At 40.9% G+C, this 72,089-nt stretch overlaps 1 protein-coding gene across 1 annotated transcript; it reads left to right on the top strand.

Annotated features, from left to right (window-relative positions):
• The first annotated feature begins 30,154 nt into the window (after positions 1–30,154).
• LOC145801160 (aquaporin PIP2-4-like) lies at positions 30,155–70,869 on the top strand. The gene is made up of 7 exons (XM_082891601.1): positions 30,155–30,325; positions 36,120–36,122; positions 58,694–58,833; positions 59,206–59,225; positions 62,511–62,770; positions 70,526–70,676; positions 70,787–70,869. The coding sequence occupies exons 1-7, from the start codon at positions 30,155–30,157 to the stop codon at positions 70,867–70,869; spliced, it is 828 nt and encodes a 275-aa protein (XP_082747727.1).
• Positions 70,870–72,089: the final 1,220 nt, after the last annotated feature.

Here is a 72,089-nt window from a genome sequence, read left to right as displayed (position 1 = left end):
ACGAGATGCCGACATTAAACGCTTTGTATGGAGAAACATCATAACTCGATTCGGCATTCCGAGAGCTCTCATCTTAGACAATGGCACCCAGTTCGATTGTGGCGTATATCGAGAGTTATGCAGCAAATATGGCATTCGCCTTACTTCTCGACACCGGCCTACCTCCAAAGCAAAGGTCAAGCCGAAGCGTCTAACAAATCCATCTTGGACGGCATCAAAAAGAGACTGGAAAAGGCTAAAGGCAAATGGGTTGAAGAATTGCCGAGTGTATTGTGGGCTCATCGTATTACCCCGAGGAGATCCACTGGAGAAACGCCGTTTGCTCTATGCTTTGGAACCCAGACAATCTTACCCCTGGAAATCGGCCTCCCAACTTTGAAATCTCAAGTTTTTGATACGGGCCAAAACGACATGATGCTTGCCCTGGATCTGATTCTAATCGAAGAGCGAAGAGACCGCGCCCTGGCATCCATGGCACGGTATCAGCAGCAGCTCGCCAAATCGTATAATCAGCGAGTTCAGTTACGTCGATACACGCCAGGGGAGCTTGTCCTGAAGAAGGTACTTCCAGCCGACCGAAGACTGGCCAATGGAAAATTGGGTCCAAACTGGGACGGCCCCTATCAGAGAGAATCCATCGCAGGAACATGGGCATATCGGCTATCAGACATGTCAGGAAGAAGCCTACCATGGCCTTGGAATTCAACACATTTACGTAAATTCTATCATTGACCCAACTTATGGGCTTGATACTTGTACATATTCCACCGTTGCAATACAAAGCTTCTCGTTTTCTCAAGCTCGCCCCCAAGCCTTCAAGGGCCGATTAAGCCTTCTAAGGCCAAAATAAAGCCTCCGGATTCGGAGCCCCTTTTGGTGCATGACACCTCAGGGCCGATTAAGTCTCCGGATTCAGAGCTCCCTTTCGGTGCATGACACCTTAGGGCCGATTAAGCCTCCGGATTCGGAGCCCCTTTTGGTGCATGACACCTTAGGGCCGATTAAGACTCGGGATTCGGAGCGCCCTTTATGGATATCACGATTGGCCCAAATAAAGCCTCCGAATTCGGAGGCCCTTTTGGTGCAGGTCACCTCAGGGTCGATTAAGTCTCCAGATTCGGAGCCCCATTTCGGTGCATGACACCTTAGGGCCGATTAAGACTCCGGATTCGGAGCGCCCTTCGTGGATATCACGATTAGCACAAATAAAGCCTCCGGATTCGGAGCCCCTTTTGGTGCAGGTCACCTCAGGGCCGATTAAGTCTCCGGATTCGGAGCCCCCTTTCGGTGCATGACACCTTAGGGCCGATTAAGCCTCCGGATTCAGAGCCTCTTTTGGTGCATGACACCTTAGGGCCGATTAAGACTCCGAATTCGGAGTGCCCTTCGTGGATATCACAGTTGGCCCAAATAAAGCCTCCGGATTCGGAGCCCCTTTTGGTGCAGGTCACCTCAGGGCCGATTAAGTCTTCGGATTCGGAGTCCCCCTTTCGGTGCATGACACCTTAGGGCCGATTAAGAATCCGGATTCGGAGCGCCCTTTGGGTGCATGACACCTTAAGGTCGATTAAACCTATTAAGGCCGATTAAGACTCCGAAGTTGGAGCGTCTTTCGTGGATATCACGATTGGCCAAAATAAAGCCTCCGGATTCGGAGCCCCTTTCGGTGCATGACACCTTAGGGCCGATTAAGACTCCGGATTCGGAGCGCCCTTCGTGGATATCACGATTGGCCAAAATAAAGCCTCCGAATTCGGAGCCCCTTTCGGTGCATGACATCTTAGGGCCGATTAAGCCTATTAAGGCCGATTAAGACGCCAGATTCGGAGCGCCCTTCGTGGATATCACGATTGGCCAAAATAAAGCCTCCGGATTCGGAGCCCCTTTTGGTGCATGACACTTAGGGCCGATTAAGCCTATTAAGGCCGATTATGACTCCGGATTCGGAGCGCCCTTCGTGGATATCACGATTAGCCAAAATAAAGCCTCTGGATTCGAAGCCCTTTTCGGTGCATGACACCTTAGGGCCGATTAAGTCTCCCAATTTGGATTGGCCTTTTTTATGAGATGCATTCGCACCACTTCATTGGCCGAATAAATATTCGCTGAGAATCGTTCTTAATTCTAGCTTTCAATACATGTTTAAACATTTACGCCACGAAACACAAAACTTGGCAGAAAGTTGAAATAATACGATTAATTAAACACATAACATTTCAAGACCAAATACAAACGTTGAAAATAAAAGAAATTCTATTTATTCGGCGCGAAGTCTATTCATTCGGCACCCTTATCGTTGCTCTTCTCAATTTCAAAATCAGAATAAGGAAAGTAGTGGCGATGATACACGGGTGAGGCCGAATCAATGGCCATGGCTTCGAGAGCTTCCTCGGTTTGAAGGGCCTTAATCCAGTCGTGCTTGAATCCACGATTTTCACATCGGCAGACCTCCTCAGCAAGGTCCTATTTGGTCTTCTCTATTCTGACCTTCAGGCTGTCATGAAACCCCTTTTCGTAACTCGAGGTCCGTTCGGTCACTCTCTCCGCAACAAACAATTTAGATTGACCGGCCGCCACCGACGCGCTCGTTTGAACATTCTTCAGCTCCCGAAGCTCACGGTCAGCCTTTTCCACGCGAATGTTTAGACTGCGATTCCTTTCGTCCTTTTTCTCGCTCTCACGTCGCGCCTCCCACAGACACATCCCGACTTCGTAAGCAGCATATAGCCCTTTTACGGCCCCATGTATGCCGTCTCGAAATACTTCAAAATCTCGACGTCCGACCATCGATTGTTGGACTTCCGGCGGGAATATCTGTCGAGCGAACTCGACTGCCACATCTGGGTCTTTAATGATAGAATCCCCCTCCGTCATTGGTCTATTCCTCACAAAAACCGCAAAACTCAACAGTCGTGGCGTCACATCAGGCTCAATTTTAGGTCGCGGGCGCGGAGAATTTCCCCGTTTCTGCCTGTCCTTTCGGGGCAATCCGCTTCGATGACGTTCTTCTTCCTGATCCTTGGAAGTTTTTCTCCCTTTGCGCGTAGGCTCACCACTATGACTCATTGTGGCATCTGATTCAGTCAATCTTCGTCCCTCCCAAGTTTCCTGAATGGAAATAAGTAGGGCCTCTGGCGTGCACCCGTCCCATTTATCCTTTAATGTTTGCAGCTCTCCCGAGGCAACGTCAGTAATCCCAAACGTCAACCCACGAGCTGGGCTAGCTCGTGCCCTGGCTAAGGCAAGGGCAGATTTACTAATCTGGTTGGCCATGTTTTCAAGCGCAAGTGCCGATCAATCTGTGACTCAGCCAGCCCACGAGTCAGGCCCATTCGGCTTCCGAAGCTCGCACCCTGGCTAAGACAAGGGTAGATTTACTAATCTGGTCGGCCATGTTTTCAAGCGCAAGCGCCGATCAATGTGTGCCTCAGCCAGCCCACGAGTCAGGCCCATTCGGCTTTCGAAACTTGCGCCCTGGCTAAGGCAAGGGCAGATTTACTAATTTGGTCGGTCATGTTTTCAAGCGCAAGCGCCGATCAATGTGTGCCTCAGCCAGCCCACGAGTTAGGCCCATTCGGCTTCCGAAGCTTGCGCCCTGGCTAAGGCAAGGGCATATTTACTAATCTGGTCGGCCATGTTTTCAAGCGCAAGCGCCGATCAATCTGTGCCCTAGCCATCCCACGAGTCAAGCCCATTCGGCTTCCGAAGCTCGCGCCCTGGCTAAGGCAAGGGCAAATTTACTTTATTAATCTGGTCGGCCATGTTTTCAAGCGCAAGAGCCGATCAATGTGTGCCTCAGCCAGCCCACGAGTGAGGGCCATTTGGCTTCCGAAGCTCGCGCCCAGGCTAAGGCAAGGGCAGATTTACTAATCTGGTCGGCCATGTTTTCAAGCGTAAGCGCCGATCAATGTGTGCCTCAGCCAGCCCACGAGTGAGGGCCATTTGGCTTCCGAAGCTCGCACCCTGGCTAAGGCAAGGGCAGATTTACTAATCTGGCTGGCCATGTTTTCAAGCGCAAGCGCCGATCATTGTGTGCCTCAGCCAGCCCACGAGTGAGGGCCATTTGGCTTCCGAAGCTTGCGCCCTTGCTAAGGCAAGAGCAGATTTACTAATCTGGTCGGTCATGTTTTCAAGCGCAAGCGTTGGTCAATGTGTGCCTCAGCCAGCCCACGAGTCAGGCCCATTCGGCTTCTGAAGCTCGCGCCCTGGCTAAGGTAAGGGCAGATTTACTTTATTAATCTGGTCGGCCATGTTTTCAAGCACAAGTGCCGATCAATGTGTGCCTCAGCCAGCCCACGAGTGAGGGCCATTTGGCTTTTGAAGCTCGCACCTTGGCTAAGGCAAGGGCAGATTTACTTTATTAATCTGGTCGGCCATGTTTTCAAGCGCAAGCGCCGATCAATGTGTTCCTTAGCCAGCCCACGAGTAAGGGCCATTTGGCTTCCGAAGCTCGCGCCCTGGCTAAGGCAAGGGCAGATTTACTAATCTGGTCAGCCATGTTTTCAAGCGCAAGCGCCGATCAATGTGTGCCTCAGCCAGCCCACGAGTAAGGGCCATTTGGCTTCCGAAGCTCGCGCCCTGGCTAAGGCAAGGGCAGATTTACTAATCTGGTCAGCCATGTTTTCAAGCGCAAGCGCCGCTCAATGTGTGCCTCAGCCAGCCCACGAGTTAGGCCCATTCGGCTTCCGAAGCTCGCGCCCTGGCTAAGGCAAGGGCAGATTTACTAATCTGGTCGGCCATGTTTTCAAGCGCAAGCGCCGATCAATCTGTGCCCCAGGCAGCCCACGAGTTAGGCCCATTCGGCTTCCGAAGCTCGCGCCCTGGCTAAGACAAGGGCAGATTTACTTTATTAATCTGGTCGGCCATGTTTTCAAGCGCAAGCGCTGATCAATGTGTGCCTCAGCTAGCCCACGAGTAAGGGCCATTTGGCTTCCGAAGCTCGCGCCCTGGCTAAGGCAAGGGCAGATTTACTAATCTGGTCGGCCATGTTTTCAAGTGCAAGCGCCGATCAATCTGTGCCTCAGCCAGCCCACGAGTTACGCCCACCCGGCTTCCCAAGCTCGTGCCCTGGCCAAGGCAAGGGCAGATCTGATCGGCCAAATACCTAAGCTAAGCAGCTGATCTAACCATAACCGAAAGCAATAACATTTATCAACAACATTTTCCTTAGCCAGTTGAGCACAACTCATGAAATTTTATATACTCAAGTTACCAAACAAAAAGCTACAAGCCCACATAAAAATGCCTAGCAAAAAACAAACACTATGATTGTAGCAAACGATGAAAAATACTAAATTAAAAACCGTAAAAATACATTCGACATCCTAAAAACTGTCAGTCGGCCGGATCAGCCATCGGAATCAGACTCCAATGGCTCAACATCCACTTGCTCATATGGTATTGGCATAATCAGTGAAGTGTTAACAACAGCAAGGGCTTTGTGCCAACCGTGTTTGAATCCCCGATTTTCAAACTTGGGGACTTGGTCCACGTTCTCGGCGAGTCCAGCATTTTTCTCGGCCTTGAATACTTTGGAAGACTCCGAGTCGGCTGATTCCTTCGCCGCCTTCATTTCAGCCAACTCAGCCTCCAGTTTGGAGATCGCCTTCTGGGCCAACTTGAGCGCATCTTCACTCGCGTCCGCCTTCTTCTCGGCATCCGACCTCAAGTGATCCGCGCCACGAGCCTTCTCCATCTCGGCGTCGGCCCTTGAGGCTTCCTTGTTCGCCCTCAAAGCTTCAACCTCGGCCCTTCTCCTCTGGCCTTCAACTTCCTCGCATAAATAACCAATCTATTTGACGGCGTCGCGATGGCGATGACCCATATCGACTATCCATCCGATGGTCTGTAAAACAAGAATTTAAAACCATAACTTCAACAGTATTTGGATTAAGTGAAGCTAAGTTCGAATATGTTCCAAAAGTGCCGATTGGGCAGCTAGTGCTGTCGCATTTAGATCCGTTTCCACCCGAAAAGACTCCTTGTCAGACGGCAACGACACAGACGTAGCCAAGCTGAATGCGGCTTCTGGATCTTTAAGGGCCGAAGCATCAGAAGAAACCGGCATGTTTTTTATCATCGGCTGAATGACAAAAGGAACGATCACGTCCGATCCCTCTAATCGAGGACGTTTGCCGCCATGTTCTTCTACGCTGGCTTCAAACTCAGCAGGTCGTTTCTCTGCTTCAACTTCTGGGCCGGCCTGCATGATCAAAGTAGATTCGGCATCCCGATTTTCCGCCGTCTCCACCTCAATAACGCGCAAGGACTCTGATTCGCTAATAGGCAAGGAGAATTGAGATTCGATGGCGGGTGGTACTTCAGACGGAAGGGCCTCTGCTCTTCGCCGTGCGGCCAACCTTTTCGCATTTGCCTTCTTAGCAAGTTTTGTCAGGCTTAACCCAGCCATGTTTTTGGGGTTTGCAGCGGGAATATCCTCCAAGCCGTGAAAAATGCCATCAAGCGAAAGATCCCCTCGGCCCGAAGCGGATGGGGGATCGGCCGAATTCAATACCGCTTGAGACTCAATTTCGGAATGATCTGATTCGGTAACATTAGCTACACCCCACTCCGAATCCGACCCTTCAAAACCAACCTGCCTCAAGTTTTTGAAGTCGGACAAAATAAGAGCGATGAGAAAGTCTTCACCCTCCGAAACTGGGATATTTTCCGTCACCGAGAAGGTCGTATATGTCGGCTCGTAACGAAGCAGAATGTGGACTGCCCTGCCTTGTTTCTAAAGACTTCGACGGCCGAAATATTTGAGCGCGACTTTGATATCTGAAAGAATGGCGCCGCCAGTTGAAGACAGAACTTTCTTCAAATTTCTCCCTGCACAAGCCAAGCCGTAACATTTCAAAGAAGAGGCTTTACAACAAAAACGAACAAATAATAAAAGCGAGAAAACAATCAGTCACCTGGCTCGCCCCTCCGTCTAGGAATAGGGTCGACGTGATCCTCCCCTTCGCGAAATTGCCAGTTACCCTGGACAACGACCATAACATCATCAACTCGTTTTCCAGAACTGGAAAGCATAGTAATCAGCTGATGGTCGATATCCTTGGCCCTAAGGAAGAAACGCCCGTGCCGACCAGAAGACTTAGCCAAGGCATAACAATGCCGGATGGATGGAATGCCAAGGTTAATTCTTAGGCGACGGTTGAGCGCTATAACCGCCATTATGATTATAAAGAAATTCACATTAGGTTGGGAAGGGATTAAACCCCAATGGCGAAGCATAGCCCTGAGAAACGGGTGAAGGGGGAAACAGACTCCACCCTCTACGATTGACAAAAGAGGAAAGACGATCGTGGTTTCGTCCTCCCTCTCCATATCAAGAGTGCTGTCTGCCACAAGCGACAAACGGACATCATCAGGAATGGAGAAATGACATTTAAAGCCAGCAATACGATCTGACGAGAGGAGGTCTTTTAAATGTTTCGCCATACCCTACAGTCTATGAGAATATGCCAAGGAAGGAATAAACCAGAAAGAGTCCTCGAAGCAAGAGAGGAGAGAACTTACAAAGGACGAAGAAGATATCGGAGAAGAGAGTTTCAAGGACGATCCAAAAGGCAATCCAGCGATGAGCATCATAAAATACATACTTGAAAGGATCTCGAAATTTTAAATCGCAATAAATAGACACGTACAAGGGGGGTGGGAAGTCGACACGACAATCGAAAGGGGTGCGCTTAGATATCCGCATGAGGATGAGGCCAACCGCTGAATTTTGGCTCCGACTTTTAGGAATTCAAAACCAAGCACTCCAGCCAACTGTCGTCGGTGAAGTGCTTGAGGGGCAATTGTGGGAGCCGAATAAGTAGAAGAGTCGAAAGATGTGTACTCCAGAAATTAGATACTATCCGGCTTCATGTTGCGTGACTAGGACGCCGAATACGTTAGGAAGGTTGAATAGACGGAGGTCAGTGGCTCCGAATGAATAAAAGAGGAATGGGATAAAGTAGGCTCAGGCCCCAAGGCCCAAAAAGGAAGTATAAATGCAAGAACCATAGATTTAGAAAGGTATGTAAAAATCACTTGACAAAACTTAGTAAAGAAGCTACCCTGAGTATCTGAACTAACTTGTTCGTCAGAGTGCTAATTCCGGCACCCCCGACCGGAGTGTTTGTATCTTTTCAGGTGACTAGCTAAGGATCACCAGCATCTCCCAGGATCCGAAGAGTATTTCCGAACTACCTCTTCACAGATAATAAACCAATAAAATGAAACAGATGGAGTATAATTTTATGGGTAAATTACACCAATCTCTCTTAAAATTTGTAAAATGTATAATTGACATAATTTTTACTAATATGTCTTTTAATAAAATTAAAATGACTAAAATTTACGCAATCATTTTTTCATTCATATGACTGATAAATTATTGATAAAAAGAGAGTTCAGTATTTCATAAATTAAAATTTTGAGAAAACTGAATGTAATTATGTTAAATTTGTGATTTGATTGTATTTTTTCAGAATCTCAAAAGAAATCAATATAATTTATCCTAATTTTATAAACAAATAAAATAAACTGTTTTATATTTCAATTAAAACTGATGGCTATTGTTGGGATGACAACCAACCCCTAAATTTGTACAATATGACAAATATGTCAATGTTTTGTAAGAGAGTAATATAATCAACAAATTCTAATGGCTATTGTTGGAATGTAATTCTTGTTTCTCTCTCTAGAATGAGAGCGTCTCTCTCTAGAATGAGAGTTCCACTGCCTTAGTGCAATTTTTTGGGGTCTTTCTTCTCGCTCTCTTTCTCTATTCTTTTCACTTTTCCTTGGGTTTTCATGGATAGTACATCGGTTTCATCGGCAGGACTAGATTTTGTGGAACTCCAGGAGGGGTCTGATGAGTGTGTTGATGTCTCGAACCTCTGTCTTGTTGGGAAGGTTTTAGCTCCCAAAACCCTTAATAAGTCTGTGGTCACCAATATCATTATGAAAGCATGGAAGCCGCAGGCAAACCTGGGGATCTCACCTTGGTCAGATAATGTTTTCATGTTTCAATTTGAGAATGTGGATGATCGTCAACGAGTCTTAACGAAGGCTCCTTGGTCTGTCATGGGTTTTTTGCTGGTCCTACAACCCTTATTACTTAAAAAGCCTGTTGAAGATATGGAGTTTAAATAGAGCCCTTTCTAGGTTCAGGCTCATGGCATCCTAGTGGCCAAACTGACATGCCAAAATGGCGAGATTATCGGTCGGAGAATTGGGAATCTTATTGGGTTGAGGCCCTTCATGATGGTCTCTTGTTAAATCGGAGTTTTCTTAGACTCAGAGTGGAAGTAGATGTGACTCAACCCCTGCCTCTGGGATTCATTTTACATCAGCCATGCCGGAGTTGAGGGAAAACGCTTGTACGATGCCCCCCAAGGACAGAACGCGCATACCCAACACAGAAATGGCTGGTAATAAGGATCAGGACGATGTCTTGAGGCAAATCGTGGTGTCAGATACTGGAAGGGATAGTGGCCCTAGTGGCACGTTCTCACCACAAGTTGAGGTGGCAGGGGTGAACGTTAGTATACCCAAACTGAAGGAAAAGAACATCATTTTGGGTCAACCAGAGGCCGCTAGAAGTAATCTTCCTGGTAAGGTTTTACTATCCTCAACCCAATCTCCTGGTGGGCCTGGGCCAAAATACTTTGTTACTGTGCCTTTGGATAATAATCTTATAGTAAGGCCTTCTCCTAGCTGCGGGAGTGGAATTAGGCCTTTCCATGAAATTAGAATTGAGGAAATTAGCCCAAGCTCTAGCCCAACTAGTACTTGTTTTATGGATCAGGCTCTAGATAAGAGTATGGCCATTTATTTCCAAGACTTATCTATTAAAAAAAAGGTCCATGATGAGCTCAGTGAAGAAACCCAACCCAAAAGGCTCAAACAGGTAATGTTAACACAGACCGAAAGTTTGTAGTGGCTTCAGACAGAAAGGGCAAGCCCAATTGAAATGATAAAAGGCAAAATTACTCCAGAACAAGACGAACTGGGCAAGGCTCGCACCCAGATTTGTATGTCGGCACTAGGGCCAGCTTGGTGAGGAAGACAGATGATGAAGCTTTAATACAAGTTCCAATTTCGTGAAGTCAAGATGGTGGGGAGTTCTGTTGTTCTCAAGTTCCCAGTAGTTTTCCAGTTGAAGATTCGACCAATGCAGATAGGGCTCTGGTGGCTGACCCTCAATAGCCACAAGCACCATGTTGATTCTAAGCTAGAACTGCCAGGGGCTGGGACGACCCCTGACAGTCCAAATCCTTCGAGGGTTGTGCTCAACCCATCGCCCCTCTGTGGTGTTTTTAATGGAAATAAAGAATAAAGCCTCAAAACTAGAGAGGACTCGTCGAAGACTCCAATTTAGGCATAGCTGTTTCGTGAACCCGGTTGGGGCTTCTAGCGGGCTTGCTTTTTGGTGTGTGGACGAGCTTAATTTGGATGTTCGGTTCACATCTAAACACCTCCTTCGGTGCATTGTCGGTAACAAAAATATGGATAGGGCGTGGGCTATTTCTTTTGTTTATGCCCCTCCTAATAGATCACAACATAAAGATTTTTGGCAACTCTTGATTCATCAAGCTCGGGGCAATTGGTATCTGTGGTTATGTGTGGGCGATTTCAATCAAGTTGGCTCCATGTGGGAAAAACAAGGTGGTGTGGATTGTTCTAGATCTCAAATTGACGGGTTCCAGGTTATGCTTTCAGAATGTGCACTGATGGATCTCGATTTTAAAGGTAATGCCTTTACCTGGACTAACAACCAAGTTAGGGAAGCCAATATTCGTGAGAGGTTGGACAAAGCTTTTGCCTCGGTGCAGTGACAAGATAAGTTTCCTTATACACAAGTCTTTCATGAAAATATTTTTGGCTCTGATCACTGTCCTTTGATTGTTAACTGCTGTGTCCCTCCTAATAGAGTCCCTCAGATGTTTAAATTTGAATCTATGTGGGCTTCCAGTCTAAAGTGTGGGGAAGTTATCAAAAGGTCTTGGGCCTTTCCACAATCTGGCTCCCTAATTTTCCAACTGGTCCAGCATTTGAAATTGTGTAGTAATGATCTATTATCATGGAGTTGGCGTGAATTTGGCAATAACAAGAAACAAATTGCAGCTTGCAAACTCAAGTTGAATTATCTTCAGGGCCTTGCTTCCACATATCAAAACTTTTTGGACCAAGCTTCCATCCAGTCCATATTGGAAATGTATATGATGAGAGAGGAGATGTTTCTACATCAGCGGTCTCGGGTCAATTGGTTATCTTTTGGAGATAGAAACTCGGCCTTTTTTCATGCCACCCTTAACCAACGTCGGCAGAGAAACCAATTAGTTTGTCTAAAGGATGATAATGGGGTGTGGCTAGAATCTGCTAAGGAGATTAACAACCATTTGCACTCTTGCTTTATTGATTTATTCTCTTTTGTCGGTCATCGGAATATGGAGGAGGCCTTAAGTGTGGTGGACTATGTTCTCACTAATGAGATGAACTTTCGGTTAACCAAGGAAGTGACGGACGATGAAATCAAATCAACGGTGTTCCAACTTGGCTCTCTCAAAGCCCCTGGACCCGACGGGTATCCGGGGTTTTTTTACCAACGTTTTTGGGCTGAGATTGGGAATGAGGTTTGTATGGCAGTCCGAAGTTTCTTTGTGGGTGGATTTCTGCTAAAAGAGTGGAACCAAACTAACTTGGTTTTGATTCCAAAGGTTACAGCTCCTGAGTCCCTCTCACAGCTTAGACCAATCAGTTTATGCAACTTCAATCTTAAAATCATCACCAAAATTCTCTAATCGTTTGAAAGAAGTATTAGGAGAGATTGTTTCACCATATCAATCAGCGTTTGTTCCCAGACGCATGATCCAAGACAATATATTGATAGCCCATGAAGCTTTTCACTATCTTAAATTGCTCAAAGGGGGCTGTCATTCGGACATGGCTGCGAAGCTCGACTTTAACAAAGCTTATGATTGGGTTCAATGGGATTTTCTTGAAGTGGTTTTGCGTAAGATGGGCTTTCATGAAATTTGGGTTAAATGGGTGATGCAATGTATTACAACAGTTACGTTTGCTGTGGTTGTGAATGGGGCTGTGCGAACGACCTTTACACCTTCTAGGGGCAATCGACAAGGGGACCCTGTCTCTCCTTACCTATTCCTATTGGTGATTGAGATATTGTCAAAACTTCTTCAAAAAAGTCTGGAAGCAAATAGGTTATCAGGAATCAAGATCAGTCGAGGTTGCCTAGTGCTATCACATCTATTCTTTGCTGATGATGCTCTATTATTTCTTAAAGCGAATGTGGCTCAATGTCAAGAGATCCTCCGAGTATTGGTTATTACGGCCAAGCATCGACCTAACAACTTAACTTTGATAAGTCAGGCATCCAATTCTCCGCTAACACCAGTGTAGGGCGTCAACGACAAATTTCTGATCTTCAGCGCATTGCCCCTGTTAAACTGGGATCCAGAAATTTGGGCCTGCCAACTTTCTGGGGGAGATCCAAATGTGAGACATATGATTTCATTGTTGAGAGGGTGCATGATAAACTACAAGGTTGGAAGCTTAAACTCTTATCCCAAGCGAGATGGGAAATTCTTCTTAAATTGGTTGCCCAAGCTATTCCCTCCTATGTGATGTCTTGCTTTTTATTCCCTAAGAATTTGTGTTCTGAATTGAATGCGCTGCTGAGCAATTTCTAGTGGAAAGGTGACTCTGACAACAAAGGTATACATTGGGTAGCGTGGGATAAATTAACAATGCCTAAATTCCAAGGAGGAATGGGTTTCTGACATTTTTGTTCTTTTAATAGAGCTCTGTTAGCTCGTCAAGGGTGGTGGCTAAGTCGGTTTCCTAACTCCTTCTGTGCTCAAGTTTTCAAAGGCGGGTATTACCCTCATTCAATTTTTTGGACTGCCAGAAAAGGACCGCGGGCATTATGGGCGTGGACCAGTATTCTGGAGGGTCGAGAGGTGTTAAACAGAGGGGTTAGATGGCAAGTTTATAATGGGAAGTCCATTAATTTTTGGGGTGATAAATGGGTAGCTTCTTCTCAAGACTTCCGTGTCAAATCTCATAAACCTATGGGATGTCAGCTAACTAAAGTTAGTGATGCAATTAACCCCAATACCAATTGTTGGAGATTAGATGTGTTGCACAGTGTGATTTCTACGGATGAAGCTAATAAGATTTGTTCGATTCCCATTGCGACTGAGCCTCAAGAAGATCGGCTCATTTGGCATCATGATCTGAAACGAATCTATTCAGTTATGTTAGGATATCGTGTGGCAGTCACAGATCCAACGCATCACTCCGAAAATCGACCTTCTTCTTCATTTCAAATGCCCGAGCAAGTCTGGAAATTCCTGTGGGCCCTCCCAATTCCTCCAAAGCTTCGAAACTTTTGGTGGCGGGTGTGTAACAATCTGTTGGGATCCAAAGCTAATCTTTTCCGACGTCATTGTGCTCAGGATGAGTTATGTCCTATTTGCAATCTGGAAACTATAGCACTTGTATCTTTCAAAGCTTTTAGGGAAGTGTATTCGAATCCTTTATTTTTATTTTGGAAATCTTTGGTGTTGTTGTACATTGGTTTTGGAGGAGTATAATCCGATTTAAACTTGTTGGGTTTGGTTGGTTTAAACTTGTTGGGCTTGGTTGTTCACACTTACTCTTGTCAAAAGTTCCTTAGAGACTTAGAAATTCTATTCTAGGGTCGACACCAGGCTTCCTAAGGGTCGACCCTTACTTGTTGGTGAAGTTTGTAGGAGTGTTGCTAGAAAATAGGGTAGACACTAGGCTGGAGAGGGTCGACCCTCTCCTGTCTAAGGGTCGACCCCTGCGTATTTTTTTTTAGATTTTTGAGGTCCGAATGGGCCCTATCTAAGGGTGTTTTTTGGCCTATTATTTTATTTGACCTTAGGGCTTTTTCTCACTACTATAAATAGGCCTAAACCATTTTATCTCTTATGATTTTCCTTTCCATTTTCCTCTTAAACCATGATTCCTCTCTTCTCTCTCTAAAACTCAACTTTTTCACCTAAATCTCTAGATCTACTCACCTAGAGTGATGTTTTCACCTTGCTCCTTTGAGATAAAGTGTAGAGCTTGTCAAGGGCCTCGTTTTGATCGCGACAAAGCGTGGTTTCATCACCATTGACTTTTAAGCTTTCTCTCTTCTCTCCCATCTAACCTTGAGGTAGGGATATTCTACTCTTTAATATGAGCTTTAACCTAGATATTTGTCATTTTGTATAAATGGTGGGATTTGGAAAGATTTTGGTAAAAGTTAAGGTTTGGGTTTTAAACTAAAGAGGGTTTGTCATGTTGATTTACAAAGTAACCTTGGGGGCTTGTGTATGAGCTTCTTCATTGTTGAAATGGTGAGATTTAGACCTATGAGTTGATATTTTGGAAAAAGGGGAATTTTTCCCTAAGTTGAGTTGAAATAACTATTCATGTAAATTATGAAATTGGCTTGGGAATCATGAAATTGGAGGAATATGTGATTGAATGGTGTAGTTTGGTTTGAGAAATCACACACCTATGGAATTTGATAAATTATCTGTTGATAGATTTATTTATCTGTTTAGATATATCTGCTTTGGGCTATCAGTGGAGGATAGCTATGATTGTTGTAGAAATTTCATGAGGACTACGCAAATTGAAACTAGTCATATGAGTTATGTCATTGAATATGACGGGTTGATTAAATTGTTGAATATGTGATTTGATTAGTCATTGTATATGACAAAGTGTTTAAATACATTGTATATGTATCATTGTTTGAGAGGAGATAGGGATGTACTCCATTGTGTGGAAGGAGATAGGGGATGGACTCCATTGATAATTAAGTTGGCTGGAGTGTTCAGGGTGAAAGTCTCGAAATCTTATATAGTTATGGGTGCCAGTTCCCTCGGACGTGGTTCCGTAAAATGGCAAGAAATAGAAGTGTTGGATTTGGTGAATGTATTGAATTGTGAACCATTGAGTTGTAGTCTTATATTGGTTGCTTGGTAATAATGAATTTGGTTAATTGATTTACCCAAAATGGTAGAATGGAAATGAATTGAGATATTGGTTATCTATATTGAATGACCTTGAAAAGAATATGTGTTGGTTAAGAATGTTGCACATTTATCTGATGCTCATAATTTAGTTAATTCTCATGTATGGTTTAGCATATCTCTACTGGGCTTTGGCTCACCCTACTTGGAAAACCATTTTCAGGTATAGGTGACATGCCACATCCAAGGACATAGCTTAGGAGGCTTAGGGGCTGAAGGCTCCATCTTTGTGATTTTGTTTTGAGTTGGACGTTTATTCAAGCCAAGGGCTTTACTTGTATAGAGACTAGACTCTTCTTTTGTTGTAGCCAAGCGAAGTCTTGGAAAGATGTAAGCCCTTAGGGCATTTATTTTGTTGTTCTAAACTAGAGTTACATGCTACAGTTTGAAGATGAATATTTATGAAAGTGTAATGCATGTGATATCTTTTGTAATATTAACTCTAATGAATGAAATATAACATTTCTATTATGTCTCTAGACTTTATGAATGGTTGATTTGTATAATATTTTGAGGACGTTACAACTTGGTATCAGAGCGTACCAGGTTTGAATACTTTGGGTACATGGGAAGTGGTTAGTACCACAATGGGTTTGTCACGCTTGTTAGAGACTTATGTATGATGTTATATGCTTATTTGATGATATGTTTATGTGACTATATGGGTATGAGATTTAGTTTCTAGGATGTTGATCAGATCTATGGGTTTCTGGGGGTCCTGTTGGAAAGGCACTTGATCACTGCCGTTTCTAACTGGAACTCTAGCAACGCCACGGGACGGTCATTATCCAGAAACGAAATTCATATGTGTTTATGTGATTATGTGCTTACGTTGAGTGAATTACAGTTATCCAATGTATTAGGACACGAGTGAGTTAGCTTCGGCACATTTATGAATGTGCAAATCTCTTATTACCCTTATTAGGGTGCCTAGACGAGGAAGTGACAACTTCCCCTTCTTCCACATGGGAAGAGTTGTAGAAATGGTTTATGGAGTTACGCCAAGGTACCACACCTTTGGTATAGTTTGAAGCATGGTTTACTAACTTGTCGAGATTTGCTCCAAAGTTGGTTGCAACAAATGAGCAACGTTGTCTTGAGTTCGAAGGGAGGTTGTGTGATGCTATTTGGAGAAGAGTTGCTGGGCAATGCATAGAGATTACCATGCCTTGGTAGAGGCAGCGGCACACATGGAGACCGTTATCGATAGTGTTGGTCAAGATGAGGAGGAAGAGTTCATACTGATAAGTTCAACGGTTTGGAGAGGTAGTAGACCTAGTAAGGCAGGCGTAGTTGACGCCTCGGGCTGCTCTCGTTTCATCAGACTCGTCCTTTGGAGAGTCTAGCCAGACTTAGGCGTTCTCGAGTCAACCTCGGGATAGAGGATCACCATGGTGTTTTCACCTCGGGATAGAGGATCACCTTGGTGTTTTCAAAAATTATGCATCACTCATAAATATATAAAACATATTCAAATTCAAATTTAATCACAAAAGTATTATTGCATAAAAATTTATTGCACTTTTGTGTGTGACGGTAGTGTCAGAAGAGTATTTTACATCTTACTCACTAAAATGATTTTGTTAACTCTACAAATGCAATATAGTAATTTTTTATTAATAAAGTGCCTCTAGGCTTATAAATTAGTGAAAATTAAGTGGATACAAAACTTTCTCCTAATTTTTATTTTTATTTTTAAATTACTAATGAGATTTGACTATTGGTGATTGCTAATTAATTAATTAATTTTAAATCATATATCAGCTACGGTGAACTCATCAATTTTCTTGGCAATACCGAACACACTATTTTATTTGGAATCTAATATTTGTTAATCAATTTTTCAGTGTGCATTCTTCTAATCAATATATTATACTTAGAATACAATTATTGTACCAATTAAACCAATTAAAGTAAAAATTGAATTATCATTTGGGGGTTTTTCTTAAATGTTATTCCCCCCCCTCCCCCTCCCCCTCCTCCCCCCCCCAAAAAAAAAAAAACTATTCTTGTTATTTCTTTAGTAGGACAGTGGGACTTAGATAATATAAAATATGAATAGATAGCAAACATCTTATTATAAAAACATTAAAGCAATCAAAAGGCTAAGAAAAGCAACACCAATAAATGACATAAAACATGTCATTTTATTTCAACATAGGTGGTAATTAAAAAGGTTAATTAAGAAATTATCTATCCTAATAATAATTAGAGGAAATTGTGGTGAAATGGATTTAGAAATACTTTTTCATCCAAACAGAACTTCTTAATCCTCTCTCTCCCTCTTACTTTTTTCTCCCTTCTCTTTTCCTTGAGCATGGCTCTTCCTTTTATAATGATTCCTCCAGGGGCCATCGATGGGCCCACTGCTTCTTGGGCTTTGATCCTGTTCCTGGACCTTTTGTATGTGAAAGGGTATAGTTGGCTCATATGACATTCATAACTTGTTCGTACTCAACTTCTCAATTTGCCTGACTCAGCATGGCTGACTTGTATTCGGCCATATGGCGAGCACTTGAGTCAATAAAATATGATAATTTATTTATTCGGCCACCACAATTGCCCCTCGAACATCCGATTAACATTAGTTATTCGGCGTGGTCAGTGTACTTTTTTAGTTTACAGACTTGATGGACCTTGATAGTCGGGAATATGGTGCTTGCATGCTTTTTAGTGTTGATGCGTCAGAATAGACGCGATATGATATCATCATCACTTCCCACCCATTCATGTTTTGACATTCATTTAATGCGATTTAAAAATTGTTCCTCCATATGTGTTGAATCTTGGTTCTTTGACATTCCTCATTCCATTCTTCCTTCTTCACAAGACTTACGATTTGCAACTCTTGCTTCCTATCACTCTAACCTGTAAGTCCCCCCCTCTCTCTTTTGTTCGTATTCCAGTCCCTTTTTGTATTTTGTTTATTTGTGCATCTTCCCTTCCGTCTGGGATGGCGACTCATCTGAAAGCTCTCCTCTCTGAGGAGCGAATCGCTGTTTTCTGCTGTCACTTTACCATTCTAGACGATGTCCAACTGTCCCTCATTGCAGACAGTGTGGTTGATATGGAGAGGACGGATGCAAACACCATCATTTTTCCTCTCTTGTCAATTGCTGAGGATGGGGTTCGGTTCCCCTTACACCTATTCCTCAGGACTGTCCTGTGCTACTGGGGCCTCTTGCCTTCTCAACCCAATGTGAACTTCTATCATATAATCATGAGTTTGGTAGAACTGAACCACTTACTTGGGCTTAACCTGGGGATTCTGGCTATTCGGCACTGCTATGTTATGGCGAAGTCAACCAGTCGTTAGGGCCATTATTTTCTCAGAGCCGGGATATAGATCACAACTTGGTGACTATGCTTGCAAGCTCTAGAAAAAGAGTTGATGATATTATGGTCGGCGTTCGAGGAAATTGGGAATTCGGCGAGGGAGAGGATCGCCAAGACCTTGTGCTTAGACGGAAAGGCGAGACATATGGCTGAACAGTTGCTTAAAAGTAATTTATTTGGCTCAAAGATACGGTGCTGATCCAATTTACTGCGTGTAGGTAATGACTTAAAAAGAGCCCTCCATTCGGCAGACGAAACCGTTCTTAGTCAGGTGAAGACGGTCCTTAAATACAAAGGGCGTTCAAATCTTTAAGGACAAGGGCGCGCTGCTCACATTCTGTTAAAGTACAACCCCACCTACGCAACATTTTCGGTCGTCGATCATATTCCTGTGCCGAGGAGAGAACAACAATTAACGGCACTCATTTTCCCTAATTTCAAAAGTTTTAGGGATACTTGCCTTGAAGGTTCAGACACCGAGAAGGCTGGACTTGAAGACCGTCTAGAAGAAGAGGGTGTAGACGGCAAAGAATCTAGACTTGAAGCCCATTTGGAAGACCAAGACTTAAGTAGGGCGCTTGAGTCGGTCTTTGAGTAGTTTATCCTAGAGGGTAGCGGCCGACCTTCTACTTTCGGCCAAGCTACAGTTGCCTCTCCTGAAGATGATATTTTCACCGAATTAGGAGATTTTCCTGGGGTCGATTCTGAAGAGATGAGCGGAGAGTCGCTTTCCCAATTCGCTAGGCGGCGGAATGTTGAAAAAATGGCAGTAAGGAGGAGAGCCAGTACTGGGAGTGGCCTGGAAACTCCCCCTCCAACGGCCGTTCTAGAAATTGCACAGCTGATTGTGGATGAGGTTGCCGAAGTTCATAGTTGGCAACAAACGAAAACTTCATACTCTGAGCAGATAGAGCAAAAAGGCAAAAAGCGGCCCGCCGAGACCCTTGTCGAATCATCAGAAGAACCAATTGACAAATGACAAAGGATGGAATCCTTTTCCCCAGCCACAGAATTGGCCAGCCATTCAATATCCGGCCCAGGATGAAGAGTTCGCCAGTTTTGGCCAGTGCATCGGCCATCAAAGATACTGCCGTTGCATTCAGTGTTGTGTTGGCGCTTTCACTTCCATCTGACAGGTCTACATTTCGTGCCGAGCCAGTCATCGTTTCCATTACTTTGGCGACACAATCGACAATATTGGTAAGTCTCTTTGGATTGTACATTGTTCTTGTGCTGATTACTAACTTTGTTATATCATGTTTGGTAGGCGGCAGGGAGGATCACGAAAATCAGTCGTCGACATTATGACACCGTGAAAAGACTCGGTGTTTTGGAAGGCGGGCTTGCAGAGGAAAAATAAAAGGTTGAAACTGCTATGGCGACTCAGAAAGCGAAAGCTGAATCCAAAAGAACTGATGAAGAACAGCAGAGGGCGGATAACGAACAGAAGAGAACCAAGCACGCCGATCTGCTCTTTCGGTCACTGAAGAAAGAGCAAACAATATAGACCGCGAATTGAAGTTGGCCAAGGAAGAAAACGTTAAACTATAGGCTTAGTTAGAGAAATCAAAAGAGATGCTGGCACGTGCAGAGGCCGATGCAACTAAAGCATAAGAAGCCGGAGAAACAGCAACAAAAAAGCTATATGCAGACGAGGCGTTGAAGTTTGAGAACCGCGACTTCAAGCACGGCTAGCTGAAGGCTCTAGTAGCTGCCAACGTAACGCTTAAGCAACCAATTCCTTATGAGCAATTGGAGGTGGAGCCTCTAGAGTCCGATCCAAAGGAGTTTGAAGATAATTTATTTGGCTTGCTTTGTATTTTTGTTTTGTTTTGTACTTCTGCAAGGATGCTGTTTGTTTTGAAGCTTTCCTTGTACGTTTTGTTTTTTGTTTTTTGTTTATTGTAGCAACCGGTCATTTTCATTGATAAAATGGCCTATGTTTGAAGTACAGTTTATGAATGAAAATGCATGATTTGATAAAAGTTGTTTGAATCTTGATGACTGTTGTTCGAATCTTAATAACTGTTTAAATGATGATGTTTGAAGTTCACATTGGTAGTTAATTCGGCCATGTTCAGAGAATAGGGAGTTCCTAATGCACTTAGTGCCGAATAATTAAGATTAGTGTTCAAGTGGGGAAGTGGAGACAGTCAGTGACTGAAGGAAGAGGCCGACTAGATTCACATATTTTCCCCTGTCCCAGTTGAACGAGTTGCCACCATCGTTGATGACGCATGCAATGCTAAATAAATAAGGTCAGTGTGCTTAAGTGGGGAAGTGGAAACATCCGGCGAATGACGGAGAAGGCTGAATAGATTCACATATCTGCCCCTGCCCCAATTGAACATGCGTTGCCACCACATTGATGACACACGTAATACCGAATAAATAAGATCAGTCTGTTCAAGTGGGAAAGTGGAGACATTTGACGAATGAAGGAGGAGGCCGAATAGATTCACATATTTGTCCCTGTCCCAGTTGAACATGCCTTGCCACTGCCATTGAGGACACACGTAATGCCAAATAAATAAGGTTAGTGTGTTCAAGTGGGGAAGTGGAGACATTCGGCGAATGAAGGAGGAGGCCGAATAGATTCACATATCTGCCCCTGCCCCAGTTGAACATGCATTGCCATCGCCGTTGAGGACGCACGTAATGCCGAATAAATAAGGTCAGTGTGCTCGAGTGGAGAAGTGAAGACATTCGATGAATGAAGGGGGAGGCTGAAAAGATTCACATATCTACCCTTACCCTAATTGAATAGGTGTTGCCATCATCGTTGATGATGCAAGTAATGGGCATTTTGGCAATCGTGGGCGTATCGTAAAGGCTGCACTATCATTAATGTAGGGGGCATTGTTAAATAGACGATGTGTAACCCCAAAAATGATGTATTGTCAAACCACGAAGTGGCCAGCGAACAAAGTGGAGGCAGAAGCCTTGTGTAGTGAATAGTGTATACGCATGTCTAGCAGGTTATTCTTTAACAACAAAGGTAAATGAAAGAGTTTGGCGGAACTGGAAGCAGAGATGAATTGCGGAGAGGGTGGGGATGCTGCTAAAGCGAGCACGGTAGCTTCAGAGGAGCAGGAGAAACGTCGCTCACCTCGTCATCGAAGTAGATCGCCAAGGAGGGGAGAGGCAGAAAAGGCACACAGGGATGGGACGCAGCAAAAAGGTAGTGAGAGGTCTGGCGGATACGAGCCGAGTAGACCACTATGCCCATTGAACTTTGCTGTCTTGATTGGCAACAAACCCATGACTAAGACAAACTCGATCATTCATGATCCGAACGTGGCAGTGGATTTTGCCAGGCAAATATTTTCGCCCGAAGTTTAACAGTCCATGATTGGGCGAAGCGACTACGAAGTGTTCAGAGAGGGTATCTATGGGTCCCTCAAAGGGCTCTACTGCGCATACGAGACCAGTATGCGCCTGTAGACCGCTCAGAAAGAGATAGCGCAGAAGGACGGCCGAATTGTGATTTGGAACATCGTGCGGAGAAGGTTAAGAATGAATGGCGAAAAGCCAGGGCCGCCAAAAAATAGCCTTTGGTACAGGCAACCATTGTTGTTACCGATAAAGTGAACCAACGGCAGATTGATCACGCTATTGCCGATTGAGACACGGCGGCTGTGTTTGCCAAAGAGGCAATATGATCGCGCACCTATGAAGAGAGTTTCTTTGGTGGGCAGAAAATCGATATTGCGAAGACGAAGAAAAAGCTGGCCGATGATTTATGTCGATGTGAGATTCGCGGGTTTAAACACGGATGGATCAAGGCACTTCAGGCTACGGGCATGGATTCGGCGTCACCCCTGTACCAAAATTACAAACTTCCGTTTGAGGCCTATGACGCCGAAAATGATGAAGAAGAGGCTAATAACGGGAAGGCTGCAACAACTTCTAAGAGAGCTTGAGCAGCTTAATGGATTTAGATCTTTGTATTTCTTTTGCTCTTACTTTAATAAATTATGTGTAATGGACATTAGTGCATATTGTGTTTGTCTTTTTGAACCAATATGGTGTATGGCACTTGTAAGAACGCATTATGGAATAAAAAACGGAAAAAATATACTAATTATTCTGCCAATTTCATCGTGCTAATTTATGAAGGATTGATAATTGCACCAAATTCAAAGTATCTAATCAACTGCCAATTATACCAAGCACAAAAGGTGCTCCGAATTCGGAGGCTTATTCGGTTGATCGTGCTATTGGCCAATTGTGCAAGCACAAAGGGCGCTCTGAATTCGAAGGCTTATTCGGCCGATCGTGCCAAGCACGAGGGGCTCTCCAAATTCAGAGTCTTTATTTGGCCAATTATGCCAAGCACAAAGGGTGCTCCGAATTTGGAGGTTTATTCGGCCGATCGTGCCATTAGCCAATTGTGCAAGCACAAAGGGCGCTCCGAATTCGGAGGCTTATTCGGCCGATCGTGCCAAGCATGAGGGGCGCTCCAAATTCGGAGTCTTTAATTGGCCAATTGTGCCAAGCAGTGCCAAGCACAAAGGGCACTCCAAATTCGAAGGCTTATTCGGCCGATCGTGCCAAGCACGAGGGGCGCTTCGAATTTGAAGTCTTTAATTGGCCAATTGTGCAAGCACAGAGGGTGCTCCATATTCGAAGGCTTATTCGGCCGATCGTGCCAAGCACGAGGGGTGCTCCGAATTCGAAAGTTTATTCGGCCGATCGTGCCAAGCACGATGGGCGCTCTGAATTTGGAGTCGTTTTCAACCATTCATATGAGGTTCAAGCAAACAAAAGCCAAGCTAAAGTCATTGATGAATTGAATAAATATATTCATATTAGCAGAAATAGAAGATAAACACGTGATTGCTACATACTTCAAAATGCCAAAAAGCATGGACAATTCCCATATCGGTTAATGATAAAATTTGCGTAAGTGGGTGGAATTCCATGGTTAGGGAAGCTTTTTGCTAGCCATGTTCGAGAGTTGATATGCCCTTGCCCTAACAATGGTGTCAATCTAATATGGGCCATGCCGATTAAAGCCCAGCTTGCCGTTGGCTGGATTTTTAGTGACAGGAAGCACTTTCTTAAGAATGAACTCTTCGGGGACGTAATGGCACAGCTGTACACGCTGATTATATGATTTGGCGAGCTACTGCTGATAGCGTGCCATATGCATAAGAGCCTAATCACATCGTTCATCAATCAAATTCAAATCCAAGGCCAACATCATGTCATTCTTTCCCGTGTCAAATGCTTTTGATCTTAGAGTGGGTAGGCCGATTTCAAGGGAAATAATAGCTTCGGTCCCAAAACATAAAGCGAACGGTGTTTTGCCTGTAGGTTGCCTTGGAGTAGTGTGATGGGCCTAAAGTACACTAGGTAGTTCTTCAACCCACTTGCCCTTGGCCTTTTCCTACTATTTCTTGACTCCATCCAGGATTACTTTATTAGAGGCCCCAGCTTAGCCATTGCTCTGTGGATAGGCTGGTGAGGAGAAGTATGGTCTTATGCCATACGTGTCACACAGCTTGCGATAGACGCCGCAGTCGAATTGGGTGCCGTTATCAGATATGAGCGCTCGCAGTATGCCAAATCTGGTTATTATGTTCTTCTAGACAAAACATTTGACATCTACATCTTGTATGTGCGCCAATAGTTCCGCCTCGACCCATTTTGTGAAGTAATCCGTTGCAAAAATCAGGAATCGTTTGTTTCCCGGAGCTCTTGGTAGTGGTTCGACGATGTCTAAACCCCATTGAGCAAAAGGCCAAGGACTAGTGACAAAGTTTAGTTCTTCCGCGGGTAGATGAGTCAAAGGAGAGAAGTTTTGGCATTGCTCACACTTCTTTATGTAGTTCTCTGCGTCAGTCCGCACGGTAGGCCAGTAATACCCTTAGGTTACAGCTTGGTGGACTAGTGAACGCCCTCCAAAATGGGCACCGCAATTGCCTTCATGTATTTCATCCAAAAAGTCCTCTACCAAGTCTAGGTGCACACATTCGAAATACGGCCCTGAGAGAGATTTTTTGTAGAGCTTACTATGGGGGTACAAATAGTAGCGTAGGGCCTTATTCTGCAGCTTATGGGCCTCTTTCTTATCCGCGGGCAGCTGCACTGAGGTTAAAAGTCCAGCAATGGGATCTATCCAACTCGACCCCTGGTCAATAACATTGATGCAAACGGAATTCAGGAGATCAATACTCAGCTCACTGACGAATTCCATATCAATGGTCCACTTAACCTCCGAATTGATCGTAGATGCCAAGCAAGCAAGAGCATCCACATGGGTATTTTGGTCGCCGGTAATTTGATTCAAGTCATGGTGGTTTACAAGTAATGAGTTTTCCATTTTCATGTACGCTGCCATTCGATCGTCCCTGGTCGCATATTCCCCCTTCAATTGATTGATAACCAACTTTGAATCATAGAAAACCTGTAACCGCTCAGCTTCGTTATTTTATGCGTCGAAGCCGAGCCTGACTACTTGCTCTGTTACGGTACCTTTAGGAGTCATAATCACTACTCCGGCCCCGCAATCACCCTTGTTGGATAAACCATCGCAGTACATCTGCCAAATATCTCCAACATACATCCTCCACTCCTGTTGAGGTTAGAAGGCCAGTTGCTCTGGCTTTAAGTCGGCGTGATAGCTAGTAAATTTGGCAACGAAGTCGGCTAAAACCTATCCCTTGATCGCCGTTCTGGGTGAGAATTGAATGTCATATTGGCGGAGTTCTAATGCCCATTTGGAGACGCGCCCTGATGATTCTACACTGCGAAGTACTATTCAGAGAGGGTAGTCCATTAGCACGGTTATTGTATGGGCTTGGAAATAGTGCATTAACTTCCTGGCGGCCACCACCAGGGCCAAAATCAGCTTTTCTAGTGGTAGGTATCGCGTCTCGGCATCCACCATTGCCTTACTAACATAAAAAATGGGCCATTGCTCTCCTAGCTCTTCTTTAAGCAGTATGGTGTTGACAGCACGATCTGAGACCGCAAGGTACAAGATGAGTGTGTCATCCGGTGACGGAGTTGTCAAGAGCGGTATTGAACGGAGATAAGCTTTTAAGCCATCTAGGGTAGTTTGGCACTCGGGGGTCCAAAGGAATGCTTTCCCCTGTCAAAGGGTGTAAAAAATGGTCGGCAACGATTTGAAGAACGGCTAATGAATCTGTTGAGCACCGCAGTCATTCCCATCAACTTCTATACTTCTTTGACTGATTAAGGGGAGCCAATTTCGAAGATTACGGTGATTTGTTTTAGGTTGGCCTCCATTACGTGATAGTTCACAATATAGCCCAGGAATGTGCCAGATCTAATATCGAACGCACACTTTGAGACATTAAGTTTCATCATGTATTTTCGGAGGATGTTAAAGGTTGTGGTCAAGTCGATTAAGTGGACATGCTTTTTTTTGGACTTTACCACCATATCATCAATGTATACCTCCATGGTATGGCCGAGTTGCTCCTTAAACATGGTGGTGACAAGCCTTTAATGAGTTGCCCTAGCATTCTTCAGGCCGAAGGGCATGACTTTGTAACAATATGTGCCCCTCGAGGTGAGGAATGCCATTTTTTCTTGATCCTCAGGATGCATGGCTATTTGATGGTATCCCTTGTATGCGTCCATGAAGCTCATATGTTGATGATCCGCAGTTACGCCCACTGGTTGGTTGATTCGTGGGAGGGGGAAACAATCCTTGGGACAGGCCTTATTCAAGTTCGTGAAGTCTATGCAGACGCACCAAGACCCATTTTTCTTCTTTACAACCAGGTGGGATAATTCACTTCACGGATTGCACCAGCCTCCAGGAGCTTGTGAACTTCTTCAACAATGGCTGAAGTATACTCGGCTGCGATCTACGACTCTTCTAGATGATGGGCTTAACCTTTGGGTCCACGTTCAAATGGTGTTGTGCTATGCTGGGATCCACTCCTGGCATTTCATATGGCATCCAGGTGAATACATCACAATGGACGGTTAGGAATGAAATTAACTCCTGGCATTCATCGACATTCAGACAGGCACCGATCAAGAAGAATTTATTTGGTTCATGCGCGAGTTCAATCCGCACGAGATCCTCAGTTGCCTTATCAGTGGGGGGTTTTCCGACATCCTCGAGGTTCTCCCAGTTTGGAATTTCAATTGAATTGATCTCCAGCTCCCTTGGCTTTTTGTTGGAGGCAGTAGTATCAATCCTTTGCTGACTTCTGAGAGCCTCGAATCTGCCCAATACCATGTTGTGTTGGGAAGTGGAGTAGCTGGTGATAGGTGCTTGGTACGGCTTGCATTGTGTGCAGCCAAGTTCTCCCCATGATGATGTTGTATGGCGATGGTAGTTTAACGACCAGAAACTCCACATCGAGCGTCCTAGTGCCTACATGTACCGCAACCGTGACCTTGCCCAAAGGGTATTCTGGATTCGCGTTGAAGCCGAACAAGGGGTATGCTGCCGACAATAGATCTGAATTCATGGATTCGAGTTTCAGATATGTCTTGTAGTACATTATCTTTGATGTGCTTCCTTAGTCAACTAGAATGCGTTCGACAGCAAATTTGTTTATTCGTAATTTGATAACAAGAGCATCGTCATGGGAAAGGATCAGCCCCTCTATATCTGTGTTGTCGAAGCTAATCTTGCCGGTTTGATGGGGCTGTTTGGCTAGTGTGGACGGCTTGGATGGCTCTAGTTGGGATACTTATGATTGGATTGTATGGATGCTGTTCGGCGTCGAAAGACAGTATATCATATGAATGGTGCCCATCGGAGGTGAGTCCGGGCTTAGAGCGAGTGCATTAGGTTGAGTGATCTTGTCGGGGAGGTATTGGAGGAGTCGACCATCCTGCACCAACTCCTTAAGATGGTCCTTCAGGGTGTAGCATCTGTTGGTTTCATGTCCATGGTCTTTGTGGTATTCACATCGTCGATCCCTGCGTCTTGTGTCGGGGGGCCCAATCATCTTGGTCGGCCATTTAAAGAAGGGTTGATGTTGGACTTTGGGAAGTATCTTGCTAATCGGTCCGGTCAACTCGGTATAGTTCTTCTGGGACCGCTTGGGGCGTCTGCTGTCCACTTGATATTGCTTGCTCGATCGGCGCGACTCGCGTCGAATTTCTCATTTTGACCTACCTTAATGCTCGGGGCTCCTTTTTGGTAGGGCTACGCTTATCAGCAGTACCAAGTCCAACGTAGCTATCGCCACGACCTTCTGTCCGGCTTTGATGTGGAGGGCCTCATCTTCGACTTTGCAATACTCCTCAACCTTCTTCATTAAAGCCCACACTATTTTTGGAGGTCATCTAGTTAACAAGATCTGGAGCAGACTGTTAGGGGTGTAAGCCCATCTTGAAGGCAGTAATGGCCATAGAGTCTTTACAAGCATCGTCGACCAAATTGAAACATTCCCAATAGCGCTGAATATTCAAGAGGGTTTTTTCTGGCTTAATTTGCATTGCCCAAAGCGAGTCGGCTTGCTTAGGTTGGACCTCGTTGGTGATAAATCTTGCTCGAAAAGATTTTTGGAGCTGGTGAAAACTCTTCACCGAGGCTGGTTCAAGTTTGTAATACCACCGAATTGCCAGCGGACCTAAGCTGCTTAGAACATGTGACACATAAGTGCTTCATCATCAGCGTGCTACGTCATTACCTGTTTGTAATGGTGAATGTGGTCCATCGGGTCAGATTTACCATCATACAACGTAAATGTCGGGGCTTTAAATTTTTTCGGCAGGACGACCCTAGCAATTTGTCGTATGAAAGGGTCATGCCTGTCTTCTCTATCTGACCCATCTTCCTTTCCTTGTCTATGCCGCACATATGGACTACCCTTAGATAATTGGACACGCCAACATGCCCCTTTTTAATAGGTTCTTGAGCTGATGAGTCGGAAGCCCAGCTACCATCGCGTTTCCGTTACCGACGTCATTGAGTTCCCTTCTGCTGTTCAGGCGATCGGCCTCGCTCGTTATGTGGTGCGATCTGTTGAGATTTGGCTAACTCCAGAGCCGGCTCTTTACGTAAGCGCTCATTGTCAACCACCATCTCTTCCAGATGTTACTCGTTTCGTTTTGCTTGATCCATGATTGTCTGTGTGGTTTCCTGCATGGAGGTTAAGGGTAAAGATTGAACGACTGGGTCAAAATTCAAGGCTCTTTGAGCGGGGTTATTCTCCGGACCAAGCATAGTTCTTGGTGTTACATTTGGTGTAACATCATCAGTTATGAACCTAGGTTCGTCGGTAACGTCTGTCATGAACGTACTTAAGTATTCCCACAGACGGCGCCAATCATGGTGAAATGGATTTAGAAATACTCTTTCGTCCAAATAGAACTTCTTAATCCTCTTTCTCCGTCTTACTTTTTTCTCCCTCCACTTTTCCTTGAGCATGGCTCTTCCTTTTATAATGATTCCTCCAGGGGCCATCGATGGGCCCACTGCTTCTTGGGCTTTGATCCTGTTCCTTGGCCTTCCGTATATGAAAGGGTATAGTCGGCTCATACAGCATTCATAACTTGTTTGTACTCGGCTTCTCAATTTGCCTGACTCGGCAAGGCCGACTTGTATTCGGCCATATGGCGAGCACTTGAGTCAGTAAAAAATGATAATTTATTTATTCAGCCACCACAGAAACATTAAAGAGTTTCTTTTAATATATATATAGTTGCTAGATTTTGATCTTATGATTGGAGGTTGTAAGTTCGACCCTCATGTGAGGCATTAGGGGTAATTTCCTTTCCTTTTCTCCTTAGATTATGATAGTGTAAGTTCTAATGAGTAACCCCCCTCCCCCTCCAAAAAAAAAAATTTAAAAGAAATGTATTTCTTTCTAATATGGAGAGAAAGTATTTCATATAACTGATGCACCAATGTGGTGCACTTGAGAAATACAATATTTTTTCATTATATGGGGTAAGGGTTGGTATTGTCTCTTACGGTGCTATACCTTCGTAGGCTCCATTTTGAATTTTTCTCAATGATTCAAACAGTTAATTTTATATAGCTCATCAAGAAGATTATTTATGTAAAAAATTAAGTTAACTGGATATTGATAGTTACATAATCACTTCATTTTTGTTAAATAATTTATTCTCAAAATCATATTAATTATTCATATACATATATATATTTTTTTGAAATGAATAAGATCTGATGTGTGGTTGCCAATATCCAATGTATTGAATTTTGTACATAGATAATTTTTTAAATGAGTTTCTTAAAATGAATAGTTCGAATTATAAAAAAAATATCTAATGTGATAACCCTCTAATATTTATGTTCAATTGTTGCAAGAAAATAGAAGTCAAATCACAAGTGTCTGTTTCATTTTCTCTCAATTTTTTTCTAGTTGAAAGTAAAGTTCAAATGTTTTTGTACATAAACTTTCTTATAAATTGAACAATTAACAAAAAAAAAAAATCATTTCTATTTTTTCCTTTAATCCATAAATATTTGATTATATTATAAAATTCTTAATAAACGGAGCCTAAAAAATGAAGAGGTTATAAAGAGGTGGGGTTACTAAGCACTGAAAGTGAAAGAAATTAATAAAACATAATTAAAAACAAAAATGGGGCCGCAAAAAATAAAATTTAATTAATGTTAAAACATTCCCATAAATACCCACATTTGCCTTATCTCTCAAACACCATCAAACTACTCTCAACACCCAAAACACGCACACGCACTCTCTCTCTCTCTCTCTCTCTCTCTCTCTCTCTCTCTCTCTCTCTCTCTCTCATACACACACAAACACACACTAGCCATGGCAAAGGACATAGAAGTGGGAGGCAGTGAGTACGAGGCGAAGGACTACAAAGACCCACCACCAGCGCCATTGATAGATGCAGAGGAGCTGACACTGTGGTCATTGTATACAGCCATAATTGTAGAGTCCATAGCAACACTCTTGTTCCTCTACATTACATTTTTTACTGTGATTGGGTTGGCACCATAAAATATCTTATTATTATTATTATTATTATTGTTATTATTTTCAAGACACTTGGCATCCTCTTATTCATTTCGAAGTTAAAAGAAGTTATGGAGATAATGGAGAACATGAAGGACAAAGTGGATGAGTGGATGGACACATGGCAAGACAAGGATGAAGATGGGAGAAATGGGTAGTTACTAAGTAGTTATTGCTATATTTTTTCCTCTATAAATAGCCATCAATGGCTACATTGTAAAGATCCAGAATTCAAATCAAAGACAATTGATTTCAATATTTCTTGTCATTTTCCTTATTTTAGGAGTAGTTTAACATAGATTTATATTTTGAAGCATTTATTTTCAGCACTTCTTTTTCGAAGCATCTTATGCACTTCCTTTTCAAAGTATAGGAGTAGAGGTAAGTAATTGTTACTTTGATTGTTCATTCAATCATCTTTATTCATCTCTGTCTTTATTCTAATTTTTCTTTTCTTTTACACTTGGCAATTTTGAAGTCCTCTTTGTTGAGGCAAAAGAACCGTCAACGTAATCGCTTAATAATTGGCTTGAATTTAATCTGTAACGATTTTTCAATCCTTGCTAGCACACTCGCATTTATGATATTTTCCTTCGTAAGAAAAATAAGCCAACAATTTTTGGCACGCCCAGTGGGATGTCAAATGTAAGAAATGAAAAATGAATTGGATTCGTTCATTCTAAATAGCCTAGATGAAATCTTTTGGCGTAAACAAAAAATTTTGGATCTTTAAGAAGAGATCTATTTTCTTGATGAAATTAACTTTCATCCCTTACAATATTATTTTGTGGAAGAAAAAAGACACCATTTAATTGGAGAAATTCCTCAACTTGATATTGAAATTCGCCAATGGAATGATGAGTTGTCAACTCTCATTATCAAGTCTTTAACTGAGACTTTAACGGCCGGAATTGGTGAATTTTTCAAACTTTTTCCATGGTTGAAATAGCAAAAGCAAAGAGTTGATTTCATCAATGGCTCGGGGGGTCAAAAAACTCATTTTTAAAGAGCCAATTTATAACATGGCTGAAAAGTGTGTTTTTGAGCCAAGCATGGTTAAAAATAATGTTCCATATAAGACTCGAGGGGTTGAAAAACCTATTCTTAGAGAGTCAAACCATGGACATAATAAGATGTCAATGAAGGATTTTCACAAGCCAAACATGGCTATGAATGATGAACAATTTAATATTTATGAATCTGAATTTTTATAAATTATTCAAAATGTCAAGTTGTTTGAATTTTTAAGGCCATCTTGTGCTATGGTTCTTGGTGTTCAAAATCCTTTTTGTATTTGTGGTTTACATCAAAATTTAATTTTGATGAAATGGCTAATAAAACAATCATCTTTAAGCATTGTTTTGATGAGTTTGGATTAGTCATGTTTTCGGTTCGGCCCTTCAAAAATTTAAGTAAACATCATTTTTAAGGGCCACGGGGGCAATTTTGGCACCATAAAATATTATTATTATTATTATCATTATTATTATTATTATTATTATTATTATTATTATTATTATTATTATTATTATTATTATTATTATTATTATTATTATTATTATTTTCAAGACACTTGGCATCCTCTTATTCATTTGGAAGTTAAAAGAAGTTATGGAGATAATGGAGAACATGAAGGACAAAGTGGATGAGTGGATGGACACATGGCAAGACAAGGATGAATATGAGGGAAATGGGTAGTTACTAAGTAGTTATTGCTATATTTTTTCCTCTATAAATAGCCATCAATGGCTACATTGTAAAGATCCAGAATTCAAATAAAAAATAATTGATTTCAATATTTCTTGTTATTTTCCTTATTTTAGGAGTAGTTTAACATAGATTTATATTTCGAAGCATTTATTTTCAACACTTCTTTTCCGAAGCATTTTATGCACTTCCTTTTCAAAGTATAGGAGTAGAGGTAAGTAATTGTTACTTTGATTGTTCATTCAATCATGTCTCTTCGTCTCCCTCTTTCTTCTAATTTTTCTTTTCTTTTACACTTGGCAATTTCAAAGTCCTATTTGTTGAGGCAAAAGAACCGTCAACGCAATCGCTTGATAATTGGCTTGAATTTAATCTGTAAGGATTTTTCAATCCTTGCTGGCATGCTCGCATTTATGATATTTTCCTTTGTAGGAAAAATAAGCCAACAATTTTTAGTATTATCTGTAGCTCGGCTTTTTCGCGCCCCCTTTCAGAAGCTCGGAAAAGAAGCCCTACAGTTCGGACTCCCGTGGTTCTGAATCTAATCTCACAAGTGCAATGTGAAATTGATAACCACCAAACAGTCCAAATCCAGGAAATCTTTTCGAAAAATCGATTTTAAATCAAATAATGCCAAATTTGGACTGTTTTTCCAAATACAGAGTCGCCACCTAAATATTTTTTGTTTTAGGGAAATTTAAGAAACCCTGATTCATGCCAAAGGCCACGTGTCCGTCATCACCAAAGTTGCCTCGGCTCGGGAACTTGGGTACAAGAGAGGAAGGTCATGAATTGAGCACCCCTGCTCGTCCGATCAAAGATCGGCCTCTACTAATCATGATATGATATTTCATAAACATTATGTGCTATTATTTCGGTTATTAAACTAGCTTTATTATGTGATGTGCACAATCAAGTATAGATTAGTTTGTTCAATTTGGAACAACTCAACTCATGTTTGTTTACGAAAATGGTTTGAATTTGCCACCTCAAGTGGGCTTAAAGATTATGGATTTGCCACCAAACATAGTGGGCTTAAAGCGCACATTCGTTGAATTGTTCCAATTCAAACAACGATTCTTCATCCACAGGCATTCAAGCAGTTTAGCATTTAAGTACATAGCCTCATGGCAAGCATGCTAGTCATGGCAACATTCACACTTATGGAAGTATGCTAAAGCATAAAAACTCAGCTAGTACTCCAAGCTAAGAAGATATGAGTTAGAAAATAATGCATGGTTCCTAACTATACAAGATGTCTAATGCAACACATGCAATATGCAATTAACAGGCTCGGCTACTAATATGGCATATGGATTGATTTGAACAACATGCGATTAAACACGTATTCAAAGAAGTATTGAAATGACAATGTAGTTTGAATGATGCGCCGAGCCTCGGTGCATGCAAGACAAGATGAATGGATACAAGCATGCGATATGCAAATTAAAACATGTCCCTAATTTAACCATAAAAAATGATTAAATAAAAGGGAGAAAGACGTGGGGTTGGAAGACATATACGCACGCACGTACATTTATTACAACATTACGCCCTCGCAGAGAAGGGTTCAAATGAATGGAAATTAACTAGCTAACTACGCTAATTAAGCTAACTAATTATTATAGGCCGAATTAATTAACTATTCCAGTTAACTAATTACACACAAAATTGAATAACTAGTTAAACTAACTAATTATTTACAACACTTAATTAGCTATGCCTAATTAATTACAACACACATTTGATCTATTGTTAATTAAACTAATTAGCTAATCTCGGGAAGCGAGGGAGGCCCATGCATGCTTGATTTCCACCCGAAAAGCCACTGTCTTGCTGCTGACTGCCTCTGTTTGCACATTGAACACCAACAATTCTGCCCACTTCCAGAATACCTCTGCTCCACCTTACCAACACATTGTGCAAATTTCAATGATGGCTGACAAGGGGCCGGTCAGCTACCAATGGTGGCCAGTCGGCTACTGGTGGTGGCCGGTCAGCCACTGTTAACATGGACTCCCTTGTTACAACAGAGAGCAAATAGAGCAAAATAGTGTATTTCTCAAGGGTTGTTTGCACACTTTGCCTCTCCTTTTCATGGGGAAATCAAAAGAGGGACAAAATTTGGTTCATAAACCATCAATCAAGCAATTTCATTGCATGATGGCTTGTAAAACCAATTGTGCAAGTTCAATAAATGCAAACTGAGACCAAAATGTCCATAACCCTATCATGCATGATCAAGGGCAACGAGGACCTAGTAAAGTGGTACATTTCATCACTTTTAAGTATGAAATGTCCCATTTTCCTTGTGTTCAAATTAACGTCCGATTTGAATACATGCAATGCAACTCGAAGACATGCTTATCTTGCCACTTTTACTTGCCAATTTTGTTTACACGTTTTAGTTACCAAATCCATTCTTTAATCAATTTGTCCATTGGTGAGTGTCCTCTAATGGAAAGAGGGCTCAAACCACAAGTTTCTTTGGGCTTGAAAGAGGCATTACACTGTTGGTAATGAACCCCCTAAGCGATTAAACCATTAGGTGTAGCACCTCCATTTCACACTTAGGCAAACAAGTGGTTTGAAACCACTTTCAAAGCAAAACAAAAGAGTGAAGAATTGAGGGGGACTGCAGAGATTGTAAGTGCTGAAATGAAGTGGGAAAAAGCACTAAAATGTGTAATCAACTCAAACTAATGATGGTTAAAGCCTAAAAACACCAAGCCAGTGAAAGGACTTATACTACAACTATACAAAACAAGACTCAAATGAACTAACTAGCCCAAAATAGAGCTAAAACAGGTTATTTCAGAGGCTAAAACATGCTGGACTAGAGCTAAGTTAAGCTAAAAAAAATATGCTAACATGTGAAGCTAACTAAGCATGTAAACAAGATACAAGGAGGGAAGGCTAACCCTCTAAATTTAGGCTTCAAAATGAGTTTTTTGCCACTAAAAAACTTCTAAAATTCAGTGGTTAAAAGGCCCCAAAAATTTGGTTTGAAAGTGATGAACAAAGGTACAAAAGCTTTACAAACTAAGAAGTAAGAAGGGTGAACCACCCCTAACTGAAAATGGCCTCAAACCACCACATTTAGGCCACAAAACAGAGCTTTTTGTAGTTCAAAACCAGCCCAAATATAGCCCAAAAATAGTGGAAAGACATAAGAAAACAAGTGTGCAAAATAAGCTTAAAAGGAGAGCGCTATACCTCTTGAAGCCAAGACACAATTTGGCAAACAATCCAAGATAAAACCACCTTCAAGAGCTCCAAACAAGTCCCAAGGAACCTTAGCTCAAAGGTGAGAGGATTTGGTTTAGGATGTGTATGCAAAAGTGTGGAGATACTAGGCAAGTATGCACAAAATTGCAAGAGAGAGAGAGAGAGAGAGAGAGAAATCTAGAGAGAGACATATTTTTGTTCCAAAATTTCCAACCCTAAAAAATGGGGGAGGAAAACAAGCCTTGAGCTTAGAAACATCCCACCCTACACGTGTAGGGAGATTCAACTCAATGTGCTAACAGCTGGCACAACTGTCAACAAATATTTGGAAAAAGACACCGGTAGCCGACCGGCCACCACTGATGGCCGACCGGCCACACTAATGGCCGACAACCTATGGTGGTGGCCGACAGGTCACCAAAAGTTCCAGGCTTGAAACACCAAGGTTTTGGTCCAAAATAAGGCAAAGAAAAGAACAAGGTTTAAAGGCTCCAAGACAGGGCGTTCAGCCAAGGACTTCGGGCACTCAAAACAAACACATGCAATCACAATTATCACGTGCACAAGCAATGAAGTCCAAGTCTTGAGGACGGTCAAAAATAGGGTGTCTACAGTTGCCCCTCTTTGATAGAACTCAAATGTCATGAAGTGACGGGAGTTAATGTCGAAGCCTAGAGACAATCCATTTTTAACAACACCGAAGACTTGGACAAACAAAGGCTGCCTACGTATCCCTCTGCATGGAATCAAACTAGCATAGTTCTGGGGCAAGATGCAAGTGATATGCACGATGCAAGAACATAACTTATGATCACGCAATAAGGTTGTAATGAAACATTTACATGCAAATGCTATGCACAGAAATGCCATGTTGACACAAACCGAAGGAAGTGTACAACAGTCTCACTCATGAAAAGAAGTAAGAAAACACGCCACGCTTGGGAAACACGAACCAAACCACATTTCATGTAGAAAAAATGTAAGAAAATTATGCAAACTTAACTATGCGACACACAGGAAAAGGCGAAGAGCAACATAACCATCGGGTGCACCCGAGGTCTCAATCGAGATCCTAACGCGTTGCACGCGAAAGGAGAAAGGATGGTGTGAACTACTGGGATGCACCCGAATGTTTTTTACTGGAGGGTTGGTGTGAACACTGGGACACACCCGAGTGTTTCTAACCGAAGGGAGTGGTGTGAACACCGGGATGCACCCGAATATTTTTAACCAAAGGGAGTGGTGTGAAAACCGGGACACACCCGAGTGTTTTTAACCAAAGAGAGTGGTGTGAACACCGGGACGGACCCGAGTGTTTTTAACCAAAGGGAGTGGTGTGAGCACCAAGACGCACCCAAGTGTTTTTAACCAAAGGGAGTGGTGTGAACACCAGGACGCCCCCAAGTGTTTTTAACCAAAGGGAGTGGTGTGAACACCAGGACGCACCCGAGTGTTTTTAACCAAAAGGAGTAATCCTAACATGTTGCTCGCGAGAGGAGGGAGAGTAGAAGAAAGTGAATCGAAGGGCACGAACGATCTCACCTAGAACTCCTCTGAATGAACCATACATACAATATCACTTGACTATGTTGGCTCCACTAAATGAACCATACATACAATATCGTGCTTGTATGAGAAAGAAACTCAACAAGTACAGCATAGTAAGGGTGCATGTTCTATGCACGATTACAATAATGTTAAGGCATGTTCAATGCAAATGTATTGACGGCATGTTCTATGCATGATAATTTGGAAGCATGTTCTATGCATGATAATTTGGAAGCATATTCTATGCACGATTAATTGGAAGCATATTCTATGCAAGAAGGGAGAAGTGCATATTCTATGCAAGTGGATTGACAGCATATTCTATGCAAAACAAATTGAGTAGCAACTTCCAATTTACCTCTCGGAAGAGTTGCAACATGTTTTAAAAGGATACACCTCGTTCATGTTGACTAGTGATGAACATCATGCGCTAAAGACACGGTTTGGAGCTTCTGCAAAAGCAATCTGAACTTAAAAGTGAACTTTTCTTATATTTCTTGAGAAATAAGGACACAAAACAGCATCAAGACTCAATGGAGGAGCACTGGACACTGGACGATCACAAGGGGAGGGTGTCAGCCACCTGTCGGCCACCCCTAAGCATTGTTGGCCACCAATGTGGCCTCTCGGCCACCGTTGGCAGATCGGGCCCATTTTGGTCTTTTTACCACGGGTCTTTAAGTAAAGGCCATGGGGCCTCATTTCCACACGCCCTCATGTCCGAAATTCCACCCTCTCTCTCTCTCTCTCTAGACCTTTCTTCTTTCTAGATCCACGCTTTCTATGCATTTTTCAACATCCCACGCAAAGTTGATTCGCTTTATCCTCTTTGTTTCCTTCGTTTTGAACTGATTGAAATTTGATTTCGGTGTTTTTTTCTTCATTTTCACCACTTGAGGCTTGTTCCCCACGAGTTTCTCCCGAGTTCTGTGAACTTTTCCCCGGCTTTGCCTTTTTCTCCCATTTTCTCTCTCCTAGGGTTTGACCTTTTTTTTCAAGTTTACCTTTTTTCTCCATTTTGCTCCATTTTTCACCGACTCTTCACCTATATTCCAGATGGCAGAAGATATACCGCCTGATGGAGCTCCTCCAGAGGCAGAGTTTGATTCTGAGGACGAGCCAGAGCCATTACCACTGAGGGTATGACCCTTCGATCCAGCGAGATACCACCCCCCAAACACATATCCTGTCTGTTGGAGGTATTAGATGCTTTACTGATTTTGCTCCCGGTGCATCGGAGGATCTCCAACTGAGGGAGCCAGCCTTACATCTTTTAGTCATTGTCGTTGAGGTATGGGCTCTATCTGCCGTATTTAAGTTGCATTTCTTGCATTGTCTTTCATCTGACTGTACTTTCATAATTACTCTATCTGATTCATCTCTACCTGATTTATTTGCATATGTTCTTTGCCATAGGGTGAGTCTCGCACCTTCAGAGGCTACGGTGCTACAACTGCACAGGACTGGTATGACGAGCTCCTTACAGGAGTACGCCACATTATCGACGAGGCTAGCTTCGACTTTTTCTACTCTGGTCTGACGAGAGTCATAGCTAGTCGTCCTCTTCTAGGGGCCCCTGTGGAGAGATGGCGGACACCACCAACTCTCTCCACTTCTCCACAGCCGGGGAGATGACGATGACTCCCTACGACTTTGCCATGATCACTAGCTTAGGCATAGGGGGCGATCCGGTCCCTCTTGATACAGACATGGGAGAGTGGGAGGCAGCTTGGGTTGAGCTATTGGCAGTGCGCCCACCTTTATACTAGCCAGGCATGGTCAAATACAGTTGGTTCGAGGAGCAATTCCGGGGGACTAAGCTAGAGACAGTTGAGGAGGTAGAGCAATACGCTCAGGGTTTTCTAATGTACCCCCTCTGTACCACCGTGTTTACGAACAGGGCGAACACCGTAGGATTATACTTGCTGAGAGCATTGGTGACCCTTCCCCGGGTGAGTTCCTATGATTGGGGCGAGGCTGGCCTTGCCACTCTATACGGCTATATGAGCTTGACCTCCTACCTGAGGGGAAATTTGATCGGTGGCTACTGGCGAGCCTGGAAGGTACACATCTTTGCACTTTACACTTTTTGTTCAGCATTTCCTGCTTTGTATCTGTTTAACACATGTGCTTTCTATTTTGCACTTTCTGCATATGTTTATGCTGTATGCTTTTTGCATTGCATTTTCTATATCTGTTGAAATTGTATGCTTTCTACTTTGCAATTTCTGTATCTGTTCAAATTCTTTCCTTGCTGCTATGGGTGTATGCTTATTTTTTCTAACTCTGGCCCCAGGGCCTGTAGTGGAGCTTCAATTGACAGTTCCCTACTCACGGAGATATGACGATCAGCTCCACCGTAGGACCCACGAGTCCTTCTCGTTCTTCAGGCATTACTTTGACACAGTAGCTGCTCATGAGGTAACCCAAAACACAGTCATTTTTGTCTTACAACTATTCTGACTCACATATTAGCAATTGATAACGGCTAATAATCTGTTCACCTTCTACTTGCAGATCACGTGGCAGCCATGGGCTATGATACCAACAGGGATTCAAGGCCAGTATAATGCGGCCTGGGGCATTTCTTGTTATCGCATTCTACTTAAGGGCCCAGTTTGCTGAGCCTGGTTCCTGGGCGTGCGAGTCATGCGTCAAACCATGGGTTTGTCTACTCTGATCATACCGATGGTACTACTAGAGTCCATGAGGTCAGCAAACAGCCTATCTGCTGAAGAGGTCTTTCAATTCATGGTGGGCTTGGAGGCAGACTGTTTCCGAGTTGAGGGCGATTATACAGTCTTCATTCAGACATACCTTATGCCATCTCTGATCAGTGTTCGTGGAGGCGAGGGAGCGAGAGCTCCTGCTGTGAGGGCAGCGCCTAGAACGATTAGAGCAACCAGGGCCCATGGAAGAGGGACTTCTCGGGTGAGGCAAATGACTGGTTGGCCAGAGCTTCCCACTACACTTACATGTTGGTGGCATATCGAGGAGGCTTACCAGATTCCTATTGAGCCTGCACTGGCCGGGCACAAGCTTGCTGGGGTTCGAGGCCTGACTACAGTATGTACCACTGTTTACGTTTTTCATGCCATATTTCATTTCAGCTATATTTATAGAACCTTGATAAGATAAATGTACTTGCAGGCATCTATAGAGTACACCGAGGACGCTCTTGAGCTGGAAGTTTCCTTGATGGGGATGGTGCAGAGGAGCATGAGCCTGCTCAATCTCTGCAGCATTTAGGTAACCTTCTTTAGTTTATGTTGCATGTTGTCAATCTTTCTGCTGATACACTAGTATTTTAACAGTAATCTATTCCACAATGCATTGATCTGATACACTGCATCTGATACATTGCACTCAAATACCATACTTATACACTCATGCTGCATACCATCTTTACATCTAATACATACATTGAGACTGATATGCTGACAATTGCCCTTTTCAGATCCCAGCTATACTGGGTGCGCCGACAGGAGCAGCACCAGGATCAGCAGTACCTCCTCTAGCAGTAGGGAGGGGAGGGAGAGAGGCACGAGCACCAAGCCGAGACAGAGCCAAGGGCACCCTAGATGAGAGTGGTCCTTCAGAGCCCATTCTGAGTGATGACAACGCCGAGACAAGTGACTTCAAGAAGGCAGTGAGTCCACAGTCTGAGTCCTCTGAGAGTGGTGACGACGGTGACTCTAGATTTGAAAGTGGAGGTATTGCTGAGCTGGGTTCTGAGGAGGAGAGCGGCGATGATTCTGGTTCCAGTTCGGCATCTGGTTCAGACATGATGCAGATGGAGACAGCTCTAAGTTTCCTGCCTAGGAAGAGAATGAAGAGGGCCTCTCGAGCCTGAGATGGCTGGCATTGATTTTCTGTATTTTAGCTTAGTTTCTTTTGTTAGTAGTGTTAGCACATTGTACAACCTTTAGACAGGTTTTATTTGCTTTAAAAACTTGTACTGCACTTTTGTAAAAACAACCATGATCGGAATGAAAACCAGTTTTCATTTGAAAAGCGTTGTATTTTGCATCATGAGCACCGCATTGCATGAAAATGAGATTGATTTTGATACTAAAAATTGAATACTTGTATTGGCACAACAGTCTTAATTAGGTAATTAATGAATCAACCAACAACTAACAAACAAAGTAAAACAACTCGATAATCAAAATATCAACAACTCGATAAACAACAAAACGACTTGATACACAACAACATAACTCTATAAACAAGAACCAAACAACTCAAATGCAACTCAACAAACTTGGTAAAGTTAAAAGGACTCAAAACAAGACCTTAAAAGACACAAAGAACAGAACAAAACACATGCCTTCAGTATTTTCAGCACACAAGTGGATAGCAGGACAGACAAGAAGGCTGTTGGCCATGAATAGAGGCTGTCGGCCACCAATGGTGGCCGGCCAGCTACCAAAATGGCCTGTCGGCCATCACCAATGGCCGGCCGGCCATCAATATGAGAAACCTCTAGATTGTTGGCACCTGGTTTCCACTCACTGCCTTATCTTCTACAAAAGGTTGAGCTTCGTGATTTCTTCATTTCAGCTACAAATTCTTCACAAATAAAGCCATTCTTTGCCGAAAAACTCTCGAATTGGATTGCAACTTTAGATGGCTCGAAAAAGCTGAATTTTTGGGGTTTCGGCATAAATGCACTATTCCCATTGAGTCGTTCTCCGCTTTGTTTTCTGTTCCTACATGTTGCGGCTAGATGTTGGAACCCGATTGCACACATCTTTAGCTTCGGGGGACAAGAGACATGCCCGACGGTCGAAGAATTTCAAGTGCTAATGGAGTCTCGGCGTGATGAGGAAATCTTGCCTCAGCCCCGTTTTGTTCACATCCAAGCTTTGGGAAGAATATGTGGGCTTACTCTACACGAGGCCCGATCCTTGGTTCACAATAGAGAGTTGAATATTCCTAGCCTAATCCATGGATTTTCTGAAGCCAGTGACCGAGGCGACCTTTTTTGGTGAGGTTTTTGACAACACACCCTTTGTTTGTGCATGCTAGCTCATTGCCTTCCATCAGCGAGAGACAAACAAATTTGTAGGGAGTCCCCTACTTCTTCACGTAATGTTTCCCACCCTTTCTGATATGTATTTCTCACATCTCTCAACACTCATACTCTGTTTTTCTCTTAAAGCCCTTTTCTTACTTTTCTCTCAACATACACCTCTCTATTCTTTAATCTCTATTTTCTTTCATCCCTCCCCAAGTGTGGCTCATGGACAAGTTGAAGGTAGTGGATACATGCCCTGAATACTCAGCATAGGGCTATTTCTTTTGCCAACAACTAGTGGATTTCCTAAACGAGGGATGGTGGTGCCATTGGATGTGCAACAGGTCTGCTATTAACATTGCTTGGTGTTGCCCCTAGTTTGATCTGCCCGAGATGAGCTACAGTATGACTCGGCAACCTGGCATTCAACTGATTGGCTTGACACATTGTGCATTCTATTTTCCATTCCGATTCAAGCGTCAGTTTGGACATGATCAGACTTGCCTAGATGAGGGGGTAGAATACCCGGTTTCATTCCCCGTCCGAGGTTCACAGTTGGCTAGATACCCCACTGCTTGGAGGACGAGAGAATTTCTAGCTTCTGCCCTAGTTTCAACTGCACACTTTCTAGCGAGTGCTTGACGTGGCTTGAAGATGAGGTGCAAGCTAGGCCTACTCTAGCATCTGAAGCTTCTACGAGCTCAAGAAGGAGACGCATGAGCACTTGACTCATCTATGCCCCAAGTTTATTGCTTTGATCTGTACTTTTCAAGTCTTCCTTTTGAATGTAATAAAAACAACTTTGATTTGTATCAGGAGTTGGAGAACTTTGTATTGAAATCAATGAAATTGAAGTTGTGGACACTGAAAGTTTTCCTTTTGGTCCAAAAATGGTCTAAGTTGTAAAAAGATTAATTTGAACAAAATTAACTTTTATTAAAAACTTTTCAAAACCATTTTCAATAAGGATCACCACTTGATACACATGGAACCTATCCTCGAGATGTACGATCCCAAATCCAAAGATGGAAAATTACCCCTTGTCTGAACAGCACTGCTCAGCACTGTAACTAGCTTTTCTCTTAGAGTAAGGATCACAACTGAACTTTCAAATAACGAACAGACAAAGATGACTTGATCAAACACATGGACATGACAGTTGAGTTGGACGTATCTACGGCCGAACTTCAAGATGAAGTTGCCTACGTATCCCGAAGATGGGAATCAGGACTTACTTAGTTCGGTGCGGGTTCACTTGAGTATTAATACTCTCCTTTTGCGCTCTAACTTTTGCCAAGGCCGACTTTCGGGTTTTCAACCTTGCGAGCTCAGTTTTTCTTTATTTCCAATTTTTTATGCTCTAACTTTTGCCTAGGTCGCCCTTCCGGGTTTTCGGCCTAGCGAGCCTCTCAGGGATAATATTTCTTCAACTTGTCCAGGTTGATCGATTGGGAAAATTCTAGGCCATCTAGGTCCATGAGAATCACAGCTCCACCCGACTAGATAGTTTTGATGATGTAAGGACCAGTCCAATTAGGTCTGAACTTGCCCCTAGGGTCATGGATGGGAGCTCGGTTATCTTTCAACACCAAATCCCCTTCTTTGAGATTCCGGGACTTAACCTTCTTGTTAAAAGCCCTAGCAATCCTACGTTGATAATCCTGAACATGGTACAGTGCTTTCAGCATTCTCTCATCAAACAACATTAGTTCTTCGAACCTGCTCTGTTGCCAGTCTGCCTCTACTATCTGACATTAGCCATAACTCACAGCGACAACACTTCTATTTCGATTGGCAAAATAGCCTCCATCCCGTAGACAAGAGAATAAGGGGTCGCCCCTGCCGATGTCCGAATTGAAGTCCTATAGCCCCAGAGTGCAAATGGCAATTTGTCTAGCCAATCCTTGTTAGTCTCAACCATTTTCTGCAAAATATGCTTGATGTTCTTGTTGGCGGCCTCGACAGCTCCGTTGGTTTGCAGCTGGTATGTGGATGACTTATGAAAAGCCACGTTGTATTTCTCTAACAAGTCTATCATTTCTTTCTTGAAACGGGAGCCATTATGTGAAATGATCTCGTTTGGGACTCCATAATGGCAAATGATACTGTTTCGGATGAACTTAGCCACATGCGCTACCTTCAACACTGCATAAGACTAAGCTTCCACCCACTTTATGAAGTAATCAATTGCCACCAGAATATATTCATGCCCATTCGACCCTTTCGGTGTAACTGCCCCAATGACATCAATTCCCCAGACTGAGAAAGGCCATGGTAAAGCCATGTTATATAGCTTCAACGGCGGGATATTCATGCAGTTAGCATGATTTGACATTTGTGGCATCGCTGAACAAAACCGATACAATCCTTCTCCATGGTAGACTAATAGTAACCTTGCTTGAGAATTTTTCGGGCTAACATTACTCCGCTCATGTGCGCTCCGCACTCTCCCCCATGGATGGCCTCCATTGGGCTCTTTGACTCCTCTGCGTCGACACACAACTTGTGCATTCCCAGATGACCTCTTTTATACAACTCACCCCCACAGATGATAAACTGAACGGCCATCCGTTGTATTGCCCTCTTATCTTTGGCATTTGTCCCCGGTGGATAAGCCTCATTTTTCAAGAAGTTCCAAATATCATAGAACCAAGGGTTTTGATCTTGCACTTCATCTATTGCGACGATGGTCTCGTAGGCTAGCGTATATCTCTGTTCAATGATGATCGGACACATCCGAACCCCAAATGGGATGTCTATCATGGAAGATAGAGTTGATAAAGCATCAGCGAACCTGTTGTTCTCTCTTAGTAGATACGTGAAGGTCAGCTTCTCAAACCTAGGAATCAGAATGTCCAAGGTCTGGTAATAAATTTTCAAATTCTTTGACCTTCTAGTCTCTTTTTGCTTAAGACACAACTAGGTTTGAGTCCCCGATAACGTCCAACCTTTTTGCTCCTAGTTCCAGGGTGGCTTCCAAACCAGCGATACACATCTCGTATTCTGCTTCGTTGTTGGATACCTTGAACTGGAGTTTAAAGGCTAAAGGTATATGGGAATTGCCGGGTGCTACCAGCAACAAACCTATCCCATACCCATATTGATTAGATGTTCCGTCAAAGTACATTGTCCAAATCTCTTCCTCAACTTGTAGAATAGCTTCATCTGGGAACAGGTATTCTACCACTTCGTTCCCTTCCACTGGGTGATCTACCAGAAATTCTGCTACAGCTCTCCCCTTGATAGACTTGCGAGTGACATACTTCAGGTCAAATTCGGAGAGAAGAAGCAGCCAATGAGCTAGCCTACCCGTAAGTGTTGGTTTCTCAAAGAGATATTTGATGGGATCTAATCTCGAAACTAGAATTACAAAGTGAGCTAACAAGTAGTGCCTCAACTTCTTGGTAGCCCATACCAAGGCTAAGCAGGCTTTCTCCAGCGGGGTGTAAGGGGTCTCATATTCTAGCATCTTCTTGCTCAAGTAATAGATGGCTTTCTCCAGCCTATCCTCAGATTCCTAAGGAAGCATGCATCCCATTATTGTGTCTGTGACTGACAGATACAGAATCAAAGGCTTCCCCAGCTTCGGCGACGATAACACAGGCGGATTCTGAAGATACTACTTGATTTGCTCGAAAGCGAATTGACATCGGTCATCCCATCGAAATTTCTTTCCTTTCTTCAGGAGACCAAATAGTGGTTCACAAGTCAAGGTTAATTTAGAAATAAACCGTCTTATGAATTGTACTTTATCTAGAAAGCCTCGCACCTCCTATTCAGTCCTTGGAGGTGGCATTTCTAAGATGGCCTTGATTTTGGAAGGATCTACCTCGATGCCCTTCTGCGTGATCAAGAATCCCAGCATTTTCCCTGCTATTACGCTGAAAGTACACTTCTGTGGATTCAACCTCAGTCTGTATTCTCTGATCTGTTGAAAGAATTTTTCTAAGGCGGTGTAGTGGCCCCCTCTTTCTTTGGACTTGACAATCATGTCGTCCACGTATACCTCGACCTCTTTGTCGATCATGTCATGCAGAATGGTGGTTGCAGCCCTTTGATAGGTAGCCTCGGCATTCTTCAGCCCAAATGGCATCACCCTGTAGCTGTAGGTTCCCCACGGCGTAGTGAATACAGTTTTCTCTCTGTCCTCGGGTGCCATCAGAATCTGGTTATACCTTGGAAAATCCATCTATGAAGGAGAGCAACGCATGGCCTATGGTGAAGTCCACCAATTCATCGATGTGTAGTAGAGGAAAGTCGTCTTTCGGACTAGCTCTGTTCAGATCTCTGAAATCCATACACACCTGAATTCTGCCATCTTTCTTCGGCATTGGAACAATGTTGGCCAACCAAGTTGGATACTCAAATACTGGCAAGAACCTTGCATTTATCTGCTTGGTGACCTCTTCCATAATCTTCAAAGCCCAATTCGGGCATATTCTTTGCAACTTTTGTTTGACGAGTCGGGCCTCAGGGTCAAAAGGGATCCAATACTTACAATCTCAGGATCGATTCCAGGCATGTCTTCGTAGGATCACATGAAAACATCTTTGAAACCTTTTAATAAAGCGACTAAGCGCTCGTGCTCCTTCGAAGACAACGTGGACCCGACCTGGACCAGACGCGGATCCTTCTCAGTACCCACATTAATTGCAATGATTTCATCAACAAGGGGTTTTACAAACCTCTCCTCCTCTCGATCAACCAAATGTTTCAAAACCAGAGGAATGCCTTTCTCGTTGTTTTCATCAAAATTTTGAAAATCATGATCAATGTAATAAACAAGAGGCACAGAGAAATACTCAGAATCTGCAGCAACATTCTCATTCACAAGGTCAAGCTCATCTAATTCCTCGGTTACAACCAACTCAAAAGAAAAGGAAAAAGACGACCAGGACATGACCTCGGCATCTGAGTTATCACTCCTAGGAATACCGGACCCAGACTCAGAGGAACCAGAATCTAATTCCGACTCCACAGACTCTATGGAATCAGATTTTGGCTCACTACCTGGCTCAGAACTACTGGATAAGTAGCCCTTCTCCAGCTGCCAAATGAGAGACGATGCATCAGATGCATCCAAGATGCTGCTAGAAGGGTTCGCACCTAGTTGGTCCCTGATCAGGGAAACGACCAGGTTATCCCCCAAGCTCTCTGAGTCGATTGGAGGATCCGAAAGGAGACATGCTAGTGCTACTCCTATTTCAAGATCACTGTTGTTAGACTTACTTTCTGTGCTCTGTTCAGCTTCAGCAGTAATCGGCTCAGCCCTTTCCTCTGTATCACTGTCTTGCAGCTACAAGTCGAAGAAAATGTCAAAGCCAGTAACCTGCTACTTCTCAGAGTTGAACCAGGGTTCGGGGAAACCACAGAATGGGAAGTCTTCACCCTCCCGAACAAAATGACCAGTCAGGGTTCCCCGAATTGGTCTGTGCACAAGCTCGTAGCGCTGCCTGGTTTGCTTAGCTCTGGCTCTTCTTGCCATTTCTTTCCATTTCCTCACCCAATCCTCTTTGGTGGGCATATAGCCAAGACCAAAGGTATGCGGGTTATGTGGCACATCGGCCAATGTAGTGACGCCCATATGGCCGCTCCTTCCTAATCCCATTCCTGGCATATGTTGTAGCTTGTTTATGAGGTATACAGATTGAGCACTAACATACAAGCACTCATCAATAGCTAAGATATTCTACACTACCCGGGCCACAGCCAAGGTAAACCCTGAAAAGGAAAACATCCTCATCGCCATGTGCAATCTCCAGCACGGGTGTAGTGATCTCTGGCAGAGGATGAATAGATGAATTCCCAAACACTATGGCCACCATTTTCCTATGGGGGGTACTTCAGCATTTGTTGGAGGGTGGAAGAAACATCTCTCACTTGGTGTAGCCAGGGTCGCCCAAGTAGCAAGTTAAAAGTGGCCAGAACATCCAGGACGTGAAACTTAATATCCTGTTGAGCTAGTCCAACCCACACTCTGATCTGTATTGTTTCCATCTCCTCTCTGCTCGTATTGTCATATGCCCGGATCACTTGGGCCGTAGGTACAAAATCTGTCGATTTCAAGCCAATAGCATAAGTCGTGCGGCATGGACAGACATTAATCACTGACCTGGTGTCGACTAATACGACTGGTACCCATTTTTCTCGGCATTCCACCGATATGTATAAAGGCTTGTTATGTGAAGAGCCTTCTGGCGGTAATTCCTTGTCCGAGAAGGTCAATGTTGGCGTAGTGCCTTTTGGGAAGACCAATCCCACCAGTTGTTCCAGGGTAGTCTCGATGGACAATTTGGCTTTATCCATCGCCGACAGTACATCTTGTCTGTGCACTCGCGAAGCCATAAACAGACCCCAAACGAAAATGTCAGCTTGAATCTTCTTCAATTGTTTCAGTACAGCCTCCTCTTCCAATTACTTTTCCTTTTGCTTCTCAACTTCCTTACCCTTCCCGGATGCCTCGGTTTGGTCCAGACGCAGTGGTTTGAAATATTGACGGCTTCTTGTCATATGGTCGACCTCTCCCACATACCAAGTGTTGTCAGGAAGGTCTTCACCTCAATTCTCATCAGTATGGGCAAGATGCAAATCATCATCTTCCCACCATATTCCTCCGGTAACTGACAAACTATGGTCCGGTTCTGTCCTAGTTATTCTCACATCCCCTGCAAGGTGTTGGGCTTTTCCAGCTTTCTATTTGTCTTGGTCCCTTTCTTGTTCAAACCGCTTCAGTACGGCTTCTTGCTCTGTATCTGCAGTACCGATGACGCCCAGCTCTTGAGCTAAATTCTTAATACCGATGCTCACCGGCAATTTACCCTTTCCATCGACCATTCTGGCCATTGCAGTGGTTCCCGCTTTCTATTCTTCCAACTTCAATTCAATTCCCTCCTCTATATCGGGTTCATCACTTAGCCATCCAGAATTGTCTATTGACCTGTTCAGATCAAACCAATCAATATGCACGTCCTCTTGATCTTGCTCATCAAAGAACTGCAAGTTGTCTATATCCTCCTCCAGGTCGGCTAGATCATCTAATCCCTGACTTGGTCCATCTTCTCGAACTACACTGACCTCCATCCCAGTCGGCAACACCACTTCCGGCTTAGTTTAATTGATTGGCACAATATAACAATGTGGATTGTACGTCCCTTCAGATAAGTCCTCAAAGCCCTCGGGCAACGGATTAACATTCTCCACCATGGCTGACCTCTCTTTATCTTCCACTGTCATCACCACCGGTTCAGGTTAGAGTGTAGATGTGTTCATCATGCACAAGTCCGTACTCTCAGGGATGAACAACGCCGGCTTACGTAGGTGGGATGGGATGATATATATTATAGGGTCATAAGGGACGACTAGTGTATGGATAAGGTTTATATGCCAGGGTAGAGGGACTTGATTATGTGGTGGGAAAGGATTTGTAGTGACGTTGGGTTTTTGGGAGGTACTATCGCTTTGTTATCAATAAGATCTTGGATCTCATGACGCAGCCTATAGCATTGGTCGGTGTCATGACCGTGCTGCTGGTGAAAAACACAATATTTGGTCGGGTTCTGTTTCGAAGGAAAGGGATCAGGTAGAGGACAAGGCTCTAATGGCTTAAGATGCCCCTTTTTGATCAACACGCCCATGGCTTTCGATAAGGACATGTAAAGCGGGGTAAAGACCCTTTGGTTTCGGGCTTGATGGCTCGAGGTTTGTGAAGTTGTATTAGATGTATCGGTAAAGGAGTTGGCAGTCTTGAGTGTTGTGGTGACCATACCCACGTCTGAAGGCCTTACAATTGCGCTACTGCTAGTGGTCGCATTAGAACTGTGTGTGAAAGGCCTCTTGGGATGTTCCTTTTCATCATTTATCAGCCCCTGTCTCATCGCATCTTCAATATGCACTCCTATCTCATAGAGATCAGCAAATGTGAACAAGGGTAAGACAATCATCTTCTGCAGTAATTTCCCCTGCAGGTTGCGGACTATCATTCTGATTTCATCTTTTTCGAATGGCCGAGTAGTCATCACCAAGGCCTTGGCTCTCCACCTTGTCACAAAGTTTGAGAAGCCCTCATTTGGCGCCTGATGTGTTGCTTCAAGATCACGGGTGGTGACCTCGTTTTGCGTGTTGTATGAATATTGTACAACAAAGGCCTCGTCCATTTTATCCTAGCTCCATTTCACAGAGTCTTTCAGTTTTGCATACCAAATAGCCGCTATCCCTGACAGGGTTCAGCCGAAAAATGAGAGCTTTTGGAGTCTAGAAAGGCCCATCGGTCACAAAATGTCTAAGAATAGCCGCAAGTGGACCATGGGATCACCCGAGCCATCAAAGCGGTCTATATGTGACATCTTGACTCTGTCCGGCAAAGTCACTGCCGCGTCAGTATAGCCATCTTCGATATCAGGGATTGAATTCACACCCTGCGCCCGTTGGAAAAGCTTTTCCAACTTGTTGACTTTCAGTGCGGTAAGGTCAACCTCGAATTCAAATGGCGCTTTTGTTTGATACACTGGTCCTTTGGAGGCCTGCGGCGGGATCGGATCTACTGGCATGCCCAAATTCTCTTGGACATTAATTGTAATTCCAAGTGCTAGAATCCCTGTTGGAGCTGCATAGGAAGTAGAACCTAATGCTTGTTGTGGTGGTTGTTATTGCTGTTGATGCAGCCTGTTTATCACTTCTGCTTAGCGGGCTGCAACCACGGCTTGGTGGGTTGTGACCTCAGCTTGGCGGGCAGCATCTAGCTGCATAGTTTCAATGGTCTGTTGGAGATGACGAATAAGTTCTTCTATACCGACCGGGTACTAAGCCATTTGAATGGACGAATGATCTCTTACTGGCCTGGGTGCAGAAGATTGTCCCTAACAGAGTGCAGGTGATTGTTGAACTGGTGAGTTATACCAAACTCTCCTCTGTCTCGTAATCGGTGGGAGTGAAGCAAACAATGGCTGTCCTCTAACAAGATCCCCGGATCTGTAAAGTCTCCTTACACGGGTCCAGAATACTTGGGGGGTAACAAAATCGTCCGAAGCAATTATGAAACACTACCTTGTAAAGGAAAATAAATCAAAAACAAAAACAAAAAATAGAAACCGCACAGCACCTCTGCTCAGATTCTAATCAATACACTGGATGTAATCAAAGCTGTAGAACCATGCTCAATACTGAATTCTGCCTCTCAAAAACTAATACCCAGACTTGCAACTGATACATACATTCCCGCAGAGTTTTTCTCTAAACGCACATATCAAGCAAGTAAGAGCCAAAACACCCCTATGATGGGGTAGGGTTACCCTGTCCTAGTTTGGTCAGGAACTAGGGGTTTCACTATGCAAAACAAGCGGTTTCATACAATTCCTGCATTCGGGTAAGCAACTTGTCTTAGTTTGGAACAGTCTCTATGGTTTCCGATATGCAACTTGGTCGATTGGTCAAAAAGGGTACCTCAGCAAGAGTACCTAATATACCTCTCATACCTAACACCAAGAAGTGAAAGAAGGATTAAACAGTACAGCGGTAGTCCAGATCCAAGGGTTGTGTTCCCTTCGTGGCAGAGCCTGCAACCGGTCAGCCTTTTGGCAAGCTTTTCCAAGTAAGCCTTTGGCAAACCGCTCAAGAATAGCAAATGGCAAACACAGTGACTTAGGCTCACCGATGCAAGTTTAATGCAAAGAAACACATAAGTGTAGATAAAATTTCATATCATGAGTTCGAGTCAAGCTCTCTAAATCCCCAGTAAAGTTGCCAAAAATTGTAGCTCGGCTTTTTCGCGCCCCGTTTCGGAAGCTGGGAAAGAAGCCCTACAGTTCAGACTCCGGCGGTTCTGAATCTAATCTCACAAGTGCAATGTGAAATTGATAATCATCAAAGAGTCCAAATTCGACAAATCTTTTGGAAAATCGATTTTAAATCAAATAGTGGCAAAATTGGACTGTTTTGCTAGATATAGAGTCGTCACCTAAATATTTTTTGTTTTGGGGAAATTTAGGAAACCCTGACTCGTGCCAAAGGCCACGTGTCCGTCATCACCAAAGTTGCCTCAGCTTAGGAACTTGGATACGAGAGGGGAAGGTCATGAATTGAGCACCCTCCGCTCGCCCGGTCAAAGATTCGCCTCTACTAATCATGATATGATATTTTATAAACATTATGTGCTCTTATTCTGGTTATTAAACTAGTTTTACTATATGATGCACACAATCAAGTATAGACTAGTTTGCTCAATTTGGAACAACTCAACACATTTTTGTTTGCGAAAATAGTTTGAATTTGCCACCTCAAGTGGGCTTAAAGATTGCGGATTTGCCACCAAACATAGTGGGCTTAAAACATGATTTGCCACTCAACAAAGTGGGCTTAAAACACACATTTGTTGAATTGTTCCAATTTAAACAACGAGCCTTCATCTACAGGCATTCAAGCAGTTTAGCATTTAAGCACATAGCCTCATGGCAACATTCACACTTATGCAAGTATGCTAAAGCATAAAAACTCACCTAGTACTCCAAGTTAAGACGATATGAGTTAGAAAATAATGCATGATTCCTAACTATACATGATGTCTACTGTAACACATGCAATATGTAATTAATAGGCTTGGCTACTAATATGACATATGGATCGATTTGAACAACATGTGATTAAACATGTATTCAAAGAAGTATTGAAATGACAATGCAGTTTGAATGATGCGTCGAGCCTCAGTGCATGCAAGACAAGATGAATGGATGCAAGCATGCGATATGGTAATTAAAACATGTCCCTAATCTAACCATCAAAAGTGATTAAATAAAAGAGAGAAAGACGTGGGGTTGGAAGACATACACGCACGCACGCACGAACACTTATTATAACATTACGCCTTCACGAAGGAGGGTCCAATTGAATAGAACCTAACTAGCTAACTACGCTAATTAAGCGAACTAATTATTACAGACTAAATTAATTAACTATTCTAGTTAACCAATTACAAAACAAAATTGAATAACTAGTTAAACTAACTAATTATTTACAACACTTAATTAGCTACGACTAATTAATTACAACACAAATTTGATCTATTGTTAATTAAACTAATTAACTAATCTCGGGAAGCGAGGGAGGACCAAGCATGCTCGATTTCCATCCGAAAAGCCACTTCCTTGCTACTGAATGCCTCTGTTTGCACATTGAACACCAACAATTCAGCCCACTTCCAGAGCACCTCTACTCTATCTTACCCACACACTGTGCAAATTTCACTGATAGTCGACAAGGGGCCGGTTGGCTACTGGTGGTGGCCGATCGGCCACTGCTAACATGGACTCCCTTGCTGTAACAGAGAGCAAACAGGGCAAAATAGTGTATTTCTCAAGGGTTGTTTGCACACTTTGCCTCTCCTTTTCATGGGGAAATCAAAGGAGGGACAAAATGTGGTTCATAAACCATCAATCAAGCAATTTCATTGCATGATGGCTTGTGAAACCAATTGTGTAAGTTCAATAAGTGCAAAATGAGACCAAAATGTCCATAACCCTATCATGCATGATCAAGGACAACGGGGACCTAGGAAAGTGGCATATTTCATCACTTTTAAGTATGAAATGTCCCGTTTTCCTTGTGTTCAAATTAATGTTTGATTTGAACACATGCAATGCAACTCAAAGACATGCTTATCTTGCCACTTTTACTTGCCAATTTTGTTTACACGTCTTAGTTACCAAATCCATTCTTTAATCAATTTGTCCATTGGTGAGTGTCCTCTAATGGAAATAGGGCTCAAACCACAAGTTTTTTTGTACATGAAAGAGGCATTACACTGTTGGTAATGAACCCCCTAAGGGATTAAACCATTAGGTGTAGCACCTCCATTTCAAACTTAGGCAAACAAATGGTTTGAAACCAATTTCAAAGAAAAACAAAAGAGTGAAGAATTGAGGGGGATTACAGAGATTGTAAGTGCTGAAATGAAGTGGGAAAAAGCACTAAAACATGCAATCAACTCAAACCAATGATGGTTAAAGCCTAAAAACACCAAGCTAGTGAAAGGACTTATACTACAACTATGAAAAACAAGACTCAAATGAACTAACATGTTGGACTCGAGCTAAGTTAAGCTAAAAATAGATTATTTCAGAGGCTAAAACATGTTGGACTCGAGCTAAGTTAAGCTAAAAAAAAACATGCTAACATGTAAGCATGCAAACAAGATACAAGGAGGTGAGGCTAACCCCTCCAAATTTAGACTTCAAAATGAGTTTTTTACCACTAAAAACCTTCTAAAATTCAGTGGTTAAAAGGCCAAAAAAAGTTGGTTTGAAAGTGATGAACAAAGGTACAAAAGCTTGACAAACTAAGAAGTAACAAGGGTGAACCACCCCCTAACTGAAAATGGCCTCAAACCATCACCTTTAGGCCACAAAAATAGAGCTTTTTACAGTTCAAAACCAGCCCAAAAACAGCCCAAAATAGTGGAAAGAGATGGGAAAACAAGCTTAAAAGGAGAGTGCTATACCTCTTGAAGCCAAGACACAATTTGGCCAACAATGCAAGTTAAAACCACCTTTAAGAGCTCAAAACAAGTCCCAAGGAACCTCAGCTCAAAGGTGAGAGGATTTGGTTTAGGATGTGTATGCAAAAGTGTAGAGAAACTAGGCAAGTATGCACAAAATTGTAAGAGAGAGAGAGAGAGTGTGAGAGAGAGTGAGAAAGAGAGAGGGATAAATCCAGAGAGAGAGAGACATTTTTGTTCCAAAATTTCTAACACTCAAAAATGGGGGAGGAACCCCCCCTATATATAGAAAAACAATCCTTGAGATTAGAAACATCCCACCATACACGTGTAGGGAGATGCAGCTCAATGTGCTAACAGCTGGCACAGTTGTCAATAAATGTCTGGAAAAAGACACTGCTGGCCGTCGACCACCACTGGTAGTCGACCGGCCACCACTGATGGCTGACTAGCCACACCAATGGCCAACAACCATGAGTTATGGCCGATAGCCTATGGTGGTGGCCGACAGGTCACCAAAGGTTCCAAGCTTGAAACACCAAGGTTTTGCTCTAAAAGAAGGCAAAGAAAAGAACAAGTTTTAAAGGCTCAAAGGCAGGGCGTTCCGCCGAGGACTTCAGGCACTCCAAACAAATACATGCAATCACAATCATCATGTGCACAAGCGATGACGTCCAAGTCTTGAGGACGGTCAAAAATGGGGTGTCTACATTATCCTTCGAAGCTTTTCTACAATAATATCCCTTCAAGGCATATGTATATAATTCGTGACATCTAGTCACAATTTTATGCTCATTCGAAGCACTTTATTGGTGCCGTTATATCATTCGAAGCACTTTGTTGATATTATTCGAAGCATTTTGTTGCTTAGATTAGTCATGTGCTTGGTTTGACCCTTCAAAAAATGTAAGTAAACATCAATTTTAAGGGCCGCAAGAGGTAATGTTGGCACCACAAATCTGTAATTTTTATTATTTATATAATTGCATGACACGTGGCACTTCTTACTCATTTGGAGGCTATGGGAAGTTATGAATCATTAAACATATGTGAAAAAATGATGGAGAATGTGGAGGATCATGGGGCATAATGTGGAAGAACATGGAGGACAAAGTGGAAAACATGGAGCATGAATTGGAGGTTAAAGGAAGTTATGAAGACATGGAGGGATATGTGGCATAGTGGGAATGAAGATGGAAGAGTGGAGAGTTTTAGGTGGTTATTGGGTAGTTATTATTGGAAGTTTTTTCTTACAAATATTTGCCTATAAATAGCCATTTATGGCTACATTGTAAAGGGATCGAGAACTCAAATCAAAGACAATTGATTTCAATATTTCTTGTCATTTTCCTTATCTTAGGAGTAGTTTAACACAGATATATATTTTGAAGCATTTATTTTCAGCATTTCCTTTTCAAAGCATTTTATGCACTTTTTTTTCGAAGCATAAGAGTAGAGGTAAGTAATTATTAATTTGATTGTTCACTCAATCATCTTTCTCCATCTCCCTCATTCTTCTTTTCATTTTTCTTTTCTCTACACTTGGCAATTTTGAAGTCCTCTTTGTTGAGGCAAAAGAACTGTCAACACAATCTCTTGATAATTGACTTGAATTTAATTTGTAAGGATTTTTCAATCCTTGCTGGCACGCTCGCATTTATGATATTTTCCTTCGTAGGAAAAATAAGCCAACAATTTTTGGCACGCCCAGTGGGACGTCAAGTGTAAGAAATGAAAAATGAATTTGATTCATCCATTTCAAATAGCCTAGATGAAATCTATTGGCATAAACAAAAAAATTTGGATCTTCAAGAAGAGATCCATTTCTTGATGAAATAAACTTTCATCCCTTACAATATTATTTGGTGGAAGAAAAACGACACCATTTAATTGGAGAAATTCATCAACTTGATATGAAAATTCGCCAATGGAATGGTGAGTTGTAAACTCTCACTACCAAGTCTTCAATTGAGGCTTTAATGACTGGAATTGGTGAGTTTTTTCAGAATTTTTCCATGGTTGAAAATAGCAAAAGCAAAGAGTTGATTTCAACAATGGCTCGGGGGGTTCAAGAACCCATTTTTAAAGAGCCAATTTATGAAATTAACATAACGAAAGAGCATGTTCTTGAGCCAAATTTGGCTAAGAATGAAGTTCCATGCATGGCTTAAGGAGTCCAAAAACCAATTTTTAGAGTCAAGTCATGAAAATAACATACCTATACGGGATTTTCATAAGCCATAAATGGCTAACATGGAAAAATAGCCCACTTTGCCAAATAATTATGAAAATCAATTCGGCGAAAGTCATTTTTTAAGACCAAACATGGTCAAGAAGAATGAACAAGCCACTGTTCATGAATTCAAAAATTTTGACATTTTTCAAAGTGTCAAAAAATATGAATTTTCATGGTCACAATATACCATGATTTTTGTTGTTCAAAATCCATTTTGGATTTGTGGATGACATCAAACGTTGACTTTGATGAAATGGCTAACAAAAAATATTTTGTTATTGCAATATATTAGGGCAAAAATATGGTTATTAGTTGATCCATAAAACCATCATCATTTGGTTTTGTGGTTACCTTCAAAACATGTCCCAAGACACTTCGAAGCATGTTATTAAGAACATGTGAGGGTTGTTCATCAACTCTTTGGATTTGTTTCAAAGGGATGTCAGAAGCACTCTCGAAGGACGACTTTGATCCTTTAGTAACATATGTGACTTTTGAAGGGTGGTTTCGTCATCAATAAACACCTTCGAAATGTAACATGGAACGAGAAGGCTTTTGAAATGTGTACCTCCCTTCAAATATATGTAAAATGGCAATTAATTAATTGTCAAATAATGCCTATTTTGGCATGATAATTAGTAGCTTTACTGATAAACATTTTTAGAGCCATTTGTTACATGAAAATGTAACTAGTATTCTACAAAAGTTGGTTCGAAGAATAATGGTTTTAGTGTCTTCGGAGAATTAATTATTGGTTCGAAGCATAAAATTAATATTTTTATTAATTATGTGTGAACCAGAACATATAAAATTTGAATAACCACAATGTTGGTGGTCGTGAACCTTCAATGTTGGCCAAAAGTTGCTTCGAAAACCCTTTAGCCATAATTTTGTAAGCTTCAAAGCACTTCATCTTGCATCAACAACAGCTTCGAAGAAAAAATAATGGTAGTTGTGAACCTTTGAAGCTTTGCCGAGTATTTGCAAGGATGTAATTCTTCCTTTGTTGGCACTTTTGACCTTTGAATGATGATTTTGGTCCTCTATACCACCTTCAAAGCGGGTTATTTAGCATGTGTAACAGTTTGCTAAGGTGAATCATTGGCTTTGCCTTGAAAATATAAGGTTATCCTTCAAAGCTTTTTTGTAATAATATCCCTTCAAGGCATATGTATGTTATTCGCGACATCAGTCATAATTTTATGCTCATTCGAAGCACTTTATTGGTGCTGTTATATCATTCGAAGCACTTTGTTGATATTATTCAAACCATTTTTTTGCTTAGATTAGTCATGTGCTTGGTTCGGCCCTTCAAAAAATTTAAGTAAATATCATTTTTAAGGGCTGCGGGGGATAATGTTGGCACCATAAATCTGTAATTTTTATTATTTATATAATTGCAAGACACGTGGCATTCTCTTACTCATTTGGAGGTTATGAGAAGTTATGAATTATTAAACATATGTAAAAAAATGATGGAGAATGTGAAGGATCATGGGGCGTAATATGGAAGAACATAGAGGACAAAGTGGAGAACATGGAGCATGAAGTGAAGGTTAAAGGAAGTTATGAAGACATGGAGGGATATGTGGCATTGTGGGAATGAAGATGGAAGAGTGGGTAGTTTTAGGTGGTTATTGGGTAGTTATTGTTGGAAGTTTTTTCCTACAAATATTTGCCATAAATAGCCATTCATGGCTACATTGTAAAGGGATCGAGAACTCAAATCAAGGACAATTGATTTCAATATTTCTTGTCATTTTCCTTATCTTAGGAGTAGTTTAACATAGATTTATATTTCGAAGCATTTATTTTCAGCATTTTCTTTTCAAAGCATTTTATGCACTTCCTTTTCGAAGCATAGGAGCAGAGGCAAGTAATTATTACTTTGATTGTTCACTCAATCACCTTTCTTCGTCTCCCTCATTCTTCTTTTAATTTTTCTTTTCTCTACACTTGGCAATTTTGAAGTCCTCTTTGTTGAGGCAAAAGAACCGTCAACACAATCACTTGATAATTGGCTTGAATTTAATCTGTAAGGATTTTTCAATCCTTGCTGGCATGCTCACATTTATGATAATTTCCTTTGTAGGAAAAATAGGCCAACAGATTGGTTACAAGAGCGAAACTGACCCAACCAAGACTACTGATCCCTGTGGTGGTGTTGGAATCCTTGGCATTGCTTGGGCCTTCGGTGGCATGATCTTTGTCCCCGTTTATTGCCCTGCAGGCATCTCTAGCGAGTACTTGTTCTTCGAAAAATTATTCAGTAGTTTCAGAACGTTGGAGTTGTTTTTTTTTATTAATGGTGGGGGATTCAGAAATTTGTTGGAGGGGATCAATGTAAAATTACTTAGATTTTAAGGGGCATTAGTGATATTATGTAGAATTTGGAAGATAAAATGCTATTTTTTTTAAGGACAAATTATAGATACACCTCCTGAAATTTGCTTAAAATATGGATTGTCCCTTATGATTTAAAAAATTACAATTACTCTCTTATCAGAATTTTTTATTTAACAGAATTAACTAAAAAAATAAAATTTCTAACGATTCTCATATACAATAATAAAATTACTCGAATTATTAATTAAAATATATTTCTAACATCATTAATATAGCGATCCCAATTTTTCCCTTGTCATTTACTATATTCTGGACTTGAGTTCCGTGGTTGTATGCTGTTGTCTATACCTTATTTCCATTCTTTATTCTTTGTATTTGAGTTTTTGGTTGTGTTGGGTGAGTTTGGAGTAGGTTGGTTGCTTTCCTTTCAAAATCTGTGTTGCCCAGGATTTGGTCTCCCCGCTCGAGCGGGACTTTTCACGCTCGAGTGAGTCTTTTTACATTTGCTCCTCCGCTCGAGCGGCCAGTCTGACGCTCGAGCGGGATTTTTCAGCCTTCGGCATTTTTGCAGGTCTGCAGATGCTGGAAGTGTACTTTCGACGCGCGAGCGTCCAATTTCACACTCGAGTGGGGCTTCCCACGCTCGAGGGGACTGCGTGTATTTCAGTCCGAGAAGAGGTCATTTTGAACCATTTTTTCTTCTCTCTCTCTCTCTAAGATTTTTCCATAAGGCTTATTCTTGAACTTCTCTCTCTACATTTTAACTTTTCTTTTAGGTTTCATCTAGATCCGTTGGGATTTCCACCCTAGTGCCTTTGAGAAAAAGATAGGGCTTGTCAAGGTCTTCACTTTGATCCGAAAAGAAGTGGATTTCGGCACTTTTGGAGTTTGTCTCTTGTGTGGTTTGTCTTCTCCGTTTGAGATAAGGATAAACTACTCTTTTTCATGAGTTTTAACATAAATTTTAGTCATTTTGTATAAATGGTGAGTTATGGAAATTTTGGGGAGTTAGGGTTTTGAATTTGAAATTATAAAAGAGGGCTTTTCAATTTTCATACTCCATGTGTGCATAGGAGGTCATGAAAATGGGGTTTTGTGAGTTTGATTGGTGAAATTTGGTCTTAGGATCAATGTTTGAGAAAAGGGAGAAATGCCCTGGTGGTATTTAAATAATTAATTTCTATAATTAATTTAGAAAATTGTGGGAATATGAAATTGATTTGAAAGTCATGAAATTGGAAGGGATTGGGATTAATTGGTGTAGTTGGATTGATGACTCTCTCATCGATGGAAAATGTGATAAATTATCTGTTTGAGATATTTATTTGTCTATGTAGAAATAACTGCTTTGGGCTATCGGTGGAGGATAGTCTTGATTGTTGTAGACAATGCATGATGATTAGGGGAATTGAAACTAAGCAATTGGATTAAGTCATTGAATGTGACGGTGGAATTAACACATTGAATATGTGAATTGTGGGGTCATTGTATATGACTATATGTTTAAATACATTGTATATGTATATTGTGTGGGAGGAGATAGGGGATGTACTCCGTTTGTTTGGGAGGAGATAGGGGATGGACTCCAATGATAACTAAGTTGGCCAGAGTGTCCTGGGTGCAAGTCCCGAAATCTTTTATATTTATGGGTGTCGGTTCCCTCGGACATAGTTTCGTAAAATGGCATGTGAATAGAAGTGTTGAATGATGTTTGTTATTGAAGCGTCATTGTATGAGTCGTAGTCTCATTTGAAACAGTTTGGATAATATCGGATTATGTTAATGGGTTAATGTGTTTAAATGATGGGAAATAGATTGAGCATGATGAAATTGCTGATTGGTCATTGACTGGTACAAGTTGGTTTATAAGGTTAAATATTTATCGAATGCTAATGTCTTAGTTATTTCTCATGTTTGGTTTAGCATATCTCTACTGGGCTTTGACTCACCCTATTTGGGACACCATTTTCAGGTACAGGGGATATGCCGCCTCCAAGGTCTCTTCTTGGGTGATTTGAGGGTTGAAGACTCTCTTTTTGGTTATTTTGTTTTGTTGTTACATGTATATCCAAGCCAAGGGCTTTCTTCGTATAGAGTTAGACTCTTCTTTTGTTTTAACCAAGTGTTGACTTGGAAAGTTGTGAGCCCGTAGGGCATTTACTTTTGTTGTCAACATGTAATACTTTTGTAAAGCACACTCTGATGAATGAATATATTTTATTCTCTTATGTCTATGGATTTTATGAATGATTGACTAATGCATTTATTTTGAGGGCGTGACAATTAAAAATCATTAATTGACTTGATAATTTATTAATAAAATGAACAATTAATTATGAAATTAGAAACATTAGGGGATGAAATATAATTTTCAAAACTACAGTGGACAATTTATATTTTAAACAAATCTCAAAGATGTATTTGTAGTTTACCTTCTTTTTAATATATACACACTATGAATTGCATGAGATTAATGATACTATTGTAAAGTTTAAAAGGGCTGAAATAGAATTATTACGAATGCTAACAAGTTTAATATTAAACTCATATAAAGTGTTTGGAAATAGTGAAAGCCAAAAATAAAATTTCGAAATTAATGAAGTGTTTTGTGTTTCAGGGACACTTTTGAGTGAGAATGGGAGGTTAAAAGATGCTTTCTTTCATTATTTTAATTTTTATAAATATTCAAAATTATATTGGGCTAATGAAAAAATGTGAAATTTAAGACGTGGCTCCCGCCCGCCCTTCTAATTAGTGATGCCACGCCAATTATTTTTTTTATTTTTTTATTATTGTTATTTTTTTCATGAGATCGATTTTGTCTCCTCTTTATTTGGCTACAACTTAAATAACCAACATAACTTTTCAACTTATTTTTGAACTTCTTAAGTCCATCTCAATTAAACTATTTTAAAGTCAATTTTGAAAACAAAAGTATAATAACGCCAAAATTGATTTATTTATTTATTTATTTTTCAAGATTAGCTAGTTAGTCATGATGGATCTGAAAAGTAATGAATTTTGACCCATTAAGTAAGGTGAATTAAATAAAAAAATAAGGGTAAGTTATAAATACACTTTTTGCGATTTGCTTAAAATATGAATTACCTCCTATGGTTCTAAAAATTACATTCCGCCTCCTAGAAGTTCTTAATTTCATAACAAATGACTCATTTTATCAATAATTCTTCAAGTCAATTAACAATTTTTAATAATTTCATAAATATATTTAAATTAATAATTCAAATAATTTTATTATTTTATAGGAGAGCAGTTAGAAATTTTATTTTTCTAGTTAATTCTGTTGAATAAAAAATTATTACAAAGATATATTTGTAATTTTTTAAACCATAGGGAAAATCTATTTTTTAAGTATACATTAGGGGGTGTTTTTGTAATTGACTCAAAAAATTTTAAAAAAAATAATTAAAAGAAAAAAGGTAAGTTAAATTGACTCAACCCTTACTATTGTTATGTGCCCCAGGACACTCGAAATTTTTTACCAATATTGAAATCACAACATCAATATACAGAGTTCCATATTTTCTTAGTTTCATATTGAAATTTCAGAGAAATTAATGGTGGTTTCTAGCTAGGAATGTGTCTCTGGTCCGAGCCATTCTGTACATTGTGGCTCAGTGCTTCGGTGCCATATGTGGTTGTGGGTTGGTGAAGGCATTCCAAAAGGCCTACTACGTTGAGTATGGTGGTGGAGCCAACGAGCTCTCTTCTGGGTACAGCACCGGCACTGGACTTGCTTTTGAGATTATTGGCACTTCTGTCCTTGTTTATACGGTCTTCTCTACTGCCGATCCCAAGAGAAATGCCCACGATTCTCATGTCCTTTATAAGTATATATTAGTATTGATTCAAGTCTTATTATTACGCTATGCAACTTTTATTCTTCTATTCATCTACTTAAAAAAAAAATTAAAAAAAAATGACCTGAGGTTAGGAAATCAAGCAAGCTTCAGTTAAATTGATAGCAAATCGAGCTCAAGTATCTTGATTTTTTTATGTAGTAGAATACTTGAATCCTATATAAGCTTGTTGATTTGAGTTATTCAAGGCAAGCTAAAAAAATAAATTAGTTTCAAAATTTGTTCAAATTTAACTAGTTTTCATAATAAATTAATTTTGAACAGTTGAGTTTTTTTTATGACATGTTTATCTTTGCAATTAAAGGTTTTAGCTGTTGGAAAAATGGTGTTTTATATGGCTTATGTTGGGCCAACTTTGAGCCCAAATTTGAGTGGGCCCAAATGTCTTTTGGGGTGGGTCCGAAGAGGTGAAGTGTTCCTTGCCGCGTGGCAAGTCACACAGTGAAGACGGAACGCCAAAACCATTTATGAGTGAATGGAAACCTGACGTCGTTTTCGGGTCTAACATTAATTTTTTAGATAAAATTCATTTGAATTTTTTCAATAAAAATTATTGTGGGAATTTAATTTAATTCTAAATTCAAATTTTGGGTTCCTGAGTGGTTTCCTAAAATTTGTAATTATGAGAATTTAATTTATTTCTAATTTCAAATTTTAAATTCCTAAGTGGTTTCCTAAAATTTGTACCTCTTTCTTTATTTATTAAACTATTTAAATAGTTTAATATATATATATTTATATATTTCAATAGTTTAAATAAATAAAGTTGCTACAGGTTTGACTTGGTCCACTACGGTTTACTTTTCAAATTGTTTGGAAGGAAATCAATTCCATGTGCAACGGTCAAACTAACTTTGAAAAGTTGGTTTTCCTGTTCAAACATATTGATGCACCTTTTCACTTCAAAATTGGAAGTTGTTCGGGTCTTAAGTTTTGTGCCTATATATATACCCATCAATTCCAGCAGTCTTGGTACCCAATTACTGATTCGGAAAAAACAGTCTGTTAAGTTTCTTTGTGCTGTGCAATTTTTCTTTTATGCATTATTCTTCATTTTGGTTTAGAATAAATATTCAGAGAGTTAGAACACAGGTTTGGTTCGCCGAACAATTTGTTTTGGAGTGCTACTACAAATTGGTTAAGATCATTGTATCCTAGGAGATAGACGCCACTCAACCGTAAGCACCGTAAAAGGGGCGAATCTGTCTTATGGACAGAGTGTCACACACTCGACTTGGTCTTTTATTTTTAATTCGGTTCAATAAATAAATTCGGTACGTTATTTATTTATTTTGTTTGTATTAGTTTCAATTTATTTTATTTACACAGAAGATTGTTCCAACAATCTTAAGACAGATTCAAATTATTCTGTTTACCAAATTTTTCGTTTGTTTCCTTTTTCCATTCTTCGTTTATAGAAAATTATTTTCTGTGGATTTACAAAATAATATTCTGGTTGGAAAAACAAATAGTGATTATATGTTATTTGACAGATAGTAGTAATATACTGTCTATTTTCTTTGACAACTAGTAGTACGATACTGGTGTCATTAACAATTCAGAATATATTTTTGTGGAATTTTTTCTGAAATTAATTTTGAGTTTTAGAAATTATTTTCTGAGTTTTCATTACTTAAAATTCTGTTTTAGTATTTTAATTATTGAAGTATTATAGAAATTAATTTTCTGTGTGGAATTAATTTGGTTAAATATAATTTTATTTTATTTCCAAATTAATTGAAAAATAAAAGTTATATTCTTATTTCTTTTATTTTACAAAAATTAAATTTTCTGTGTGGAATTAATTTGGTTGAATAAAATTTTATTTTATTTCCAAATTAATTGAAAAATAAAAGTTATATTCTTTTTTCTTTTATTTTACAGAATTTAATTTCCTGTGTGGAATTAATTTGGTTGAATAAAATTTTATTTTATTTCCAAATTAATTGAAAAATAAAAGTTATATTCTTATTTCTTTTATTTTACAGAATTTAATTTCCTGTGTGGAATTAATTTGGTTAAATAAAATTTTATTTTATTTCCAAATTAATTGGAAAATAAAAGTTACATTCGTGTTTCTTTTTATTTTTTACAAAATTTAATTCTGTAAATTTGGTCTAATTTTCTGTGTAGTGTAAATTCTAATTCTAATTTTGTTTTATAAATTAGAATTGATGGCTATTGAAACTAATGCCCAAACAAGTACGACTATGGTGGCTGCAATGACGCCAACCCCCTCTCCTGTTGTAACAGTACCGGTAAATCACGGTGAAAAGCCAGCGAAGTTCTCAAGAACTGACTTTAAAAGATGGCAACAGAAAATGTTGTTTTATCTTACAACTCTGAACCTGGCTCGTTTCCTCCGTGAAGATGCTCCTATCTTGAAAGAGGATGAAACCGATCGGCAAGTGGTTGCTGCAGTTGATGCTTGGAAACATGCCGATTTCCTTTGTCGGAATTACATCTTGAATGGACTTGATAACACATTATACAACGTCGACAGTCCTATCAAGACAGCAAAGGAACTTTGGGAGTCTTTGGAGAAAAAGTACAAAACAGAAGATGCCGGCTCAAAGAAATTTGTGGTTGGCAGATTCCTGGATTTTGTAATGGTTGATTCAAAAACTGTGATCAGCCAAGCTCAAGATTTCAAACTCATTCTGCATGACATTCACGCAGAAGGCATGTCTCTCAGTGAGTCCTTCCAAGTTGCAGCCTTAATTGAAAAATTACCAAAAGGCTGGAAGGAATTCAAGAACTACCTCAAACACAAGCGCAAAGAAATTTCTATGGACGAATTAATTGTGCGTTTGAGGATTGAGGAGGATAACCGCAATTCTGAAAAGAGGGCTGGTAAGCATCCTATGGAGTCTAAGGCAAATATGGTGGAACATGCTTCAAAAACCAAGAAACAAAAGTTTTCTGGAGAGAGTTCATAACAAGGCTCTAAAGGGGGGGATAAAAAAAAGTACAAGTTTAATGGCAAATGTTACATCTGTGACAAAGAGGGACATCGGGTCAAAGATTGTCGTAGCAAAGGCAAAAGCAAAAGAAGAACAAGCAGGAAGCCTGCTCAAGCTCATATGACCGTAGTGGACACTATTTCTAATGGTGTCGAAGACATCAATCTTTCTGCAGTTATTTCTGAGGCAAATCTTGTCGGAAATCCTAAAGAATGGTGGGTGGACACTGGTGCTACTCGCCATATTTGTGCCGACAAAAAGATGTTCACATCTTATTCTACAGTGGACAATGGTGAACAACTTTTTATGGGCAACTCCTCAACTTCCAAAGTTGAAGGACAAGGAAAGATTGTACTCAAGATGATATCAGGAAAGGAACTCACTCTCAACAATGTGCTGCATGTACCGGACATTCGTAAGAATCTTGTTTCCGGATCTTTGTTGAGTAAGAATGGGTTTAGGCTAGTATTTGAGAGTGATAAATTTGTACTTACTAAGAATGGGATGTATGTAGGAAAAGGTTACATGTTTAATGGCCTTTTCAAGTTAAATGTAATGACCGTTGTACCCTCAGTTATTAATAATAATACATCTTCTTCTTACTTGCTTGAGTCTTCAAATTTATGGCATGGTAGACTAGGCCATGTTAATTATGGATCTTTGCGTAGATTAATTAATATGGAATGTTTACCTAAATTTGCAATTGATTCAAATCATAAATGTGAAATTTGTGTTAAGGCAAAATTATTAAAAACTCCTTTTTATTCAATTGAAAGAAGTACGGAACCACTTGAATTAATTCATAGTGACATTTGTGATTTTAAATCAATTCAAACTAGAGGTGGGAAAAAGTATTTTATCACTTTTATAGATGACTATACTAGATATAGTTATGTTTATTTAATTCGAACCAAGGATGAAGCTTTGGAAACTTTCATTCAATATAAGAATGAAGTTGAAAATCAACTTGGTAAGAAAATCAAGAAATTTAAAAGTGATAGAGGTGGTGAATATGAATCACCTTTTGGTGAATTTTGTAAAGAACATGGAATAATTCATCAAATCACCGCTCCTTACTCACCTCAGCAAAATGGAATTGCTGAAAGGAAAAATAGGACTTTAAAAGAAATGATGAATGCCATGTTAATAAGTTCGGGATTACCTCAGAACTTGTGGGGGGAAGCAATATTTTCTGCTAATTATATTCTTAATAAAGTACCCAGAAAGAAAGTGAATCAAACACCTTATGAATTGTGGCATGGAAGAGTACCATCCTACAAATACTTAAAAGTGTGGGGGTGTTTGGCTAAAGTGGCTATTCCTAGTCCTAAACAGACTAAGATAGGTCCTAAGACCATTGATTGCATTTTCATTGGTTATGCTAAGAATAGTAGTGCATATCGGTTTTTGATTCATAAATCAGAACATACCGAAATGCATGTAAATACTATTATTGAGTCTCGAAATGCATCTTTCTTTGAACATGTATTTCCAAATAAGACTAGACAAGAGACTAGTAACAATAAAAGATCTCATGATGTTATTACTAGTCAGGATCAAGAAAATGACCAAGAACAAGAGTTAGATCAAAATGAGGAAGAGGAACCTAGGCGTAGTAAACGTGCTAGAACCTCAAAATCTTTTGGTCCAGATTTCCTAACATTTTTGTTAGAAAATGAGCCTTTAACTTTTAAAGAGGCTATGTCTAGTCCTGAAGCTCCTTTATGGAAAGAAGCTGTCAACAGTGAAGTTGAATCCATCTTGCAAAATCACACTTGGGAATTAGTGGATTTGCCACCAGGTTGTAAACCTCTTGGGTACAAGTGAATTTTCAAAAGAAAATTGAAAGCGGATGGATCAATTGACAAATACAAAGCAAGACTTGTGGTCAAAGGATTTAGACAAAAAGAAGGTCTTGATTACTTTGACACATACTCACCGGTTACTAGAATAACATCTATTGGAATGCTAATTGCCATTGCATCTCTATACAATCTAGAAATTCATCAAATGGATGTGAAAACCGCTTTCTTAAATGGTGAGTTAAATGAAGAAATTTACATGGAACAACCAGAAGGTTTTTCTGTTCCAGGAAAAGAAAAGAAAGTGTGTAAATTGGTTAAATCATTATATGGTTTAAAACAAGCGCCAAAGCAATGGCATGAGAAATTTGACAAGGCAATGATGTCAAATGGATTTAAAATTAATGAGTGTGACGAATGTGTTTATATTAAAAACACAGACAAAGGTTATGTCATTGTATGTCTTTATGTAGATGATATACTCATCATAGGTAGTAAAAACGACATGATTAAAACTACCAAGAAAATGTTGAATAAACATTTTGACATGAAAGACATGGGCATTGCTGATGTATTCTTGGTATGAAAATTACCAAAACATCAGAAGGATATGCTTTGTCACAATCTCATTACATTGAGAAAATAATTGACAAATTCAGCAAAGATGATGATCATCTTGCTAGAACACCTGTAGATGTTAATTTGTATCTTTCTAAGAATGTAGAGGAAAGTATTTCTCAATTAGAGTATGCCCAAATTGTTGGAAGCTTAATGTACTTGATGAACTGCACTCGCCCAGATATAGCTTATGCAGTAAGTAAATTAAGTAGATATACGAGTAATCCGGGAGTAGAATACTGGAAAGCAATTATAAGGGTTCTTAGATATCTCTGATTTACTTGTAACATTGGGCTTAATTATACTAGATATCCAGCAGTACTTGAAGGGTACTGTGATGCAAATTGGATATCGGATACAAGAGACTCAAAGTCCACTTGTGGGTATGTCTTTACTCTTGGTGGGGTGGCTGTATCTTGGAAATCTTCCAAACAGACTTGCATTGCTAGGTCTACTATTGAATCAGAATTCATAGCATTAGACAAAGCAGGGGAGGAGGCAGAATGGCTTCGCCACTTCCTTGAAGATATTCCAATATGGCCAAAATCGGTGCCTACTATATGCATGCATTGTGATAGTCAATCAGCTATAGGTAGAGCACAGAGTCATATGTATAACGGTAAGTCACAACACATTCGTTGTCGACATAACACCGTAAGACAACTACTCTCTAATGGAATTATTTCCATAGAATATGTTAAGTCTAAAGACAACATAGCGGATCCACTAACCAAAGGGTTAGCAAGAGAGTTAGTTGAGAATTCATCGAGGGGAATGGGACTTAAGCCTATTAAATAAGAGTTACCATAACGGCAACCCAACCTAGTTGATTGAAGATCCCAAGATCTAGGTTCAAAGGGACAACCGAGTTGTGTACGACTCAGAAGGATCACTGGGGAGTCTTACTCCTACCTATTTCTTTGATGAAATAGTGATGTCTGCAGCGTTTGAGGTTAAGTAAAATTTTAATGATTCTTATATCTAGGTAAACCTAGTGGAGTATGGCAGGATACTCTTCATAAGAATCACCTATGTGAGTGTGAACTGGGCCGGTTCTATGAGATTTGTGAAGGGCTACAATTCTCTAGAGCACTCATGAAAGACCAGGTTGTTCAGAGCCAAAATGAACACAATAGTGAGAACTAAACTGTGTGTAGAGATATACTGTGTGAGTTCTATTGTCTTGGTTTACACAAACGGCTGAACAGTTCAAGACATCATGTTCACTGGTTAGCTAGTAAATCCGATAGTGTCTCACAAGGGAAGGTTCAAAGCCAAAAGCTACCTATCCTTTGCAGTATATTTCCAATTTCTGTGCTCTCTGTAATTAGATCATGTTGTTGCATTTTTTCTCCGTCAAATTCCATTCATGTGGGGGATTGTTGGGAAAATGGTGTTTTATATGGCTTATGTTGGGCCAACTTTAAGCCCAAATTTGAGTGGGCCCCAAACGTCTTTTGGGGTGGGTCCGAAGAGGTGAAGTGTTCCTTACCGCGTGGCAAGTCACACAGTGAAGACGGAACGTCAAAACCATTTATGAGTGAATGGAAAGTTGACGTCGTTTTCGGGTCTAACATTAATTTTTTAGATAAAATTCATTTGAATTTTTTCAATAAAAATTATTGTGGGAATTTAATTTAATTCTAAATTCAAATTTTGGATTCCTAAGTGGTTTCCTAAAATTTGTACCTCTTCCTTTATTTATTAAACTATTTAAATAGTTTAATATATATATATATATATATTTCAATAGTTTAAATAAATAAAGTTGCTACAGGTTTGACATGGTCCACTACGGTTTACTTTTCAAATTGTTTGGAAGGAAATCAGTTCCATGTGCAATGGTCAAACTAACTTTGAAAAGTTGGTTTTCCTGTTCAAACATATTGATGCACCTTTTCACTTCAAAATTGGAACCTGTTCGGGTCTTAAGTTTTGTGTCTATATATACCCATCAATTCCAGCAGTCTTGGTACCCAATTACTGATTCGGAAAAAACAATCTGTTAAGTTTCTTTGTGCTGTCCAATTTTTCTTTTGTGCATTATTCTTCATTTTAGTTTAGAATAAATATTCAGAGAGTTAGAACACAGGTTTGGTTCATCGAACAATTTGTTTTGGAGTGCTACTACAAATTGGTTAAGATCATTGTATCCTGGGAGATAGACGCCACTCAACCGTAAGCACCGTAGCGGGGCGAATCTGTCTTAAGGACAGAGTGTCACACACTCGACTTGGTCTTTTATTTTTAATTCGGTTCAATAAATAAATTCGGTACGTTATTTATTTATTTTGTTTGTATTAGTTTCAATTTATTTTATTTACACAGAAGATTGTTCCAACATTGGCACCACTCCCTATTGGATTCACTGTGTTCATGGTTCCCTTGGCGACCATCCCAATCACCGGCACTGGCATTAACCCAGCCCGAAGCTTTGGCACCACCGTGATCTACGGCAAACAAAAAGCCTGGGATGATCAAGTACTTACCTCCACCCCTCTCTTTTAATTCCATGTTGTCTTATACATAGTACTTATATTGTACCTAAATTTTCATGTTTTAACTTTGTTTTGTGATGTTAATTATTTCATTGAATCTTCTGGGTTGGACCATTCATTGCAGCAGCCATCGCTGCCTTCTACCACCAATACATCCTGCATAGCCACCGCAGTTAAAGCCCTTGGATCATTCAGTAGCAATGCCTAAATAATGTGAATTACTTTCAATTTTACATGTTCAGAGGGTATTTTGGCAACATGGCAAAGTTATAAATATGTGTTTGGATCACTTGTGGCATTGTGGTTTTGGCACTTGTTTTTATTGTGCTTATATGTTGTTTTCTACTCTTTATTTTATTTTATTTTTTCTTTTTTTTTGTGTGTTCATTGTTGTTTTGCTCTTTTTCCTTTGTTGTTTTGCATCTTGGTATTCCTAAGTATAATATATGAACAAGTGCTTACTTTTTTGTCTCAATCAACTCTGATTTCTTTAATTCATGGTTCATTTCATGTGTTGGTATTATAAAAAGCAGTATTAGCTGATCACAATGATCTTCTTCATGTTTTGGGTTCATTTGTCGTAATTCACCTTAAATTAAAAGTTAATAATTTAATCTCACAAAAATACGTAATTTAATACAAATTTTTTGTAAGTGATCTCATAAAAAATTTTAGGAACACAAAATCACACAAGTTTTCACAAAATAATGTAAATAATCTCATAAAAATATGTAAATAACACAAATTCGAGTAACTGATCTCACAATATTTTGAATAAAACAAAATCACATAAGTTTTTCATAAACTCACATAAGTGATCTCATAAAAATGCGTGAGTTAACATAAATTTCCAGTAAGTGATCTTATAAAATTTTTGTGGAATCCAAATCACGTAAATTTTCACGAAATCATGTAAGTGATCTCACAAAAATGGGTAAATAACACAAATTCGAGTAAGTGATCCCATAAAATTTTGAACAGCACAAAATTATATAAGTCTTTCACAAACTCATGTAAGTAATCTCACAAAAATGAGTAAGTTAACACAAATTTTTTGTAAATTGATCTAATAAAATTTTTGAGAAATACAAAATCACGTAAGTTTTCACGAAATCACGTAATGATGTCACAAAAATGCGTATATAACACAAATTCGAGTAAGTCATTTCATAAAATTCTGAACAATACAAAATTACATAAATTTTTACAAACTCATGTATGAGATCTCACAAAAATGCGCAAGTTAATGTAAATTTTCTGTATAAGTGATCTAATAAAAGTTTTGAGGAACATAAAATCATGAAAATTTTCACAAAATCACATATGTGATCTCACAAAAATGCATAAGTGACATAAATTCGAGTAAATTATCGATCAATTTATCCAATCAATTGACG

Source organism: Camellia sinensis, chromosome 10, assembly GCF_055761805.1.
Source record: "Camellia sinensis isolate YWXY chromosome 10, ASM5576180v1, whole genome shotgun sequence".
Classification (NCBI taxonomy): domain Eukaryota; kingdom Viridiplantae; phylum Streptophyta; class Magnoliopsida; order Ericales; family Theaceae; genus Camellia; species Camellia sinensis.
The sequence above is the reverse complement of the archived record's forward strand: the minus strand, read 5'-3'. Positions and strand labels throughout refer to the sequence as shown.

Excerpts from the sequence above, each read along its gene's own strand:
- LOC145801160 (XM_082891601.1), top strand. The coding sequence starts at position 30,155 with ATGGCAAAGGACATAGAAGTGGGAGGCAGTGAGTACGAGGCGAAGGAC. Across the intron at positions 58,834-59,205 it reads GGCATCTCTAGCGAGTACTT|CGATCCCAATTTTTCCCTTG; the intron begins GTTCTTCGAAAA and ends TCATTAATATAG. Across the intron at positions 70,677-70,786 it reads AAAAGCCTGGGATGATCAAG|GAATCTTCTGGGTTGGACCA; the intron begins TACTTACCTCCA and ends AATTATTTCATT.